At 39.2% G+C, this 72089-nt stretch overlaps 1 protein-coding gene across 1 annotated transcript; it reads right to left on the bottom strand.

Moving 5' to 3' along the window:
* Positions 1-37871: 37871 nt before the first annotated feature.
* ISOC1 (isochorismatase domain containing 1) lies at positions 37872-63188 on the bottom strand. The gene is made up of 5 exons (XM_045565865.1): positions 62814-63188; positions 53319-53438; positions 53012-53215; positions 51335-51451; positions 37872-38989 (listed from the first exon to the last, which is right to left on the bottom strand). Exons 1-5 carry the CDS (start codon positions 63126-63128, stop codon positions 38843-38845), a joined length of 903 nt encoding a protein of 300 aa, XP_045421821.1. The 5' UTR covers positions 63129-63188; the 3' UTR covers positions 37872-38842.
* Between the last annotated feature and the right edge of the window lie 8901 nt (positions 63189-72089).

Here is a 72089-nt window from a genome sequence, read left to right as displayed (position 1 = left end):
CTAAAGATAAATGAATGGAAAAAGATATTTATTGCAAATGGAGAACAAAACTGAGCAGGCGTGGCTATACTTAGATAAACAGACTTTAAATCAACAACAGTAAAAAAAATAGTCATTACATAATGATAAAGTGATCAATTTAACAACAGCATATAACAATCCTAAATATATATGCCCCCAACACCAGAGCTAGAATTCATGAAATGAATATTATTAGATCTAAAGAAAGACACAGACCACAATAATAGTGGGGCACCCCATTTACACCACTAGACAGATCATTGAAACAGAAAATCAACAAAGAAAGAAGAGACTTAAATTGGACTTTTGATCTAATATACCTAACAGATATTTACAGAACAGTCTACCAAATAATCACAAAATACACATTCTTCTCATCAGCATATGGAACATTCTCCAAGATGGACCATATGTTAGCTCACAAAAGAAGTTTCAAATTTTTTAAAAAATAAAAATCTTATTAAGTATTTTTTCAGACCACAATGGAATAAAACTAGAAATCAATATCAAGAGGAACTGTGAAAACTAAACAAATACATGGAAATTAAACAACATACTCCTGAATGATCTTTGGGTCAATAATAAAATTAAAATGGACATTTCAAATTTTTTTGAAATAAGTGAAAATAGAGATGCAACATACCAAAAGCCCTGGGATACAGTAAAAGCAATGCTGAGATGGAAATTTATAGTGTTAAAGGCCTACATGAAAAAATAGAATGATCACAAATTAACCTAATATTGCACCTCAAGGAACTAAAAGAGCAAACCAAATGCAAAACTAGCAAAAGAATTAATGAAGATCAAAAAAGAATGAAATGAAATTGTGACAAAAAATCCAAAAAGCCAATGAAACATAAAAGTTTTTCTTTGAAACAATAAACAAAATTGATAAACCACTATCTAGATTAACTGAGAAAAGGAGAGAAGATCCAAATAAACACAACTGATAGCACAGAAATACAAAAGATCATGCAAAACTACTATAAACAACTCTACATTCACAAGCTAAAACCTAGAGGAACTGGATAAATTCTTAGAAACATACAATCTCCCAAGATTTAACCAAGAACAAACAGATTAGCAACAAGTAGTGTGACTGAATAAATAAAAAGTCTCCCAAAACAACAACAAAAAAGCCCAGGACCGGATGGATTCACAGCTGAAATCTACCAAATCTACAGAGAAGAACTGGTACCAATCCTCTTAAAACTGTTCCAAAAAAATCGAGGTGGGAATCCCCCCTAATTCATTCTACAAAGCTAGTATCATCCTGATACCAAAGCCAGACAATGACAAAATAACAACAGCAATAACAACAACAACAACAAAAAACTACAGACCAATATCCCTGACTAACGTAGATCAAAAATCCCCAACAAAACACTAGCAAACAAAATCCAACAGCACGTTAAAAAGCTAATACACTATGACCAAGTGGGTTTTATTCCAGGGATGCAAGGATAGTTTGATATATGCAAATCAATAAATGCAAGTCATCACATAATCAGAAGTTAAAACAAAAGCCTTATAATCATCTCAGTAGATGCAGAAAAGCATTTGACAAAATTCAGCAAAACTACATGATAAAAATCCTCAACAAACAAGGCAAGAGGAAACACACCTCAAAATAAAAAAAGGCCGTATATGACAAATCCACACCCAGCATCACACTGAATGGGATAAAGCTGAAAGTATTCCTTCTAAGAACTGGAACAAGACAAAGATGCCTATTTCACCACTCCTATTCATTTTAGTACTGGAAGTCCTAGCCAGAGCAAACAGACAAGAGAAAGAAATAAACAGTATGCAAATTAGAAAAGAGGAAGTCAAATTATACTTGTTCATTGATAATATGATCTTATACCTAGAAAACCCGAAAGACTCCTCCAAAAAAATTTAGATTTGATAAATGAATCTGGCAAAGTTAAGATATAAAATCCATGTATAAAAATTGGTAGTATTCCTATACACCAATAATAATCAAGCTGAGAACCAAATCAAGAAGACAGTCCCATTTACAATAGCTACAAATAAAATAACATATTTAGGAATCGATTAACCAAGGAGGTGAAAGATCTCTATAAGGAAAACTACAAAACACTGATGAAAGAAATTATAGATAACACAAATGAATGAAAAAACATCCCGTGCTCATGGATAGGAAGAATCGGTATCATTAAAGTGACCATACTGCCCAAAGCAACCTACAGATTCAATACAATCCCCATCAAAATACCAACATCATTATTCACAAAATTAGAAAAAAATACCTCTAAAATTCATATGGAACAAAAAAAGCCTATATACCCAAAGTAAATCTAAGCAAAAAGAACAAAGCTGGAGACATCACATTCCCTGACATCAAATTATACTTCAAGGCTATAGTAACCAAAACAACATGGTTCTGTTATAAAAATAGAAATAGATACATAGACTGATGGAACAGAATAGCGAACCAAGGAATAAAGCCACATATCTACAGCCAACTGATTTGGACATAGTCAACAACAACATACATTGGGGAAAGGACACCCTTTTCATAAATGGTGCTGGGAAAATTGGATTGCCATGTGCAAAAGAATGAAACTGGACCCCTATTTCTCCTCGTGTACAAAATTCAACTCAAGATGGATTAAAGATTTAAATGTAAGACCTATAAACTATAAAACTATAAAAATACTAGAAGAAAACCTAGGGAAAACTCTTCTGGACATTGGCCTTGAAAAAGAATTCATGACTGACACCTCAAAAACACAAGCAATAAAAACAGACAAATAGGACACAAATAAACTAAAAATGCATCAGTACAGCAAAATTAATAATCAGAGTGAAGAGAAAAGGTACAGAAAGTCTTGCAAACTATGCATCTGACATGGGACTGATATCCAGAATTTGTAAGAAACTCAAACTACTCAACAATGACAAAAAAGTCACCCCATTAGGAAGTGGGTGAAGGACATAAACAAACATTTTTCAAAAGAAGACTAATGGTGAATAAGCATATGAAAATATGCCCATTATTAAGCATCATAGCAATGCAAATAAAAACCAGCATGATACATCATCTTGCACCAATCAGAATGGCTTTTATTAAAAAGTCAGACAATAATAGATTTTGGCAAAGATACAGAGAAAAAGAAATGCTTATACATTCTTTGTGGGAATGTAAATTAGTACAACCTCTATGGAAAACAGTATGGAGATTTCTCAAAGAACTAAAGTAGAACTACCATTCAATCCAGCAATCACACTATTGGGTATACACCCAAAGAAAAAGAAATCACCATATCAAAAAGATACCTGCACCCATATATTTATTGCAGTGCTATTCACAATAGCAAAGATTTGGAATCAACCTAAGTGTCCATCAACAGATGAACGGAAAAAGAAAATGTGGTATATATATATATACACAAAATGGAATACTATTCTGGTATAAACAAAAAATGAAATAATGTCTTTTGCAGCAACATGAATGGAAATAACTGGAGGCCATTATCTCAAATGAAATAACTCAGAAACAAATAGGCAAACACTGCATGTTCTCACTTACAAGTGGGAGGTAAAGAATGTGTACTCGTGGACAGAGTGTGGAATAATAGACATCAGAGATTCAGAAGGGTGGGAGGGCAGGAAGGGAGAGAGAGATGAGAAACTACTTAATGGGTACAATGTACATTATTGGGGTGATATTTATACTAAAAGCCAGACTTCACCACTGTGCAATATGTCCATTTAACAATACTATACTTCTAGCCTTTAAAATTATACAAATAAAGAGAGAGATTGGCAAGGTAATAAATGGAAGTCTCCCAAGAGCTCTCTCCCTCCCCGATTCCCCCTGGGGCATGCCGGAAAGAAGCTGAGCCTGGTGATAGGAGAGCTCCCTACAGATGATGAGGTGGAGATGAAGGAGGGTTGTGAAACCACTCATGGCAGGTTCCAGAAGAAACCTACCACAGCCAAGCAGGAGGGACTGTAGTCCCTGACAGTCTCTTCCAAATCACTGGAATATAACTGTGACAGATTGAAAAGCAAGGTGCCTCACAAACTAAAAAATAAACATAGATTTGACCCAGATGCTGCGGAAGTTTAAAAAATACCCAGCAGATAAAAAGATCCCTTGAGTCACACCTAGGAGGAAGACTTTACAAAGCATACACCATGGCGGGGAAGGTCTTTGTCTGAACAAAACTCCTGTGCATCAACAAACAAGAAATGGGACATGTAAAACCTTTTCAACTAGAAGTTTTAAAACAGCAAATGGAAAGAAAAGAAGAGGAAGAAAAGCAGAATATCAATCTCCATTCCAAACCTCCTGAATTGGAATCAAATCTGAACTGTGACAAGATTCGCAGGTGGTGAGAACGCGCATTAAAGTTTGAGAACCACCGTCAGGATAAAATCCCAACTCCTTGCCCTGGCTCGCAAGCCCCACCGAGCCAGCCCCTAGGACGCGGGTCCCTTCCGTGTAGCGCTCAGATGCTCGTCTGCTCTCCCTGAACACTGCACCCAGCATCGCCGCAACTCCTTCCCTGCTCATCCTACTCATTCTTTTGTTTTTTTTTTAATTTCAGAATATTAACAGGGCGCAGGCTGTGGTGACACAAGCAGACATGGGCGGCCTGGACGGGGGCCCTGGCGTCTCCCGGACAGAGCGCAGGGCAGGGAGCCCGCAGCCGCTCCTCAGTCTTCGCTTAGTCTCTAGTGCAAAGGCTTCCGGTCGACTGAGACGAGTGTTTGAGCGAGGCACTGAATGACACCCTACGCTACTGTAGAATTTCCTCACTACTGTAATTGCATCGTCCAAAAGACTAAGTAGTCTAGACACAGAAACAGTTTTGTTTGTTGTTGCATATACGACACAAAAAATAGCACGTATTAAGGGCACAATATTTATATAATAAGTTTGAGGGGGAAAAAAGACACCTGATCATCTAGATGGTTTTGTTTTTGGTTTTCTGCCAACCTATGCAGAAAAGTAATTTTGTACTTTTCGGCTTCCAGGAAAGCTCGTTTTGGAAGGGCAGGCTGAGTTCAGTAGAAAGATGAATTCAGACAGTTACTTGGGAACAGCTAGGGAAGAAGAGGCAATCCAAAAGGCGGTAACTCAGAAGAAGATAAATCCAAAGCCAGATAAACTTTGCAGCTAGCTGTTAATCCGAAGGGGGCGGTCAATGGGGAAACCACTGAGGAAGTCAGACGGGAGGCTGACAATTTGAAGTAGAACAAGAGATGTGGAAAAATTTACTGAGTCAAACAAAACAGCTTGTACAGGGAAGTCTGCAGCCCTAGGAATCAATGTTTCAAGAAGGAGTAAATAAAGAACATGACTGGAATTATTGTGCTTTTTCACTCTCTTTCAAGGATATTTCTTCTTCCTCCCTCCTTCATTCGTTTTATCTATAAACAATTTTTACTACATAACACAGAAGAGGATTCCACATACCAAGTGATGAGATTTGTATTTGTAAGATGCTGTTATACTCTATATAGCTGCTATGTGGAGAGTGAAATATTGGATTTCTAGAGCAGAGTTTAGGAGGCCAGTCACAGCAAACCAAGCAAGCAACTATAAAAGCCTGCACGGAGACAGTGGCGGTGAAGATGGATAGCATGGAAAACATCTGAGTGATATTAAAGAGGCGGGTTGATGAAATGGATTATAAACTAAAATAACCTCACTGGCGATCTTCTTAAAAATACTTTAATATTTGATTATATCCAACGCATTGCTGAGAAAATTATAAGTAGTTAACCTGAATGTAATTTTATGAATACTAGACGTAAAGAAGGAGTAGAGTTTGAGCTGTATCTCTATTTACCCTAAGATTTAACCAGGAGATTAATTTTTTAAAATTAAATCCCTGGAATTCACCTACTTTTACTATAAATAAGTAGGAATCTAACAAAAAGTCTGATATCTGGGTTCTATTTTATAGGGCAGTTTTCCCATATTTTATTGTTATTATCAAGCCATAGTAAAGTTTTATTCAAGACTCCAATTAGAGCTAAATCTTGAAGAAATTTCAGGGAATTGTAAGTCTCTCATCTATTTCAGAAAAAAAATAATAAATTTCCTAGCCTAATTTCAAAAGCATTCTAGAAATAAAAAGGAGGTTCTTTCAGGGAGAATGAATAAAGTCTCAACAAAGTAAGACATAACCATCCTATATAGGCTCTTATTCCAGTAGGCACCACCAAGGCTTGGTTACCTGAAACTATTAATACCTTTTACCTAAGAGAATAACTTGCAAAGTTTTAGAGTTTACATTATTTTCCTTTACTGTTTTACGTTGCCAGGAAAAAAATATTAAAACATATCTGCACTTACAAGCACAGCCAAAATTACAATTTACTAGCATTAATATTTAAAGAAATAACATTTTAATTTTTAAAAAGTAGTAGTAAAGATATAATGTGCAAATTAACCAAATTCTTTTAAGTTGAATAAATGTAGCTTAAACACACATGTACTCAGGCACACATGCCTCACTGCAGGAGGAATTCTGCTTCCAGGTAAGTCAATGGAGCCAGTATCAGACTAACTTTTCATCTATAAACAATTAAGAAAGTGGAAAAAATATATAAGATAACTGTGTTCAGGCATAAATCTGTTACGCCTGGATGACTGATAATGCTTGGATAACTGGTAGGTCAATACTACAGTCTCCACAGTAAAAGATGCTCATGAGGGAAGCCCTACCATCACACTGATTCTCTGGGGATGGTTTTCCAACTGCAGTGCAATAAACTAGAATCCAAAGTTTGGCCTTTCTGGTTCTCAGCTAAATGCCCAGGGTCTTAGAGAGACAATTCTGCTGCACTGAAGAGGCAAAGATCAGAGTTGAGAGAAGCAGAGGTAGAATATGCAAAACAGAGCCGTCTACACAGGGGTTGTCCTCAAGTTCTTTGTCAAGGACGTACTGTGCACATGCAGAGCAAGACTACAAAAGGCTGACCAGAGAGTGGCTGCACAGGGTTGAAAACGTAACAGATACTAGAGGTCAAGCAGTTCTAGGAACCATGGAGGTCTGGTTCACATAGAAAAACCTTGTTAATAACACCTCCCTAACACCTTGCTAGTACCACGAACATTCAGCTCAGACCCAAATCCAACACTGAGATTAAGGATCAACCCCTACAGTAAGGCCTACTTTCAACCTACCCTAAAACAGATTGAAACCAAGTCCTAAAAGATCAGCAAGGAAGAAATAGTTTGAAGGTTAACTCTACTAGTCAGAGGGACTTGAGAAACACCCTGGGCCTTCCAGAGATTCTCCCCAACAAAGCATAAAAATCCAGCCAATGCAAGCCCAATGTGATCAATTAGTAACTTAATTGCATGCATGCTAAAAGAAAAAAGTCCAGTTTCTATAGTGTTTCAACAACATCCAACACAAGCCCAATGTGATCAATTAGTAACTTAATTACATGCATGTTGAAAGAAAAAAAAACAGTTTCTATGTTTTGACAACATGCAATGCACATAAAAAAATACTAGACATACTTTGAGGAATAAAACTCATCCAAAATGCTTTTTCTATTCTCTCACTCAACAACCACCAACCAACATACAAGACTTCTGTGACCAAATGCATGAGGATTTCTTCCCACATACCAAGCAAGCAATGAATTTTGCAATGGATACCAACTGGGTGTCCTCCAATTCAATTCTGACACTGTCTACCTGCAGATAGCATCAGACCTTAGGGGTTGAAGGTTCAGTCCCACAAGACCACACCCCACTTGAGACTCCAGTCACAAATCTGGGCCTCCAGAACTTCTCCCTGAATGGCTTCAAGTTGAGGTTCCCAGAACCCCCTCTGAAGGGTTAGACTGATTTGCTAGAGTGGCTCACACAACTCAGGGAAACACATTTACCAGTTTATATTGTACAGGATATTACAAAGGACACAGACGAAGCAACACATAGGGTGAGGAATGGGGAGAAGAGTGCGGAGCTTCCATGCCCTCCCTGGCATGCCACACTCCAGGAACCTCCATGTACTCAGCTGTCTGGAGGCTCTCTGAATAAAGCCCTCTGGGCTTTTATGGAAGCCTCATACATAGGCACGATTGATTAAATCATTGGCCATTGGTGATCAACTTAACCTTCATTCCCTCCCCCTTTGCCAGAGGTCAGGAAGTGAGGCTGAAAGTCCCCACCCTCTAATCATGCGTTGGTCTTTCTGGTGACCAGCCCCCATCCTGAAGCTACCTGACAGCTGTCAGCCGTTACTCAATTATTAACATCACTTAGTAGATTCTAAAGATTTTAGGAGTTGAAGGCAAGGAAACAGGGTTGAATACAAATATGTATTTCACAATATAACACATACAAAAACCAAAATATTGGTATACATAATTAAAGAAAAAAGCAGTCAAAAGAAACTAACCCCAAAATGGCTAAGATGATGAATTTAGTAAATATTTAATGCAGGTACTATCAATATATTCAAAGAACTAACAAAAAATATGTTCAAATAACTGAAGGAAAATATGGTCATAATTAATGAACATATAGGAAATGAGCTGAAAAATGAAAATTATAAAAACTAGCTAGGAAAATTTTACTTCTATCCACAGATGATTAAAGGCAACAGTAATTTACCTTCCTCAATAACTAGAAAACTTGAAAATACATGTGAAGCAACTGATTTTAGGCATTATAAAACAGAAAATGACTATTATTCCTTAGAGAAGAGAAACAAAGTAAGCCAGAGCTTACTGCTTGGAGGAATTTCTATGACACATCACAGACAGAGACAACCCTATCAGAGTGTTAGTTTTACTGATTTACAGATATAAAAATGAAGGTCCAGGGAGATAAAAACAGAGTTTGTGGGTTAGAGTAGTGGAAAACAATTCATATGGTCCACACAGGGATAGGGATGTTTATGATGCCACTAACCAGGTTTGAAAGATTTTAATCCAATGTAGAATGGGATAGAGTCCAAATGTAGGTATCAACTTTCGGTGGGGCTTCATTTTTTTGGACCCATGCTAACTAATCTTAAAAACAAGCCTCTATAGTATAAAATTTTTCTGAAACTAACTTCATTCTTAAAAGAAATACAATCAACCCAGCCTTCAACAATATTCAACATACATTCAAAAATAACCAGACAGGCAAAAAAAAAAATGTATTAAGAAAATACAATCTATACCAATTGAAAAATCAGCCCATAGAAACAGACCAAGAAATGCCAAAAGTGTTGGATATAGTAGCAACAATGTAAGAACAGCTATGATAAAGATTATAAATATTCTCAAGATGTAAAGAGAAACATGAAAATAATAAGAACTGGAAGATTTTAAAAAGATTCAAGTTTTTAGAAATGAAAACATACCTAAAATGAAAAATACACCAAGTGGTATTCAGAGCAGATTTGAAAATACTGAAGAAAATATCAGTGAACAAAAGAAATAAAGATATGAAGTAAAACAGTTCTTATCCTCACATGACATGTTTGCTTACTTAGAAGATCCTAATAAACCTGTAAGAAAACTTCTGAAATTAACAAATGAATGTAGCAAGGTTATGACACACAAGATAAATAAATATGTTAAATATTAGCTAAAAAAATTAGAAAATATTTTACATTAAAAATCAAAAACATCATCTAAAACACTAATTAGGAATAAATTTAATGAAAGATGTGTAAAAACTGTACACTGGAGAAATTTCAAAGGATCTCAATGGAGAAATACACAATGCCATTGATAGGAAGATTGACTTTTGTTAAGACATCAATTTTTCCCCAAATTTATCTATAGTTTTAATGCAATCACAAAGAAAATCTCAGAAAATATAGAAACATAGATTAATAGAACAGAATTGATATCTCAGAAATAGGCTCACACATACACATATGCTCAGTTGTTTTCTGACACCAGCATCACAATAATTTCAAAATGAAAAGGATAGTCTTTCAACAAATTGTAGCACAAAAAGGAAAATTCTCATTTAAAAAAAAGAATATCTTCTACCCCATATATCGCTTATAATCCAAAAACTTAATTTGAAATGGATCAGAGACCAAACATAAAAGTTAAAACTATAAAATTTCCAGAATAATATATTGCAGAAAATATTGATGATCAGTGGTAGGCAAAGGTTTCTTAGACAAGAAAAAAATAACCGTAAAATTTTCAAAAGCAAACTTTATCAAGATCAAAACTTTCAGCTCTTAAAAAATCATTATGAAAACCAAGTGAGACTATAAGAAAGACTTTTCAACATATCACTGAAAAAGTATATTTGTATCCAGAATATGTTTTTAAAAAGACAATAACCAAACTAAATAGGTAAATAGGCAGAAGACTAGACTCTCCACTAAAAAGATGAATGTATATGCATATGGAAGATGTTCAACATCACTAGACATCAGGAAAACACAAATTAAAATCAAAATGAGATACCACAAGGAAGTACTAGAAAGGCTAAAATTAATAAGACTGATGACACCAAGTTTCGGAGAGGATGTGGAACAACTGGAAATCTCAAACTTTGCTGTAGGGAGTGTAAAATTATAAAACCACTTTGGAAAATCATTTGGCAGTTTCTTTTAGAATTACATGTACATGTACAATGTAATCCAGAAATTCCACTCCGAGCTACTTACTCAAGAGAAATGAAAACATGACCACATCAAGACTCAGACACAAATGGTCACAGATATTTCATAATATCTCCAAACTGAAAATATAGACATCCGTGAGCAAGTGAGTGGTTAAACAAACTGTGATAAATTTGTACAAAGAAATACTACTCAGTAATTACATGTTAAACTATGATACATGCAACAACATGGACGAATTTTAGAATCACTCAAGGCAAAAGCAGCCAGATACGAAACAGCATATATTTATGATTCCGGTTATATGGCGTTCTAGAATTGAAACATTAGATTAGTGGTCTTGATGATGGAGGCAGGGATAATAGGTAGACTGAAAAAGGGAATGAGGAAACTTTCTAGAGGTGATAGAAACATTCTCTCTTGATTGCAGTGATGATTACATGAGCATATACATTTTTTCAAAACAAACTACACACAATGCAATTACCTCAACAAAGTTTATTTAAAAGGAACGTTTAGTTTTTCCTATTTTCCTGCATGTTTACTGGTGAAAACATGCATAAGTTTGTGATTTGTAATATAATAAATATATATTGGATTACTATCCCTATTGTCTGGCTCAGAGGTTTTAAAATCCTTGTAATTTCCTGAGTGATAGTTCTAGGAGCATCTTTTGCTCTATCTTTGATCCTGGACTCCAGTTCCCAACACAGAGCGTAAATGTTTCTCTGAGTTCTGTGAGCTGCTCCAGGAAATTAATTGAACCCGACAAGCGGGTCCTCCGACGTGCAGCCAAGTTAACAGAGCTTGTGAACAAGCAACTGCTTGTGATTGGCACCTGAAGGAGGAGGCAGTCTTGTGGGACTAAGTCCTTACCCTGTGGGACCTGATGCTATCGCCAGGCAAACAGTGCGAGAATTGAGTCAAATTATAGGACACTCTGTTGATGTCTGCTGGAGAATTTCTTGGTGAGAAAAAAACTCACATGTTTTGGTCACCAGAAGTGTGAGGATGTTGGCGGTTTAAGAGAGGAAAAAGTTTGTTTTTTCCTCACAAAATGGTACAAGCTTCTTGGCCCACCTGGGGAAGCAACCATTTCCAAAGAAGAAAATGGAAAGGATTAGTGAGAAAGAACAGTTATTTTGTTGACTACTCACATATTTCCTTTCCATCTTTAACTTTATTTAGATTTCTTTGATGTAGATCTATGTTCCCTAATAAAGTAATAAAAAATGAAAACAAAAAATGCTTAATAGTACAGGACATGGAAAAAGAAAGAAATACTAGCCATTTGGGTTATACTGCCTGCCATTGATACCCAGTGAGCTGAGCTCACAGTCATAGACCTAATAAGCACTTGGTTTCTATTTAGGTGAACCTTATCTTTTTCATATTGCAGATCATGATTGGAACTGATACTGGAAAATATATTATGACTTATAGCAGCAAGCAGTAGTTTTTTATAAAATGTATTGTTTTTATTTGACCAGAGGGTAATAAATTATAATGTCTCTTTATAAAATATATACATTTTGGAGTTTAATATAGTTGCATTTGACTTTCATTATATTTTACTTCATTTGAAGTAGCTTTTTTCAAAAAAAAGCTAAGTTATATTAAGAATTTTAGATTTAAAATATAAATATTGACTAGAAAGTTTCAGTTTTGTGAATTTTTATATAAATATTAATTTCTCACCATTTCTTCTAAAGCAGTATACATTATAGTTAATAAAATTTCCCCTGATCTTGTCAAATGTAACCAAAGAAGTACATTCTGTATCTTCAAGAGAGACACTCTGGAGGATTTAAAGTATGAAACAAAAAACTTGATTGAGATCAATAAAAATAGCAACTGTTGAGTGAAAAGTGAAGTCTATAAATTTTCAATGCTATGTTGTAAATGAACTTTTCTTAAAATATTAGCATAAAATATACAGAAGCAAAGATTATCTCAAAACGTTGCAGAACATTTGAGTATTTATACTAGAGTGATAAAGAACAAATTTAAATAATTATTTTAATAACTTACATTCTCATAGTGTATTTTAAATATCTAAGAAAATAATCTTAAATAAAAATTATAGCATAGATAAAGATAATGATGCTTTTGATTTAAGGGGAAAGAAATCTCATTATACATATTTATTCATTCAACAAATACTTCTTTGTTGAACACCTACAATGTGTCAATCACTGCCGGACATGCTTGAAATCCATCAGTAAGAAATAGATAAGGATTTCTACCCACATGGATCTTATATTCTACTATGGAGAGAAAAAAGGGAATAATACACATAATACATTAGTAAGCTATATAATATGTTATAAGCTAGTAAGTACCTTTGGGAAAAAAAATTTAAAAGTATAAGAGATCAAGAAGGCCAAGGTTGTGTGTGTGAAATTCTCATACCCTAATAATAAACTATATGTATTTTCTATCACACAAATATTTCAATAAAACATTTTATAGTTCAAATTGTCAAGAATATAATATCCATGGGTATCCTATGGCTCAACATTTATTACAAAATAAACATGCCAATAAATTATCAATTCCTTTGGAATTCTAATGGAATTAAATTCTGTTTAATTCTTCATCCCTTACATACCTTCATACATTACAGAAGATTGCAGCCTTCACCACAACTGTTGGTTAGAGACGGCAAGAGAAATGTGGTATGCGGTACTCTACTTTCCTGAGCCAGAAACGGCTGCTAACAAAGGGGCACCAGTTGAGTCCAAATGCAGGCTTCTCGCAACTTTGGAGAGCCTGCAGCTGGAATTATAATAACACTTTTCTCATTGCTTTCATGGAAATGTGTACTTTTGTAGAGTCATTCATTTGTTTTATTTCTTCTATTAGACTATAAGCAGCTTGAGATCAAAGATTTATTTGGTTATCTCTGTAACCCTTGCAGACAACACAGAAGAATAAAAATGGTTGGCTACATAGCACTGTCTCAAGGAGTCCCCTAACCAAATGTTCCCACAGTCCTTTAAAAAGGCTAACTGATGCTTATCTTCCTCCAGAGGAGGCAAAATGCCAATTTTTTAATTGTAAAAAAAAAATTCTGCATCTTGTCTAGGTATCATAAGACACCAAACAATATACAGTATTTAAATGTTATTTATAAAACTACATAAAGTATTTAAGACTCTCAGCCTAAGAACCTAGTCTGCTTAGGTCATTCTCACACATGTCAATCACCAGTGGTATCCCAAAGATAGTCTCCTCAAGTGTGTTCAGAGCTCTTTCTCATCTTAAAAGGCTTTCACACAAAGATAGACTACAAAAGGAACGTAGATAAATTATTGTGCTGAAACATAAAACTTATCTGAAGACGGATTTAAAGTACAGCTATTAAAAATTAGATTAGACATATTACGACTCTTTGTAAACATATGTCAGGGCCTTGGAATGAGTTGCTTATATCTGTAAAGGCAGGTATTCTCTTGATAAGATGGAACAGGTCTTCCTACATTACCAAGTGTCAGGAGAATGTTTATATCACAGTTCAAAGTTCCTAGCTTTGAAGGGGTAATGAGAAACTATTTAATATATGTTGTGAAGGGAAACATTTTCTTCCTAAAATAATTTGGGAAGGAGACTGATTTTCTATTTTCGTTCTCCTCTTACCAATTTTTGGCCCTAAATTTTCATTGATCAAAGAAGAATTCAAATGGTTTCTGTAAATGTAACCTACTAGGAAAACAAGTGATACTACAAATTAGTTAAACTGAATTTTGGGAGAACCATGGGGAGAGAGGCAGTGTAAGGAGACCATGGTGGTGACCTTTTCGCAGAAATCAGTAACAAGGTTCTACCCATAATGGCCCTTATAAACTCAAAGTGGAGAATAGGAAAAAGACATCTTTGTTGTGAATAACTGGTACAAACATAAAAATACAAAAAACGAACAGGCACATCTTTGGGAGAAGCAACACAAAGAAGAGCCTTCTCAGGATCACTGTCAAAAACAGTATTGTTTAATATTTCAGTATTTTAATATTTCTGGACCTTGAAATATCAAACTGAAGCAAATAAGAAAGACTGATCTAAAGGCGATAGGGACAGGTAGAAACAGTCCAAGTAAGGTCAAGTTAGTGTGTATGGTAATATATTTAGAGGAAAGGGATTTCAACTACGGAACACATGAGCAGTGAAAACCCAGGACAGGTGGCTAACTGCCATTTTCCTAACATCCAGACTCAACACAGGACAGGGTCACAAAACCTAATAAAATGCTAGACATCTCTCAGAAATGGTGCTAGCAAAACAGAGAATATCACCCTATTCTGTTTTTTAAAATATGGTATACATCTTTAGGTTGGAACCTATATGCAACTGTGGCTACTCTGCCAGAGGGAACCATGAAAGGTGCAAGAGGGTGGATTGGAGGTCAACTGGAGAAATGAGGAAGAATAGAAGCAACATTTTTTTGCTATATAAAATCAGATCAAAAATTCAGGACTCTAATGGATTGGGGTATGGGTCCACAGTACAAAATAATCATGAAGCAGATGCATGTGGAAGGAAAAGGGACAAGAACTGCCACTTACAGAATACCTGGTCTGCGCCTTGTACAATGCTTTAAAAAAAGAACTATTCTATAAGTAGTAATAGGCTTACGGAACTTATATTTTTCCCAAGTTAATGTTGAATAAAAACATAAATACAAAAGTTTTAGGTATACATATACATGTTGGCATCCAATATTAAGGGAATCAGTATATTTTGGCTTTCAACTAATTTTCTGAGATGAATAGCAAGGACAATCACCAAGCCCTCCCACAATAATCCTTTGGTGTCTCTGCCAGAGACAGAACCCAGACCAAGATGGAAATGATTCATTTAGTTAATCCAAAATTTGGAAATGCATAAAAGAACATTTAAAGGCTGTACCTCTTTGGTCAATTATCTGCAAAAGTTTAAAAAGTTACAAATAAAAATTGAGATATTTCTGATGTGAATCCTTTATGTCTCCCTTTATATTTCCTGTATGTAAAAATGTGGCAAGGAAAATCTTCCCCTTAGAGTCTCCTTTCCACTATCAAACAAATGATGTAAAAACATGTCCTCCTTGCTTGAGAAAGCCCAGTGTATGCACCCTGCTGTTTCATGGTTATTTAATTAACCAATGATTCATCAAGTTCTCATTTAGTCAATAGAGAATTATAAAAAATAAATCATAATGAAATCAACACTGAGGATAAGTTATAACAAGGGGCAGGATTTAGAAAGTTATATTGCTTTTTTTCTTCCATGCTGGCCCCCACAACTAGCATTCTGGATATTGGTCAGGAATTACTCACCAGTGAGACTGACGAAAGACTTTCAAGATGTGTTGATGGAACATTGGAAGATCCTCAGTTTACCTCTGCCTTCTGGCATTCTTCTTTGTCTGCTCATGGTTTTCATGGCAGAAAAGGTTATTTTAATATCAGAAGACAGTTTTAGAAATGCAAGGGCAGTGAAAATGCATGAAGTCATTCTCAGACTACTCTATGAAGTGGACGACAGTAATAATCTTGACAGTAATAATTTGGTCCTGGCTGAGGACCAAATTTTATGCAACCTCCCCTAAAGTGATGCATCAGATAATTCCAGAGCAAAGTTTAAAACTCAAGAGTTTGGCTCTGCAATTACTACCATTACAAAACACATGTATGTAAGAACATTGGCTACAGATGGATGTAACAGAAAAAGAACTACAGAGGCATGAAGCTAACAAGCTAGCCTGTGATTGGCAGGGGGAAGTTGTGATTTCAAAGCTCCTCAGTGCTAGTTGAAACATGTGCACATATGCTTGCCTCTCCTCCTCCTTCCCTGAAACAATAAAGGAACACAAAAATGAATGAACTCAGAAGAGAACTATAGGTGTGCATGGGGGTATTAGAATCTTTAACAATTTTCTGGAAGTCTGAAAGTACATGGAATTATGTTGATGAAAAAGATGATGAGGGGAGCCTAAATGAAAGTGAAAGCCAAACCCCCCAGTAGGAGCCTAAGATGGCCTAAGGTCCATAGTACGAAGGCATAGACCTGAGAGTGGCCCTGGAGGCCATGTTCAGGTCTCAACAATGTGGCTCTCTCAAAATATGGGGGCTCACATTTTCAAAATTAGCAGGAGAATCTCCCTCTAGTTTTATATGTATGACACAGTGACAGAAGTGACTATCCTGTCTTATTCACAAGTCCAGTCCACATTGAAGATGATGGGATTATATGCGGTATATATACATACTAGGGGATGAGAAACTTGGGGGATATCTTAGAATTCTGTCTATCACACTATTTAAGAATGACTATGGGCAAGAGTGGAGCAAGATGGTCAAATAGGACGCTCCGGCAATCATCCCCTGGAGGAATACCAAATTGGACAAATATCCACACAAGAAAGCACCTTCATAAGAACCAAAAATCAAATGAGCCATCACAGTACCTGATTTTAACATTGTATCAAGAAAACAGGCACCGAAGAAGGTAGAACAGTCTTGCATTTTGATTGACACCCCTCCCCCATCCCTCAGCAGTCTGCACCAACAACATCGGGTGGAGACAGTCTGTATGATTGAAGAGGGAAAGCTAATATCTGTGATGAACATAGATGAAAAATTCTCAACAAAAATACTAACAAACTGAATTCAACAACACATTAAAAAGATCATTCATCATGATCAAGGGGGATTCATCTCAGGGATGCAAGCATGGTTCAACATATTCAAAATCAATGTGATACATCATATCAACAGAAGAAAGGACAAAAACCATATGGTATTTTAAATGATGATAAAAAAGTACTGGATAAAATTCAACACCCCTTCATGATAAAAACTCTCAACAAATTATGTATAGAAGAAACATACCTCAACATTAAAAAAGCCATATAGGTCAGACCCACAGCTAGCATCATACTGAATGGAGACAAACTGGAAGCCTTTTCTCTAAGATCTGGAAGAAGAAAAGGAAGCCTGCCTTAACCACTGTTATTCAATATAGTACTGGAAGTCCTAGCTAGAGCAATTAAACAAGAGGAAGAAATAAAGGGCATCCAAATTGGAAAGAAAGAAGTGAAATTATCCTTGTTTGTAGATGATACCATCTTATGTTTAGAGAAACTTAAAGACTCACCTACTATAACTGATAAACAAATTCAGTAAAGTTGCAGGATACAAAATCAACATACAAATATCAGTAGCATTTCTATATCCCAATGGCAAACAATCTGACAAAGAAACCAAGGAAGTAATCCCATTTACAATAGCTACATATGAAATATGTAAGAATAAATTTAACCAACAATGTAAAAGATGTCTATAATGAAAACTACAAGTCAAAGAGGTAAGAAATTGAAGAGGACACCAAAAAATAGAAAGATAGGCAATGTTCATGCATTAGAAGAATCAATATTGTTAAAATGTCTTTAATACCCAGTGCAATCTACAGATTCATTGGCAATCTCCATCAAAATACCAATGTCATTTTTCACATAAATAGAACAATAACCCTAAAATTATATGAAACCACAAAAGACCCAGGATAGCCAAAGCTATACTAAGCAAAAAGAACAAAATTGGAGAAATCATATTAGCAAATTTCAAATTACACTACAAAGCTGTAGTAACCAAAACAGCATAGTACTGGCATAAAAATGGACACATATGGATCAGAATATAGATCCCAAAAATAAATCCACACATCTATAGTGAACTCATTTTCAATAATGCTGCCAAGAACCTGCATCGAGGAAAAGACAGTCTTTTCAACAAATGACACTGGGAAAACTGGATATCCACATCCAGAAGAATGAAACTAGACCCTTACCTTTCAAATTCAAATCTAAATGGATTAAAACTTAAATTTAACCTTGAAACTATGAAACTACTAAGAGAAAACACTGAGGAAACATTTGAGGATGTTGGTCTAGGCAATAATTTCTTGAGTAATACCTCAAAATTACAGGCAACCAAACTAGACAAATGGGATCACATCAAGCTAAAGAGCTTCTATGCAGCAAAGGAAACAATCAACAAAGTGAAGAGAAAATCCACAGCATGGTAGAAAATATTTGCAAGCCACTCATCTGACAAAGGATTAATAACTAGAATATATAAGGAGCTCAAACAACTCAATAGGAAAAATAAATCAATCCAATTTTTATAAACAGCAAAAATCTGAATAGACATTTCTCAAAAGAAGACATACAAATGGGGCTAACAGTTATATGAAAAAAATGTTCAACATCATTAGTCAGAGAAATGCAAATCAAGACTACAAGATACCATCTCACCCCAGTTAAAATGGCTTTTATCCAAAAGACAGGCAATAATGAATGCTGGTAAGCATTTGGAGAAAGGGGAACCTTCATATAATGTTGATGGGAATGTAGTACAACCACTATGGAGAACAGTATAGAGGTTCCTCAAATAACTAACCATATGGCCCAGAAATCCCACCGCTAGGTATGTATTCAAAAGAAAAGAAATCAGTATATCGAAAGTTATTTACACTCACATATTTATTGCAGCACTACTCACAATAGCCAAGATTTGTAATCAATCTAACTGTCCCTCAATGGATGAATTGATAAAGAAAATGTGGTACATATACACAATGAAATATTATTCAGTTATAAAAAGAATGAAATCCTGTCATTCATGACAACATGGATGGAACTGGAGAACATTACATTAAGTGAAATAAGCCAAACACAGAAGGACAAATTTCATGTATTTGCACTCAGATGCGGGAGCTGAAAATTACAACAATTGATCTCATGGCAATAAAGAGTAGAATTATGGTTACCAGAGGCTGGATAGCAGTGAGGGGGCAATAAAGTGGTGATGGTTGATGGGTGAAAAAAATTTAGTAGGTAATTAGAATGAACAATATTTGATAGCACAACAGAGTCAACATTCAGTTATGGTCTAATTTAAAATAACTAAAATAGCAGAATTGGGCTGTTCCTAACACAAAGAAGTGATAAATGCTTGAAGTGATGGATACTCTAATTACCCTCATTTGATTATTACACATTGTATGGCTGAAGGAAACGTCACATGTATGCTATAAATATATGCAAGTGTTATGTATTCATAATGATTAAATATAAAAAAAAATTTTAAATTTAAAAGTGACTATTGGGCAGACTCAGTGACTTTCTTCCAAAGAAAAGAGTATGGAAAGGGGAAAAGTAGTTCCTTTACAACAGAGAACCCCGGCAAACACTGCCTTAACCAAGTGATAAGGCTCTGTATCACCAAGGGCGTCCTACGGATATCATGCAATCCCTGAGAGGATGTGAAGGACATTCCATCTCTGTCAAAGTCTTCCCCAAATCTCATAATGCCAGCATAACCATGAGATTATACTTGAGACATTCTTCAAAATACCTAGTACTGAAAACCATTAAGGTCATTGAAAACAAGGAAAGACAGAAACTGTCATAGACCCCAGAGGAGAATAAGAAAATATAGTGACTACAGGAATTGTAGTATCCTGAGTTGAAACCTGGAAGAGAACAGAAAACAGACACAGCAGAAAAATGGGTGAAATACAAATAAAGTCTAGAGTTTAGTTAACTAAAATGTGCCAATGTTGGGTTTTTAGTTTTGACAAAAGTCGATGTTAACATAACATGTTAATAATAGAGAATACTGTACTATCTTTGCAGTGTTTCCATAAATCTAAAATATTCTAAAGTAAAAGAGGTTATTTAAAAATTGTTGTTAGAGGCAATATAAATGAAGAACAAGGAGAGGTAGAGAGTTACTCGTAATTATTAAACATATCTAGAACAGTAGAGAGGCAAGAAAAACTGCATAAAGCTCACAAAGCAAAAAGACATAAAAGAATAGTATGTTAATTTGCAAACATAATCAATAAAAGAGATAATTTAACCATAATTTTTTGAGGAAGATGAAGAGAGACAAGCTGGGGCACAGGGTAAGCGCATATAACAAGATGTCAGTAGTTACTTTAAAGTTTTTTTTACATAGAGAAATAATTTAGAGAAGTGAACTACCAGAAGTAAAAACAGAAACTATTCAAAGTGAGTGGTTCTTCTTACAGGTTACTTTGGAGATCTGTCTGGTAGTCCCTCCTAGAGCTCTATATAGGTACGACCTACACTCTTGCTTATACATCTGAAAGAAATGTGTGCCTATGTTCAAAAAGACATCTATAAAATTATTCATAGCAGCATCATTCACCACAGCCCAAAGCTGAAACCACCATAAAAATGTCTATGAATAGGAGAGTGGATAAAACATTTCACCAAGCTCCAACGCAGGCAGAAGTAATCTACGGTATGACAGGTCAAAACAGGATTTGCCTCTGAGTGGAGACTGAACAGGGAAAGAACACAAGGCGGGGGGCTCCTGAGAAACTGGTCACAGTGCATTTCGTGAGATGTTGTCCAAATTTGGTCACTGTATAAATTCACTGAGATGTTCAAGTACAATCTGTGTACTTTTCTGGACATATGTTCTAATAAAAAGAGTTTGGGTTTTTTTTTTAAGAGGCTGGCATTTAGGAATGAAGATGGGAAGGAATGGGGCAGGCATGCTGTTGCTTTTTATTATAGACATGTTATGCTATTTCATTTTTAAAACACATACATGTATTCATTTGAATCTTAAACTGAAACCAGAAATTATCTGGCAGCACAACATATTGTGCCTGCCAAATAGTCGGCACTCAATAAATCTATATGGAATGAATGAGTGAATGCAGGAATAAGCAGCAATCTCAGTTGCTAGAGAACCTGCAAATAAAGACCTGTGAGAAGAATATGAAAAGTTTTCAACAGGCTAAAAAATTATATGTACATATAAATTAACTTGGGAAATAAACACTCATGTATTTGACTTAAAGACCTGAGGGGAATCTTAGACACGGCATTAAAGCATAAGCTTAACAGAATGAATAAGTCTGATGTACCCTGATTTAATGGATCAAATAGGCTTAAACCTTATGTGACATTTTGGGTTTAAAAATTCCTACAATTTATATATTTTCAAACATTGGAGAAAGTTATCAAGGATAACTCCTTTCCAGGGATCTTTAAAAGAATAGAAATAAGTGGTCTAAAATTGGCTCTACTTCCTTGGGTAAGTAGACCATAGACAATGCATTCTGTATTTGTGTAAGCCTGTTAAAATTTCTACCATTTGGTTTTAAAAATCCAGAAAAGTATTTTGCAGGCATTTTGCTAAATTTTCCCTAAAAGACCACGTAACACTTGCTGTTCCTAAAGCTGACTTTGTTAGCCATCTAGACTGAAGATTCTGTCTTTATTTCCCAGGTTTCTATCAGAGCACACCTCGTTCTAACAACTGTAAATGACATTCACATCCCGGTTGATTGTACATTTATGATCTTTGGCAGAATACAGCTTGGGACATCCTATGCATGTCCCATGTGAAAGTCTTCCAGACATTCGTGCAGTCTGATTATCTTATTGATGAGGAGTTTATTTTAGAAACATGGAGTCCCAGAAAGGGAGCCAAGGAACCAGGGTTGGCACTGGCTTGGCACCCGCGTGTAAAAGCTTGGACAAGGCACTTTAGTTCCCTAAGGTTTTCTTTCGCCAGCAGTAAAATGAAAGCATCGACTTAATATGCTTCCTTTCTTAAATTCCATGGAATATGTTTTCATCATGAGTGGTGAAACATGATCTTATTTGGATACATGTGTCTAGGTATCATAATTAGCATAAATGCTGCTACTCATGTAAAACAAGTTCTCAAGCACTGTTATGAAAGAATTTTTGTTCTATCTCATAGTGGCTGGGAGTCTTCATATTTTGGAAGGGAATGTGCAATGACTTTCTCCCTTCAAGTTATCTGGCTACTTCTGGACTTTTTCCCCTGTAAACCCTGTGGTCTCACAGTATATCTTTTGGAAGAAAAGAAAAATATATTCCCTGAAGCTGAGAATTAGTCTTACTTTGAAAATTGACTATCAACCTTGGCCTATATTTTGGAAACTTTCTTTCCTTTTCATTCTTTCAAGCAATTTACTTTAAGTTTTAAAATCCATGTCAACTGATCAGCATTTTGTTCGCAAAAAGACACTGATGGTTTACAAGATTATACTCACAAGTTTTAAAATGTCAGATTTTAAAATTCCTGAATGGTAAAGCCTATTAATTTTAACTACTAGGAATATGAATATATATAATTGCTTTTATCTATTTTTTTGTTCAGTTGATTGATTATAATTAAATAACTCTTTCCAAGTTTCAGAACCAGATGAAACTTCATCTTATTTTCCAAAAGATTAAAAGGGAAATGTCTAGTGCATTTTCTGTTGCCGTAACAGAATATTTAAGGCTGGGTAATTTATGAAGAAAAGATGTATATTTTGCTCATGATTCTGGTGGCTACAAAGGCCAAGGTTGTGGTTCTGGCTCTGCTGGGCTTCTGTAGACAGCCAGGTGCTGTGTCAAGACAGAGGAGAAGCAGAAAGGCAAGCAGGTGTGTGCAAAGAGGGACTAAACACAGGAGGAGTCTCATTTTATATGAACCCACTCTTGCATGAACTAATCAATTCTGCAAGAGCGAGAACTTTCTCCCACCAGACAGCACCAATCCATTCCTGAGGGGACACCTCCATGACCCAAACACCTTCCACTAAGCCCCACCTCCCACAACAGCTCCACAGGCAATTAAACTTCAACATGAGTTCTGGTAAGGACGAACTGCATCCAAACCATTTCCAGGAAATCTAGGCATTTTCAAATATGGCAAACTTAACAATAGCTCAGGCTACAGACCTGGAAGCATTGCTCATTCAACAAGAGGTTATATTACTATAAAGAGCAAAGAGGAAAGTGCTTCCATTCTTACAAAGCATAGATCCTTGAATGAGTCACTTAACTTCCTCAGTTTTCACATTTTTCAAATGAGATTATTATTAATAAATTCCATCCACACAGAAAGTATTAGAATTGTGTTTCACATTATAGAAATACAAGGACTATAGTGAAAGCATACAATTAAGAGCTGTGGTGAGGATTGATGGCAAAGTTTTGCTCCGAATTACTTATCACAAGTTATGTGACCATTCTGGGCCTCAGATTCCTTACCTATAAAAGATGGGGATATATTAGACAATGTGATTTCTCTATCAACTATAAAATTTTATGATTGAATAATTGCAAGCTGGGCAAATTTATGATTTGAAAAATGTATAAATCTGGGTGAAATGATATCCTGGTCCCACATAATCCATCAAGAACAAGATTTAATCCAGTGTACTTTCCACTTAGCCATCTTAGACAACTTGTAGATACCTAACACTTCCTAAATCAATCAACAAATGCCTGTTGAGGACTTGCTACATGACAGGCAATAGGTTAAGCTTAGAATTAAAAACATTGATATTTAAAATTTATTAAAAGTAGCTTATCTCTTCCATGGCTCTCATTGCTACAAACTTTCAAAATAACACAAAAGTAAACTACTTGAGGAAAAAAAATCACAAGGTATATTTAAGTGTACCAATATTGACTTTACAAACCAAATCTCTTGTGTTTATTAGCTACTGCAGTTGTTTTCTTGAATGTTACCATACAACACAATTCTTACACATTTAAATAGTCCTTGCAAAAATGATTACTTGAAAGTAATCTCCAAGTTTTAGAGCAATTTATAGGAAATATGCGAATACATGCACATATTATCTATTCTTATAAATTCATATTCATGTGCTTAATTTTATGAAATTGTGTAGGGAAAATAAAAGCAACATATTTAGAGACAGACTTCCATGTCTGTCTATGATTAGGATGGCTTTTTTATGACTTCCATATTATCAAAATATTAAGGAATATTAAAGATCAGGGCTGATTTCACAGGGAAAATGGGCTCAAGGAGCTTGATTTCAAAGGAAACTCCTTAGCCCCCAATAAACAGTTTCTAAACTCTTGCTAATATCTGACATTCCTTCTGAACAGAACAAAACTTTCCATCCACAAAACATAAAACTCCCAGGAAGAAGCAAAGCATATAATTTTATTTGTAATTTGCTGGTAGCCGCTAAGAAAGACAGTTTTGAGAGCAGATAGCAAGCAGAAAGAGCTCCCCTGGGCCCCAGTGCCAAAGGGAGGTAGAGAGGGAAACTTTCTCAGAGCAGAATCAGGAAGCAGAAGCCAGAATAAAATATTGCATGATGTTATCCAAGGTTAGGTCATGAACACGCTTGAAATATCACCATTGAAGTAGATATAAGATTTACTTTAAACTGGCATCTCGTGATCCACAGGAGTATTTATAAATCTACTTAGGAGTCCCTAAACTCTGAGAATTTTTAATTTCCATGCTTTCATTTTGATGCTGAATGCAAGGAAAATTTGTTTTGTGAATCCAAAAGTCAAAAATTGTCTTTTGCAGTGATACTTCCAATTGGAAGACATGTTCAGAGAATAAAGTATTGGGTTCCTCAGATTATTAATAGCATTTGTCAAACACGAGCGTTTGGGAAGATTTTTTTCCCCTTCAGCATAGATTGCTTAAGTTTGAGAAACAAAGAATAAATAGGAAGGCCCTGAAAGAAAACAACTGCTAGAGGTGACCTAGTCATTTCCATTCAGTCTGAATCCATCAAACTCAGAAAAGGAGAGCCCAGAAGGGTTTCTAAAGCTCCCCAAGTGGACTTTCAAAACATGCTCAGCATGTAATTGTGCGCAGGACTTAGGGACTCACTGCAGAAAGGTGACATGTGTCTGAAAGCAAGGCTAAAGGGAACCGGTTCTTTAGAGATTAGTTTGGAAACAATAATTTAATATCCTCAGGCTTACTGGGATATATCCATTAAGACCCAAAGGTGCTTATTCTGTGTATTCAGTGTTTTCCGACGTGTCTACTGCCATCAGAATCCCTTGAGACAGCTTTAAAAGTGCAGGGCTTGCCCCAGCCCAAGAGAAAATCTGCTTTGTAAACTAAAGCTCCCAGGTGATTCTGAAGCACACAAGAGATTAAGAACTTCCATTCAGTCCTAACAGGTACTTACGTAATGACACATCATCTACCCCTAAAAAAAAACAAAACAAACAAACAAAAAAAACCCACAAAACATTTCTTTCTCCCTACTACTCCTACTTTCAGCAGTAGCGTATATTGAAAATGGCAAAAAGGTCAGGTAAAACTCAGGATTTTTTTTATGCTCCAAGTGCATCAGTGATGAGGGAAATGTCTTCAGGACCTTTTCACATGTTTTCTCATTCCCAAAATGCTTCACTGTCAAAAGAAACCTGAAAAAGTGGTTTCTTATTTTCAGAAAATCTAATATTTGCTGGACAAGATGATGGTGGTAAACAGAAAAATAAACAGTCATATTTTTGTATATAGGTAGAGCACTTGTGGCCCAATTCAATATATAAAATGTCAAAACACTTAAGAATCACAGAAGAGAATGATACAGTAAAAATATTTCAGCCTGGCATAGATATTTAGACAGAACAAATGTTTATCTTTTTACTAGAATTAAATAATCTGAATTTCTGATAATGTGAGAAAATATATTCACTGGATAAATTTGGAAAATACTGAAAAGCATATGTAATAAAATAGAAAACACTCAGTTTTAGCCCCAACTAGAATGTAAGCTCTACAAGGCTGGGACCATGGCCCGAGGCATTGCTGTATCCACAGTACTTTGATTCGTGCCTGGCACCTAGTCGGCCCATTCAATAAATATGTGTAATATGACTGAAAAGTCAATGATAATATTGACAGTTCAACAAATTTCCTTTCAAGCATTTATATTCAACCACCTCTCTTCCTCAAACAGTAAACATCCATTTATATAAATATTCCTTAATGTTTCATTCCTTAAAGGAAATTTTTATACTAGAATTTAAAGAACATGGGAGCTTTCTTTTTTTTTAATTTACCATCTGCCTTTGAAAAGCCTGTACCAATTTATAGGTCACAATATTGTTTCAGATTGTCTTTTTGTTTGCTTTTGCAAGCATTGCGAACTGTCATAGTTTTCTATTTTTATTTACATTTTTGATTAATACTTTGAGCACTATTTTGACTCTATAGTTATTTGTATTCTTTTTATTTATTTATTTATTTATTATTTTGAGACAGAGTCTCGCTCTGTCGCCATGGGTAGAGTGCAGTGGCATCATTGTAGCTCACTGCAACCTCAGACTCCAGGGCTCAAGTGACTCTCCTGCCTCAGCCCTCCAAGGAGCTGAGACTACAGGCATGTACTAGGATACATGGCTAATTTTTCTATTTTTAGTAGAGACGGGGTCTCGCTCTTGCTCAGGCTGGTCTTGAACTGCTGAACTCAAGCGATCCTCCCACCTCAGCCTTCCATAGTGCTAGGATTATAGGCAGGAGCCACTGTGCCCGGCCTGTATTCTTTTTTTTTGGTAAATATCTGGTAATTTCCTATTTATCATATTTCTAATGTGGGAAAAACTGCCGGGTTTTTTTTTGTTTGTTTTTCTTTTCTATTTCACAATATTACAGGGTACAAACATTTTGGTTACATGATTTGGTTTTGTGCTGTTTAAGTTATACCTGTGCCCATCACCAAGATATTGTGCATTGTACCCATTAGGTGTGAATTTACCCAACCCCTCCTCACCCCTCCCACCTGTTTGGTTTCCGTTGAGTTTTACTACTCAACTAATTGGATCAATTAGTTCCAATTTAATAGTATTTGTGGTATTTGTTTTTCTATTTTTGTGATACTTCACTTAAAAGAATGATCTCCAGTTCCATTCAGGTTGTTACAAAAGGAATTAGTTCACCTTTTTTTATTAGTGAGTAGTACTCCATATATATACCACATTTTATTAATCCACTCATGCATTGATGGGCACTTGGGCTGATTCCATATCTTTTCAATTGTGAACTACGCTGCAATAACCATTCAAGTGCACATCTCTTTTTGATAAAATGATTTTTCCCCTGTTGGGTAAATACGCAATAGTGGGATTGCTAGATCAAATGGTGGGTCTAATTAAAACTTAATTGGTAACAAGTGTTTACATAAAGAGAATATTTTTTAATGAAATGTTACAGAATTTTTCCCAGTTGATGTCTGCCTTTTAATACTGCCAGTTATTGTCCAATATAAGATTTTAAGTATTAATATTTCATGGCCACATTTCTTTGTATTTTCTTATGTGATTTTTTTCACCTCTAAGTTTACCTATCTACACATTATGTAAGGGAGAGCATTAGCTTAAATTAGAGCTTACTTTGGTGAAGATATCTTTATTTTGGGCAAGGTGATATGACTTACAATGTTAAATAAGTTATGAATGAAGTTTTGCTATAACTTTAAAATTATGAGAAATTTGTCATTAAATATAATGATGATCTAGTGGGTTAACACATTTGATGAAAGAAGTGAGTTATAAGCATGAACATTTTGAATTTTTTAGTGTAGCCCTTAAATATCTAATATTTCATTATGATTCTTACATAAGATTGAATTAAATATGCTTAGAAAATAATCATTCATTTTCTACTCTTGGTGGTCATCTTTCCAAATCTGCCTTGTTGATTGATATTCTCAATCTCTTACTTCTGTTCTCTGTCACCTCTCATTGTGAATGACCTTTAAATTTAAGCCCAGTTGACTGTCAACTAAATTCAGAATGTAGCACCCTTGGGATGATATAAACACTATATTTAGAGGCTATAGTTACAAGCTTGTATTTCTCTGAACTTAACAGCTCACCCTGTCTGTCCTCATTTTAGAATTGACAGTAAAATCAGCTATCATGAGAATTCAGTTGAATCTGGTTATATTTTTATGGGAAAAAGGAAGCAGCTCCTTCTTACTTTTAGATAACCTAGAAGGCAGGTCCAATTCAGGATAGTGACAAAAGGATAATCCCTTCAACAGATGGTACTGGGAAAACTGGATACCCACATGTGAAAGAATAAAATTAGACCCTTATCTCACCCTTATCTCACAAAAATCAACTCAAAATAGATTAGAGATATAAACATGAAACCTGAAACTGTAAAACTACTAGAAGAAAATATAGGAGAAAATCTCCATGATATTGCTCTGGGCAATGATTTTCTGGATTTGACCCCAAAATAAAAGCAGCAAAAGCCAAAACAGACAAATGGGATTGCATCAAACTCAAAAGCTACTGCACAGCAAAGGAAACAGAGTAAAAAGACAATCTATAGAACAGGAGAATCTTTATAAACCATACATCATATAGAGGCCAATATCCAAAATATATAAGGAACTCAAGCAACCCAATAACAACCCAATTAAAAAATGGGCAAAGGACCCAAATAGGTCTTCTCAAAAGAAGACATACAAATGACCAACAGATATGAGTAAATGCTCTATATTATTAATCAGGGAAATGCAAATTAAAGCCACAATGAGATATCACCTCATACTTGTTTAAATGGCTTTTATCAAAAAGAAAAGAGAAATCAAGGGTTGATGAGGATGTGGGCAAAAGGGAACCCTTACATTATTGGTTAGAATGTAAATTAGTACAGCCATTATGGAAAATAGTATGGAGGTTCCACAAAAAAATTAAAAATACAACTATCATATAATTCAGCAAATCCACTACTGGGTATATATTTAAAGGAAATAAAATCAGTATGTCAAAGAGATATGTGTACTCCCATGATCATTTCAACATTATTCACAATAGCCAACATAAGAAATCAATGCCTAGACAAAGAATTTATGACTAAGACCCCAGTGGCAATCATAGTAACAACAAAAATAAATAGATGGTACTTGATTAAATTAAGAAGCTTCTGGGCCGGGCGCGGTGGCTCACGCCTGTAATCCTAGCACTCTGGGAGGCTGAGGTGGGTGGATCGCTCGAGGTCAGGAGTTCGAGACCAGCCTGAGCAAGAGCGAGACCCAGTCTCTACTAAAAAAAGAAAGAAATTATCTGGCCAACTAACAATATATATAGAAAAAATTAGCCGGGCATGGTGGCTCATGCCTGTAGGCCCAGCTACTCGGGAGGCTGAGGCAGAAGGATCCCCTGAGCCCAGGAGTTTGAGGTTGCTGTGAGCTAGGCTGATGCCACAGCACTGACTCTAGCCCAGGCAACAGAGCGAGACTCTGTCTCAAACAAACAAACAAACAAAAAGCTTATGCACAGCTACAGAAATAATCAACAGAGCCAATAGACAACCTACAGAATGAGAGAAAATATTTGCAAGCTATACATCCAATAAAGGGTTATTATCCAAAATCTACAAAGAACTCAAGCAAGTCAGCAAGAAAAAAACAATCCTATTAAAAATTGGGGAAAAACATGAATAGAAGTTTTTCTAAAGAAGATAGACAAATGGCCAACATCCATATGAAAACAATGGTCAATATCACTTATTATCAGGGAAATGCAAATTAAAACTACAATGAGCTATCACCTTACCCCTATTAGAATGGTTTTTATTAAAAAGTCCAAAAACAATAGATCTTCATCGTGGATGCAGAGAGAAAGGAACACTTATACGCTGTTGGTGGGACTGCAAATTAGTACAATCCCCATGGAAAACAATATGGAGATTTCTCAAAGAAATAAAAGTAGACCTACGATTTGATTCAGCAATCACACTACTGGGTATTTTCCCAAGAGAAAAGGAGTCATTTTATCAAAAAGACACCTGCACTCTAATGTTTACTGTAACGCAATTCATAATTTTACGGATGTGGAATCAACCCAAGTGCCCATTGATTCATAAGTGGGTTAACAAAACGTGTTATGTATATATACCATGGAGTACGGCTCAGCCATAAAAAAAGATGGAATTAATGCCTTTTGCAGCAATTTGGAAGGAATTGAAGACCATTGTCCCAAGTGAAATATCTCAAGAATGTACAAATACCACATGCACTAATATTAATAAAGTGGAACTAACCGATGGGCACACATGTGCACAGAAGGCAGTAAAATCATTGGAAATCAAGCAGAGGGGAGGGGGAGGAGGGGAGGGGACAAAACTTACTTAACGGGTACAATGAACACTGTTTGGGTGATGGGCACACTTATAGCCATAACTCAAACATTACAAAATGCTCCATGTTACAAAAGCATTTATACCCCCTTAATATTCTGTAATTTTTCAAAAAACATAAAAAAATCAACATACAGAAATCAGTAGCATTTCTATATGCCAACAGTGAATGATCAAAATAACCAAGAAATTAATCCCATTTATAATAGCTACAAATAAAATACCTAGGAATAAACCAGGTACAAATAAGTCCTTATTTTTCTATCTCGGTTCAGCTTTTCTGTAGTTGAGGCTTCAGTCCCCGACGCAGAGCAGGCCCCGAGGCCGCGGGGACGCCTGTCCCCGGCCTGTGCCCGCCCGGCCGCGTCTGCCCTCGCGTCTCGTCTCTGGAGGAAACCGGCGGAGACCACTTCTAAGTCTGCATTTGCTGGAAAAGTCTTAGATTTCTAATTAAGCATTCACAATCTCTCAATATATTTCACCTTCTAAAGCTTATTGTGAAAACAAAAGATATACGCCCTTGCACAAACAGTAAGAGAACCAGCGGGAAAATTCCTAAGAATCTGCTATTAAAACAGAGTGCAAATCCACTGTTGGAAATACCGCAGTGAGAGGAGATCCAGGATGCTACTTTCTTACAAATGGTTTCTAGGTCATGGGATCCATTTTTATAAAATGAGAGGTAAGGAATCAGCAGAGTGCAGGCTCCACAGAGCGGAGGCTTCATTTTTCTGCGCACGAAGACTCCGGTGGAAGATAAACGACCAGACAAACGCTGCGCCGCTGCACGAGCGGGCGGAGCGCCCCGCTCAGCCCCGGCTGGGACCCCCGGGCTGCCCCCTCCCCCCTAGGCTGGAACCCCCCCACCGGGGCTGGGACCTCCCCCCCACGGGCTGGGACCCCCCGGGCTGGGACCCTCCGGGCTGCTTCCCCTCCCCCCCCTGCGGGCTGGGACCCCCCGGGCTTCTTCCCCTCCCTCCCCGCGGGCCCCCCCCCACGGGCTGGGACACCCCCCCCCACGGGCTGCCCCCCACGGGCTGGGACACCCCCCCCCCACGGGCTGCCCCCCACGGGCTGGGACACCCCCCCCACGGGCTGCCCCCCACGGGCTGGGACCCCGGGCCTCCGCTTGCGCAGTAGACACGGTCTCCCCGGGCAGCCGGGGCACTGCCGCCGGTCGCCTCGCCTGAACAAGCTTTGTCTGTTTATTTCAAAGCACCGTGGGGGCTTTTCATTTTTACTTCTGCCATGACCAAAAAAAAAAAAAAAGGAACCCAGTGTAGCAATGACACAGCTAAACAAGCCTGGTAAACAGGAGTAGGTGGCATGACTCGTTGGCTGCCGAAGCAGCTCATCATGAATCTCAAGGTGCAGATGATTACGGGCTCACCCACATGACTTAGCTTTCCAGCACACTCCACAAAACGGAAAAAGTTGAGTTTTTTGTTGTCTAGGGGGAAAAAAACCACCTTAGTTTTCATGATGATTGGGATCATTGGCTTATTAAGGATGTAGTACTTCTGGTTCTTAATCGTAAGCCATGCCATCTTCACAGGGAAAGGTAGTTATTTTTTTCTTACAATTGAAAGGCGTGCAACAGTAACAAAACAAATGGCTATAATATGAGTTGAAGTTGGAGAAAGGAGAGCCAAGGTCCAATGAACCAAAAACAAACAAAAAGAAGTAAAGTGAAAAGGCTCTGAACTTAAAAAGCCCTAATCCATCTGGGGAGAATTTGTCATCTGGCATTCCCTAATTATGCCTGGTACCTCATCTTTGCACTGACCACTCTTGGGTGGCATTTGTTTTGTCGCTCTCACTAGACTGAGTTCCTTCAGAAACAGTAGTCCTTTCTTGACAGTCCCCAGCAGAGGGGCTTTCACGTATGTTGGTAATAAAGCACTACTGAAAGAATAAACAAATGAAACCACATAGACATGCCAGTGACTCTTGGTAGCCAAGGTTGTTTGCATTGTATTTCTCATGTGCTAAAAATTCTTCAACATCTATGCTGTCATAGTGACACAGCAACTTGTGTCGTTAAATGTTAATATAAATTAATCCCTGTACACCTGGAATTATATCTTTCCACATTCCAGTTAGCCAAAATACAGTTTGTGTAGAACCCAAATTTTAACAATCAATAATAGTTACAGGCCTGTTGATTTTTCTAGAACTACATTTTGCAATTTGGTTTGGATTGAAATCATTTAACACTTTCCCTTTCCAAACATCTTTCGTTTATATCTTTATTAGGTCTTTCAAAAGTAGACATTTTCAAAAGGTAAAGAGGACATGCTGAATCTATTTTGAGAAGTGTCCAGCCACCAAGCTGATCTAAACGTAGTGATAAAGAAAACCCCCATCTATTACTTAGCACAGCAGCCACCTGAGACCCCCACCCCTCACGGAAGACCCACATTAACATATTACTAACCTAACACCTGGCACACTAACATACCACTAACCTGACACATTAACATATCACTAACCTAACATCTAGCACATCAGCATAACACTAAACCTATTACCTGGTGTGGACACTAACCTAACCTATTACCTGGCTGGCATTGGTCACCTGAGACCCCTCCCCTTGGATCACCCCAATTTAATAAAAATGGGAAAAATGGGTAGACGGGCTCAGAATTTGGTGGCAAGTCCCCCCTCTGAGCCCGCTGGCGAATAAACCTTGATTCTCCAACTCTCCGTGTGCCGCTGGATTTGTCTTCGGGACCACCCGCGGTAACACTTACTGTAACAGTACTATTTAGCAAATATACATTTTCACAGAAATTATTCCAATATCAAAAAATGTATAAAATGTGCATACATTTGTTCATAAAAAAGAAATAATCTCAAATTATGCAGCCAATCTAAACTATCTCTAAGCTAGTCTAGACATTCCAAAAAGATAATTTTTAAAACGCTCACAACACTTGTCCACTCAGTGGCTTTTGTTATGGTTATCAAAAAAAAAATGAGGTGACATTTCTCAGTCATGCATTTACAGTTGTGTTTGCATTGGCTAAAATATAGTTCTCTTAAAATTATAAAGGTATCCTTCATTGAACAATTGAAAAAATAACTCATTTTCTAAGAGTTCATTATACATGAGGGCAATCAGCCGTATTGTGGTTATTTTGCTTGGTTTACGTGAAAATTCTCCGCACCCCAATTTTTAGCCCTAGGCAAGCTGCAAGTCTTAAGATTTTCAGAGAGTATGACAGTATCTTTAGATGAAAAGGTGGATATTTTTTGTCATTTCATCCAACTCCACTTACTGAACCAGAGAGTGAGATAGCTCAGAAAGGCCTGTTAAAGGCTGCTAGAGAGAGAACAAAAACCAGAGTGCTGCCGCAGAGGCTGCCCTTCCCTCGGCAGTACATCTACCCGCTGGGAGATAGTTGTCTTTGGAATCCTGGTCTTGCTGGGTGTGCCAAAACTTCAACATCCTGGACACTCTTTTACCCAGGACTTTTCTGTTTCTGTTGTTATGTGGCTGGTAACCTTGAAGGGTGAAGTACATGCTCCTTTTGGACAAAGAGCAGGCATGCTTACTGCTTGCTACAAAAGCTCAGTGTAAACTCGCTGCCCGCGTGGCATCCATCTGGTCCACGCTGCCCCACCCCCATGGGACTTGGGAGGGGAACCAGTGCAAATGCACTGACGCTAATGCTGCCTGCAGTGCCCTGAGCAATAAAGTCCTCTTTCTGACGCAGGAATCTCATGTTTATGCCAACATCCACGAAACAGTAATGGGGTAAGTTATTAATTTGTAATAATAGTAAAATCAATCCCAGGTCTCATACTGGCAGATTTTAGCTTGAAAATTCATGTTTAGTATTATCATAGTAATTGATTCAATTATAATTACTCAGAACACATCAGATTGGTCAATATGAAAAGAAAATGAAGGCTACAGTATATGTTCCTATTACACTGAATTTTAATAAATTTTATGCTCATTTTGGTCATAATCATTTGTTACTGAATTTATATTTTACTGAACTTAAATCTAATATATTCAGATACTAAGAAGAGTTAAAGATTTTTAGCTTTGATAAGCAGTTATTTCTTAAGTAAAAATATGCAAAAAGTTGTAATTTGTCAGTGAGTATTCACCACAGATAAAAATCAGCTATTTATTTTTGAAAGGTTTGAATACCTAAGTTGGGTGAGTTGACAAAAAAGTTTCTGACTGAGAAAATCACATTTTTGAATGGCAATCTAAAGCAATCTGATGAGGGTTCAAAGGAAAGATAGCTGGCATTCAGAGTCACTTGTAGGTTTCTCAATGAGCTCAGAATTATTGGATATAAAATGTAAGTATTGGAAAAGAATTAAATTATATTTACAGCATATTTGAAATTATAGAGAGTTGTCTACATACATCAAGAAAAAACTTGGGAATAAAGAGCTCCCAATCTGCCCCCCTTGCTTCCTTCATCATCATCATGTCACGAGTGGTGTCTGGCGCACAAGATGGCAAGGAGCAGTGTAGTACAACTGTTACAGGCACAGGGGCCAAATCCCAGGTTAAAAACCGAGTTAAAATTTCAGCCTCTCCACTTCCAACCAGGTGGACAACCTTGGGCAACTTACTTCTTCATTTTGTTCATCATGGAATTAGGATTATTGAGTTAATAAAGGACTTAGGTATCTGACACATAATAAATATCTAGTGAAAAACTCCTGGTATGATTGGTACTCAAACGTTAACACTTTTTTCAGCTTAAAAATTTGAAGCATAGAATTTAGAACTGCAATGAAGCTTAGACTTGATGAGCCTAATCTCTTTATCTTGTAGATAAGAAATTTGCCCCAAGTGTCAGGGCTATTAAGAATGAACAGATCTGCCATTTTCAATGCCTTAAGTCATGCAGTGCGTCGCATACCACCAGCTTTCTCTTGCATGAAAAGGGAAGTCCCCAATTTTTCTTGGCTTTTCTGCCAACTCCCTTCATCAACCCCAGTCTTTTCTCAGTTTAAAAAGGTATATGTATGTATGCATGTACATGCGGTTATGTAATGACATTTTACTCAATGAGCCACATAAAACTGTTGTCCAGTAAGATTATAATGGAGCTCCCCTATACAGGTGTGCCATGTTTTATCCTTTACACCATACTTTTACTGCGGCTTTTTCACGTTTACACCTGTTTAGATCCACATCCTTACCTTTGTGTTACTACTTCCAACAGCATTCAGCACAGTAACATGCTGTACAGGAATAAATTGCTGAGTCCAATACTGACATCATAGGACACAGGTTATTTGTCTTGTGACTTCTCCGAATGGACAAATTACTTACTGGTATTCAAAAAATACAATCAAAGAGATGCTAAAATTTGGATAGTGATTAACAATTTATACTTGTGTTCTTCATATGTTTCATGTATTATTTTTAGCGTCATAATTTCTTGGAAAAATACCCACATTTCTAACATTTTAATTTATAAAGTGTGCCACATTTTTAGTTGGGGCTGCCAAACAGGCTATTTTAAAAGCACAATGTTCATTTTCCAGAAGTCCAATTCAAAGCTGCATGTATTCAATATACATTAACAATGAGTACTTGTGTATAACTATAGGTTCTGAGACACATCACCTCTCATTTCTTGCATTTACTGTCTAAAGTGGGAGGAATGATTTAACAAGGAAGCAGCTGCAAGAACAATGAACAAATCTGAAGTCAAGTGACATTTAGAGTTGAGCAGTCAAATGTATTGTGCAACTAACAATTACGTCAAGAAATGAAGCTTCTGATATGAGAGGTGTGTTCTATGCTATTTTTTGCAATGAAAGATACAAAAAGCTAACCTTAAAATGAAAAAATGCTATATTATTAACACAATGGACCCCAGGACATACATTTTTCTCTTTCTTTTTTTTTTTTCTGTCGTCTGGGCTAGAGTGCCGTGGCATCAGCCTAGCTCACAGCAGCCTCAAACTCCTGGACTCCAGTGACCCTCCTGCCTCAGCCTCCCGAGTAGCTGAGACTACAGGCATGCACCACTATGCCTGGCTAAAGGACATACATTTTTCCTCCCTGCCCAACTTTTCTGGAAAAAAAATTAGGAGCTAGTTGGAGTGGGGAATCTGTGGCCTCAAGAAAACATGTGGCCCTCTAAATCCCCAAGTGAGCTCCTTGACCAAATCCAAACTTCACAGAACAAATCCCTTTATTAAAAGATTTGTTCCATAAAATTTGGATTCCATTAAAAGGCCACACTCAAGGATCCAGAAGGCCACATGTGGCCCCAAGGCCGTAGGTTCCCCACCCCTGCAAGTTGCTTGTTTCCTTCCTCCTTTTCTACATTTTTAGAGAATGACTAAAAAAACATCAAAATAACAATGTTATTATATTCAGGAGTCAATCTGTTTGGCTTTTCTTCTTTGATTCCCTAAGTAACAGGGTAGATGGACTTACAATAATTGCATATGCTTGGCTATCGGGGAACTAAGAATGTATGGATTTATTTAATAAATCTGACTGGCACAAAAACCTAATAACACTAGGGAAAAATATAATTCAATGTATTGCTGGTGAAGAGTCCGAAATACCATCTTTCTATTCCTAGATATAAGTCATTTGGCACAAGAAGTCGTTCCTTTCCTCCTTCCTTACTCAAAAAACAAATTGGGTACTTTTTTATTTGTGAAATAAAATATATAAGCCAAGAAGCAAGTAAGCTGTAAGAAGCTACTTGAATATTCACATTCACTCAATATTTGAGTGCAACCTTTGTGATAAATGCAAGCTCTAGGAGCTGAGGACATAGATAAAGCAGTGAACATAACATACAAAAGTCCTCACCCACATAAAACTTACTTGGAAAAAAGAAACTTTTAAAAATAAAATATATAATATGTTAAGTATTGCCAAATGGTATGGAAAAAATAAAAAAAAAGAAGGGGATATGGATTACATACATAGTGGTGGGAAAGAGGACTGTAATTTTAAATAGGTTAGTCTGGAAAGGTCTCACTGAAATGGTACCAGAGTAAAAACATGAAGGCTGTGAGCACGTGGATACCTGCCCCCACCTGCAAAGGATTTTCCTTCATTGAAAATTCCCATGGGTTGAAAGATTATAAATGTCAGCATTTATTACCTTTAAAGAAATATTAGAATCCCTGGAATAATAGAGCCATATGGCAAGAAACAAAATAATTTCATTCACAGAATACATTTTCTTTAATTACTTTAATATAAAAGACAGCAATGTTCCACATTTCACATAATATTAAAAAAAGTTGTAAAACCTTCTAATAAGTTTTTAATGAAAATAAATTTATTGAAGGGTAACAATGACCACAAAATCAAAACTACCAAATCATTACTGATGCCTTCTGCATTAACAATATTTGGAGGATAAGTGGAGAAAATATGAAACAGAATATGGACATTTTAAAACTACATTTTACCTAGCCTTTATCTTTTTACTAAATCTTGTGCATATTAGAAGATACATTCCAGATGGTTGTAAAGATATTCTGCTAAAGTTATACTTCGAAGATGCTAAAACAGCCATCCACTAATTGTATGACATTGCAAATCCTTCCATCTGTCTACAGAAATAAAATAAGCAATGACCCAATCAATGAGTCTTTCTAGGTAAAAGATTCAACTATAAGAGAGAACATTAACAGAGAATTAGTGATGGCGACCAGAGTATCAGTATGATCAAGAAAGATGTAAAATTATTCAACATAATTTGGCATGGTTAGATCAGTGCAACTCAGTAAGTCAACAGCTGGGTACATGATCCAGAGCCCTGTTTTTAAATTCACACGGAACAATCCTATTTCAATCAACCTGTAAAGTAAAAGCACTAAATCCACATTAACATTATAACATACATCTTACAATAATACAAAGGCCAAACCATTATTGGTACTTTTTTTTTTAAAGTGCACAATTTAAGAAAACTTCACAAGAGTGTGCACTTTTGAAAGTTATGATTGGTGTATACAGTATAGACAAAACAGGCACCTTCATTGTAATTTTTGTTCAATAAATAAAAGCACATTAACAAACAAAGAAGGTAAGCAGCACCTGAAGCTTTTGACATCTGAACTAAATGCTGGTACCCAAATGGTCTAGCCAGTTAAGTTTCACTAAGAGGAGCAAAGAAGGAGCCGTTTTTGACTTAACATTTTAATTCTAGTAGAGATAAGAGCTTGTGTAGGCTTACAGTCCTGTCACGTGATGGTGAGTAGCATACCAGCCCTTCAGATGTCCTATACTTTGGAAAGCAGACCTGACTCTGGAGCACTCGCCTTAATTAGATTCTGAATTTCCTTGAATTTTGGATGGTCTTTATCAGCCACCAGCTGCAGCAGAACAGCCTCACTCGTGGTCACTATGATCCCAGTTCGAGCAAGACGCTTTAAAAAAAAGGACAAGGACACATCAAGAAGTGAGCGTGGGCGTGAACACTATTTTGAAACAGCAACAGTGCGTTGGGACACAGTAATTAGTGTCGTCTCCCGAAACCACAGTCGCCCGGCCATACCGCCAAACTCAGGGATGCGGATGGATTTCAAAACTAGCCATACCACAAGAGTAATATGATTATTCTCAATACTACTAAAATAGATTAGAAACAAGTAAAAGGAAACAGGTAGCCAATGTTTGACCTTTATGTGCCAGGAACAGGAGAATTATCAAGGCTGATAACTGTAAACGTGAGAGAACAGAAAGAGAAAATCACTGAATGTTTAGATAATGTTACTTGCTATTTCCTGAACACCACTGCAGATCTGCGCTTCCTCTCTCACCCATTCATTCACTCAGAGGAGGGCTGCTATTGACTTACTCCTAAATTTATTAAACTATTTTATTTCTATTTCTACTATTGAGATTTAAAATTAAAAAAAAAGGTGTCTCTGATCACATTTCCGCTCTGTAGCTTAACTGAGACACGAGATCATGATGTATGTTAATATTGACGCCTGGCATTCCTGGCGTTTAGCAGCTGTTTACCTAAGAATGGCGGTGGAGAGTAACACTTCTAAAGCTCCATCACGCTGTGCTATGAATATAATTGTAGCTGTCTACAATGTTTCCTTAGTAATTTATTATCCAATTTTATATAACTAAAGTTTTTAATTGCAATAAATTATAAGAATTAAAACGATTCTTAATTTCTCCTTTCTGCCCCCAAACATCCGACCTACAGCACGTGAGTTCTTCCTATAAGAATCCCCCTGTCGAGAAATGACGGGTGGCAGAAGAGCCTCGTGTGAAGTTTAACAACGTGCCGCCAGATGATAATGGAGCCACCACTGCTGCCACCATAAACTCTTTAGAATCACTAAACAAGAGTATATGATTTTTGTTTTTTTATTTTTTGAGATCCTCCAGTGTTCCATGCTCCAGCTGGCCTGTGAACTGCCTTCTCTGCAGGATTGCTACATCATCTCTTTCTCTGCAGAATTGCTAAATCCTCTCTTTAGCCAAGAGGTTCTCCAGGGTGGTGGGGGGCAGCGCGTGGGACAGGGGAGGGCCTTGTTGGAGGAGAAAGAAGAGCAAAGGGCAGGGGGACAGCTGAGGCAGGAACAGAAGTAGCTGGCAGCAGCAGGTGTCTGGAGGCCCTGGCTGGCCATCCCTCTTCCATTATTCCTGAAGCAGTGAGTCCCACGTTGGGATTACAGGTAGAGCCAGTTTTAATTTTGTTAAACTATTTTCAAGTTTATTTAGACTACTGAGGTCTCTGGTCATTAGGTACTAAGTCTCAGCAAAGATCTTTGGGTGATTTCCTGACAGGTCCAAGAATGTCCTTGCCACACTGCTCCAGTGGAACTACAGTCACTGAAGAGAGAAATCGCAAGCAGGGCAGAGGGAGAGAAAGGCAAGGGGAAGGAAGGGAGGGAGGAGGGGAGGGAAGGGAGGAAGGAGGGAGAAGAGAATTCTACAGCAGAGATTAATACTCTGGAGGTATTTGTTATCAGAAACCCTGAGGGGAAAAAACGGACAAACTGTTATCACAAAGAGCATCCACTGCAACCTTGGTCCCCAACCCCCGGTGCCCAGCTCCTGGCTGGAGGCCCGTGGGGGACCCGGCCTCGAGCTCCAGCCCTGCCCCTGTGGCAACACTGTCTCGGGGGCCTCGCGGGGATGGGCAGGCGGGCCTCTCGGCTCCCGCGCCCACATCGCCTCCCCGCCCCAGCCTTGCCCCTGGAAAACCTGTGCTCTATGAAACCTGTTCCTGGTGCCAAAAGGCTAGGGACCACTGCGCTACAAGAACCATGAGAGAAGAAGTGGTTAGAAACCGTTCCTAGGCAAGTCGGAGGGAAAAAGCCCAGGAGGCACTTGCACAGCCAGGACGTCCGCGCAAGGGGGAAGCAAACCCTCCCTCGGGAGCCTGTGCACCCGCAGGCCCACCCGCCCCCGGCCGCCGCCTCCTTTCCATGGCTGAGCACAGAGCAGGGCTGTCGGCTTACCCTGCTCATCAGAAAGGAAACTTGCACCTCACCTCAACAACCCGTACAGAAAAGCGTGCAGAACAGCTAGCCAGAACTCTCTGGAAATGGGAAAACGACACGGAGCTATGTAGGAAGGGAGAGGGCAAGGATATTAGTTTAGAAAATTACACAGCTGCATTATCCCTGCGTTTTTTTTTAAGACTTGTGGAAATTCTAATTTCCTCCTCCTTGCTTTTTAGTCAACTATCATACAAAACCCTTCAAAAACGTCAAAAGGTCATGCGCTCACTTCACACCAGAAGGCAGAGAGCAAATGTAGCATCAGGCGCAGCGCAGACGCACGAGAACGGCTCTGAATGCCCCGCCCATCCGGCCCCGCCTCCCGCTGCCCCGGCCCCGCCTCCTGCCCGTCGGGCCCCACCTCCCGCTGCCCCGGCCCCGCCTCCCGCCTGTCGGGCCCCGCCTCCCGCTGCCCCGGCCCCGCCTCCCGCCCGTCGGGCCCCGCCGCCCACTGCCGACTCCGCGGACCGTCCGTGGCTCAGCGTGGGTCTGCATCACAGACGGTCAGCATCTGCGAGCAGGCTCTGCGCCGTCCACTCCAACCTGCCAGCAAAGGTCAGCTCTCACTAATCTGCCTCTAGGTCCTCGGTGAGGCAGGACGGAAAGCAGTCTGTTCCGAGATCCGAGGAAGAAATGTGGCGAGGCTGGAAGAGGCCGGTCCACCACGTCCAGCCCTCCCTAGTGCTCTGCTGAGCCAAGCCCGGTCCACTCTACCCCAGCAAGCCTCAGGGATGCCGAGAGTCGGGTCACCACGGCAGGGACAGGGTAGGATGTGTGTGACACAGAAATACATTTTAGTAAAGTGACACCTACACAGTATTACTTAGAGTCGAGATTCAGATGTAGCCAGTACTGATCGGGTTTTAAACTAATCTAGCCAGGAACCTGTATTAGGGGAAGGCACGGCTTAGCAATATGGGAAAGTTTTAGATCCGGCTCGGACCCTCCCCCAGGGCCGGCCCTTGCCCCAACCAGAAAGGCGGCTGGGCAGAGAACGCACAGCAGCAGCTTTCCAGAGATACCCGGCAGGTTCCTGCCACCACCCTGGCAATACCTGTCACAAGTCCACTGTCTCTCCTGGCTAAAAAAGGGGCAATGAAAACTCCAGCTGTTTAGTGCACACAGGTGCATGTACATTAGGTTTTTGAAGTTCTTCCCCTACACTTGCAAAAACAGTCCAACTAGGCCAAAGGAAAGGTTGCTCTGACCCACAAACCTGAAAATGCAAGTGCACAAAGTCATGAAAGCTTCAGAGAGGGGGGAAAAAGGCTAAACCCATTAAATTTCCAAGCAACACTAAAACTCCCCAGAAGCACAAGGACATCAAATTCAAGAGAGTGTTTGATTCTATATTATTCTGCATTTACTGTACAATGGTTAGTTGAAAGAAATAATGCCTTTCAGGCCGGGCGCGGTGGCTCATGCCTGTAATCCTAGCACTCTGGGAGGCCGAGGCGGGTGGATCACTCGAGGTCAGGAGTTCGAGACCAGCCTGAGCAAGAGCGAGACCCCGTCTCTACTAAAAATAGAAAGAAATTATCTGGCCAACTAAAATATATATAGAAAAAATTAGCCGGGCATGGTGGCTCATGCCTGTAGTCCCAGCTATTCGGGAGGCTGAGGCAGGAGGATCGCTTAAGCCCAGGAGTTTGAGGTTGCTGTGAGCTAGGCTGACGCCATGGCACTCACTCTAGCCAGGGCAACAAAGCGACACTCTGTCTCAAAAAAAACAAAACAAAAAAAAAACAAAACACAATGCCTTTCAGAGGACACGTGCTCAGAAAACATTTACTTAATAAAGCCCACGCCTCAGATCCTGGCACAGTGAGGCTTCAGTAATGCTGACAATAAATCTTACTAGTGTGATGATCTTAATAGGCCATATGGGCAGACTTGGGAATTAAACAGTTATGTTCTAAAGGTATAGAGCAGAAGGGGGGCTGACCACAATGCTATTTTAACTTACATAGTTATAGAAAAAAAAGAAAACTTAACATTTTTCCCCCAAATTTAGGGGCAAACTATATCACCTTCATATCAAATTATTTAATAAGACTAGGAGGAAAAGTCCGTAATCTGGCAGGTCCTCCGGCATCACCCCCTGATCTGACCCGTGATGGTTACTCCTCTCACCCGCACTCTCGAGCCAGAGAGAACACGACTGCTCCGGGCCCTTCTGGTCCGCCTCAGGTGACAGGTCCTTCCCTTCCTTTCTCGGAACTCAGGACTAGTCTCTTCTGAGGCTTGGAAGTTATATTCTTATACATTTCTGGTAAGGCTAACCTCACGAAGACGACAGACCCTAACAATTAGAAAAAAACAAGCAGCAGCTGGCACGTCAGTACTTACCGTGTCAGCACTGCACTAACTGCCATCGGTGCCTTATCTCGCTTCCTTCTCACAAAAATCCTGTGATGCAACTGCTTTCACCACTTCCACTTCACTAATGAGAAATCGGAGGCACAGGGGTGACATAACACGCTCAAGGACACAATTTCACAAAACACCAGACCCTGCATTCAAACCCCCATTATTCAAGCCCCCACCCCCTGACTATTCGGACTCCTAATCCTTAAGATTACAGGCTGCCTGTCAAAGGATGTCTCATGGTAATTAGCTAAGGATGTTTCCAAGTCCTGCGGGACGACAGAATTGCCAACAATCAAAATTCTCTGGGATAAATGCCATAATAAAGACATGTCAGGGGGCGCTGAAAGATGGCAGAGTGGTGGTGACCTGGATTCGTGCTCCCGGAGAGGAAGGCACGGATCTCAGTCTGCCACAACGCTAGAGGATCGCTCCCCCACAAGGACAGCGGTGTGAATCCACGGAGACTCAGCGGGACACAGAGAGCAAGAAAAGACTGAGGTGAACAGGAAACCAGATCATGACAATCTGGAAAGTGCAGGAGGGACAATAGAGAGGGGAGCGTGGGATGGCTGTACCCGCGTCACCAGCAAGTTGAGGGGGTTCAGCCCCACAGGAAAGCGGCCTGTGTCCCCACTGACCCCCACTCCCACTCAGTCAGGGATCTGCCTGAAGCCGGTGCGGAATCACCGCGGGAGACGCGGGGCTCTGTGGAGAGGAGACAATAGCGGGGGGGGGGGGGCGCATTTCAGACCCTGACACCTGGGGGAGGCCGAACTGTCTCCTTTACGCGGGCAGCTGGGCTCCCGCAATGCCAGCTCCTCCGGCCCCTGCCGGACCCTGAACATTCGCCCCCAGCGCCAGCGACCAGTGCGCAGGCAGCCGCCATTGTCGGGGTCCCCAGCCCAGCTGCTGCGGAGCAACTGGGAACCGGGCGGCTCCATCCCCTAGTCCGTGGTACCCCACTAGGAGCTCCGCCTCTGCGTGAACACTGAGCGCTTCCCTGGTCGCGAGGGAGTGGAGCGGGGACCTTGCGGACACTGGGGCGGGGGGACCGTCGCCCCCGGGAGCCGCAGCAGCCGGGGCGCTGGGCGAATGCAGGCACCCCCCTCCCCCCAGCCGCTGTCTTTCGCGCAGAGAGAAGCAGAAACCACCTCGGGAGAGGAAGAGGAAAGGAAAAAGTCGCTTTCTGTCTGCAATTAAATCAGCCCAGGGACGGGACTCTCAAACCGGTTTCGAGCCAAATTAATTCTCTGGGGCTGGACCCAACAGTGGCAGCCCCCAGCTGAGGCAGCAAAATCCTGAACAGCAGCGAAGGGCTCCCCCTAGTGACAGAGGAGGCAGCTCACCTGGGCTGCTGCACAGCCCAAGGTCCGCGCCCACGGAGAGCCTCTGTCCAGCCTAAAGCTGAAAGAAGGGACATAAGGATTGATCCAGATGGGAAGTCCTCAGCGAAAGAACTCTGGGAGTTCAAAGAATCAAGCTGAAACCTCGCCTTCGAAGAGGATTACTAATTCTCCACCAATTGTCACAAATCAAATGTGAAATAGCAATATGTCACAGGAAGAATTCCAATCATGGATCATAAATAAGTTGAATATTATGCAAGAAAAATGGATAACCAACACAAAGATACCACAAAAAAGATCCAAGACTTGGAAGAAAAATTCACTAAAGAAATCGAAATATTGAAGAAAAATCAAACTGAACTCCTGGAAATGAAGAATTTATTCAGGTAGCTACAAAACACAGTGGAAAGTCTCGAGAGCAGGGTAGATCAAACAGAAGAAAGGATCTCAGAAATCGAAGATAACACTTTCTAATTAAATAAGTCAGTCACAGAGATGGGGCAAAGAAATAAGAGTAAAGACCAGAGTCTACAAGAAATATGGGATTATGTGAAGAAGCCTAACGTGAGAGTTATCGGCATTCCTGAGGGTGAAAAAGACAATAAGCAAGGGTTGGATAAGCTATTTGAAGACATAATTGAGGAAAATTTCCGAGGCCTTGCCAACACTCTAGATATACAGGTTCAAGAAGCTCAAAGAACCCTTGCGAGATTCATACCAAATAGGAAGACACCACATCATGCAGTTATCAGACTGACCAAAATTTCCACTAAAGAAGCCATTCTACGAACTGTTAGGAGAAAGAAGCAAGTTACATACATAGGAAAATCCATCCGAATTACGCCAGATTTCTCAACTGAAACCTTACAAGCAAGAAGAGACTGGGGCCCCATTCTTACTCTTCTGAAACAGAATAATGTCCAACCTAGAATCTTATACCCAGCTAAGCTCAGCTTTATATATGAAGATGAAATTAAGACATTCTCAGATAAACAAAAACTCAGAGAATTCACCAAGACCAGCTCTCCAAGAAGTACTCAAAACAGAGTTACACACGGACCAGCACAAGAAAGACCCACGAATATAAAACTACCCAAGAGATAAAGATAAAAACTCAGTTATCACAATGGTTGAAGAGAGAAAAAAGAACAATGAAATTCAACCCAACATGAGGAACAGAAATCAGTCTCACTTATCAATTCTCTCATTAAATGTGAATGGATTGAATTCCCCACTCAAGAGACATAGACTGACACAATAGTTAAAAAAATACAAGCCAAGTATCTGCTGTCTTCAGGAAACTCATCTAACCTTCAAGGATGCATTTAGACTGAAAACAAAAGGGTGGAAATCGATATTTCAAGCAAATGGAAGCCAAAAGAAAGCTGGCCTGGCAGTTTTAATCTCCGATAACTTAGTTTTTAAATCAATAAAAGTAATGAAAGACAAACATGATTACTATATACTGGTGAAGGGTAAAATTCAAGAAGAAGACATAACTATACTTAATATATATGTACCCAACTTGGGTGCACCCAGATTCATAAAGCAAACCCTACTTGATTTGAGCAAAATGACAGATAATAGCATGTTCATAGTCAGAGACTTTAACACGCCACTGACAGTACAGGACAGATCCTCCAAACAACAAACAAACAGAAATAATGGACTTAAATAGAATGCTAGAACAAATGGGCCTAACTGACATCTACAGGTCATTCTACCCAAAATCCACTGAATATACTTTCTTCTTATCAGCCCATGGGACATTCTTCAAGATTGACCATATCCTAGGACATAAAGCATGTCTTAAAAAATTTAAAAACATAGAAATTATACCATGCATCTTCTCAGATCACAGCAGAATAAAAGTAATAATGAACCCTAACAGAAATTGTCATTCCTACTCAAAGTCATGGAAGCTAAACAACTTTCTCCTGAACGATTATTTTATACATGAAGAAATCAAGACAGAAATCAAAAGATTCTTTGAATTAAACAACAATGGAGACACAACTTTTCAAAATCTGTGGGACACAGCTAAAGCAGTCCTGAGAGAAAAATTTATTTCCATAAATGCCTATATCAAAAAGACAGAAAACTTACAAATAGACAATCTAATGAATAGACTCAAAGAGCTGGAGAAGGAAGAACAGACTGACCCCAAACCCAGCAGAAGGAGAGAAATTATTAAGATCAAATCAGAACTGAATGAAAAGGACAACAAACAAACCATAAGGGAGATTAATAAAACAAAAAGTTGGTTCTTTGAAAACATAAACAAGATTCACACACCTCTGGCTAGGCTAACCAAGAACAGAAAAGAAAAAAGTCTAATAACCTCCATCAGGAACATGAAAGGAGAAATCACGACCGATGCCACAGAGATACATGACATCATCTATCAATTTTACAAAAATCTTTATGCACACAAATTGGAAAATGAGGAGGAAATGGACAAATTTTTAGAAACACACAGCCTTCCCAGGCTCAGCCAGGAAGAAATAGAATTCCTCAATAGACCAATATCTAGATCTGAAATCGAAACAGCAATAAAAAACCTTCCCAAAAAGAAAAGCCCTGGACCAGATGGGTTCACACCTGAATTTTACCACACCTACAAAGGAGAACTGGTGCCCATCCTACATAAACTATTCTCCAATATCAAGAAGGATGGCATTCTCCGCAAAACTTTTTACCAAGCCAACATAATTTTAATACCAAAACCAGGAAAGGATGCAACAAAAAAAGAAAACTACAGACCAATATCCCTTATGAATATCGATGCAAAAATTCTCAATAAAATCCTAGCAAATCGAATCCAAGTGCTTATCAAAAAAATAATCCATCATGACCAAGTGGGCTTCATCCCAGGGATGCAGGGATGGTTTAACATACGCAAATCTATAAATGTAATTCACCACATAAATAGAAGCAAAAATAAAGATCATATGATCCTCTCAATAGATGCAGAAAAAGCATCTGACAAAATTCAACACCCTTTTATGATAAGAACACTTAACAAAATAGGCATAGATGGGGCCTTTCTAAAAATGATACAAACCATATATGACAAACCCACAGCCAGTATCATACTGAATGGGGAAAAATTGAAAGCATTCCCACTTAGAACTGGAACCAGAAAAGGCTGCCCACTGTCCCCATTACTTGTCAACATAGTATTGGAAGTCCTTGCGAGAGCTATCAGGCAAGAAAGCAGAATCAAGGGAGTCCAAATAGGGAAAGAAGAGATCAAACTCTCACTCTTTGCTGATGATATGATGTTATATCTAGAAAACCCCAAGGATTCAACCAAGAGACTCCTGGAATTGATCAATTAATTCAGTAAAGTCATCTAATCTTTGACAAAGCAGACAAAAACATACTCTGGGGAAAAGATTCCTTATTTAATAAATGTTGCTGGGAAAACTGGATAGCCACATGTAGAAGACTAAAACAGGACCCACAGGTTTCACCTCTCACAGAAATCAAATCACAGTGGATAACAGACTTAAATCTTAGGTGGGAAACTATTAGAATTCTAGAAGAAAATGTAGGAAAGACTCTTACAGACATTGGTGTAGGCAAACAATTTATGAAGAAAACCCCTAAGGCAATCACAGCAACAACAAAAAATAAACGAATGGGACCTGATTAAATTAAAAAGCTTCTGCACAGCCAAAGAAACAGTCACGAAAATAAACAGACAACCTACAGAATGGGAAAAAATTTTCACATACTACACATCAGATAAAGGACTGATAACAAGAATCTATTTAGAACTCAGGAAAATCAGCAAGAAAAAATCAAACAACCCTATCAAAAAGTGGGCAAACGACATGAATAGAAATTTTTCAAAAGAAGATATAAGAATGGCTAACAAACATATGAAATAATGCTCAACATCCCTAATCATCAGGGAAATGTAAATCAAAACCACAATGAGGTATCACTTAACTCCAGTGAGAATGGCCTTCATCAAAAAGTCCCAAAACAACACATGTTGGCATGGATGCAGAGAGACAGGAACACTCATACACTGCTGGTGGGACTGCAAACTAGGGCAACCCCTGTGGAAAGCATTATGGAGATACCTTAAACAGATTCAAGTAGACCTACCATTCAATCCAGCAATCCCATTATTGGGCATCTACCCAGAAGAACAAAAGTCACTCTATAACAAAGACACCTGTACCCAAATGTTTATAGCAGCACAATTCACAATTGCAAAGATGTGGAAACAACCCAAATGCCCATCAATCCACGAATGGATTAGTAAACTGTGGTATATGTATACCATGGAGTACTACTCAGCTATAAGAAATAACAGTGATACAACATCTCTTTGGTTCTCCTGGAGAGAACTGGAACCCACTATATTAAGTGATGTATCCAAAGAATGGAAAAACAAGCATCACATGTACTCACCAGAAAATTGGTTTCCCTGATCATCACCTAAATGCACATTTGGGAATGATACCAATTGGATATCAGACTGAGGCGGGGGGTGGGGGGAGGGGATGGGTGTATGCCTACATGATGAGTGCGTTGCGCACCCTCTGGGGAATGGTCATGCTTGAAGGTGCTGACTCGGGGAGGTGGGGGGTTGGGGGAGGGGATGGAGGTATGAGTACATGGTGAGTGCCAGGCACACTGTCTGGAGAATGGACATGCTTGAGGCTCTGACTCAGGGGGGTGGGGGGGACATGGACAATGTATATAACCTGAACTTATGTACCCCCATGATGAGCTGAAATAAAAAAAAAAAAGACATGTCTAAGAAACTTACATGAATGTAGGGAGAAAAGCCCTTAAAATGTCTCTACAAGCAAGACAGGTTTTGTTTTGTCGGTATGATTTTAGTTTTTTACTTCCAAAGTTCTGGACCTCAGCATTATAATAAAGGTCCACCCACCGATGAAAAGAGCTGCTTGTGAGGTGGTGAGTGCCTGACGGTGCAACTGTTTAAATTTGGGTTACTAAGGAAACTTTAAAAGTGGAAGTTGATTAATTCATGACTGTAAGCATGGCTTAAAGATCTTTGCTGAGACTTAGGAATGACCGGAACCCAATAGTCTAAATAAACTTGAAAATAGTTTAACAAAATTAAAACTGGCTCTACCTGTAATCCCAACGTGGGACTCACTGCTTCAGGAATAATGGAAGAGGGATGGCCAGCCAGGGCCTCCAGACACCTGCTGCTGCCAGCTACTTCTGTTCCTGCCTCAGCTGTCCCCCTGCCCTTTGCTCTTCTTTCTCCTCCCACAAGGCCCTCCCCTGTCCCACGCGCTGCCCCCCACCACCCTGGAGAACCTCTTGGCTAAAGAGACGATTTAGCAATCCTGCAGAGAAAGAGATGATGTAGCAATCCTGCAGAGAAGGCAGTTCACAGGCCAGCTGGAGCATGGAACACTGGAGGATCTCAAAAAATAAAAAAACAAAACCCTACATTTCCCATTCTCAATAAAAAATAAACAGTTAAAGAACCTTGCAATTAAATCCACATGTACATTATTACTCTAAAATCATTACAGAATTAGAATTAAGTATGAAAGGAGAGAGAGAGGGAGAGATCCAACATGGAGTGAATGTTTCCCAAGATTATGTGGTAGTCTGTATTTTAACAGTCTTGGAATAGAAAATGTTAAGACAGACTACTGTTAGGCAATAGTGACAGAGAAACATTGACTCCCTGACCTCCCTGACTCTATGGGACATTGTGACACTCTAGGGTCAGAGAGCTATGAAATACTGTATGTGAATGGTGTCCACAGTCAGTAACATACTCCCTAGTCTCAAAAATTCAAATCTGAGGGAACCTAATATAGTTGTCCTCCAGTATCCAAGAAGAACTGGTTCTAGGAACCCCCACCCCCACCCTACTGCCAGGATCCCAAAATCTGCTCAAGTGCCTGGTATAAAATGGCATAATGTGTGCCTATAAGCTAGGCACATCCTTCTGTATACTTTAAATCACCGCTAGATTACTTATACCTAATACAATGTAAATGCTATGTAAATATTTGATATCTTTTTTATATTATTTTTTATTATTGTAATGTTATTTTTATTAATGTTTTTTCCCCTGAATATTTTTGATCCACTGTTGTTTAAATCCATGGATGTGGAACCCATGGATACCAGGCTTAGGCCCACTCTGCCCAGGTTTTTGGCTAGATCTTGGCTGAGTTAAACCCAGGTGAGCTGTTTTCAATTTGCAAACTTCTAAACAGCTCAGGTTAGACTTCTTGGAATCTCTCTTAGTCTATGTATAAAACTAGAGCAAAGTCAGGACAAAAGATGTAAAGGAGCTTTTGGCAACACTGGAAGTCCAGATCTCGGGAGGAGACAGTATATAAAATAGGATATGGCAGGGGAGACCCCAAAGGTGGTCAGTATAAAATCAGTGAGTCTGGTATCGCCAGACCAAACTCAAATTTAGGAGGTAAACCTTTCATTACAAATCCAGTACTCTTCTAATTTATTTGGAAAGCTTGACAAATGACCTATTTTCAAGCAGGACAATTACCTCCAGAGCAAACATCCTGTCCATCATGCTTCTGGAGGATGTGGCGTCAGCAACAATATGGACCTCGACTCCTCGGCCAACCAGCTCCAGGGCAGTTTGTTGGATGCACACATGAGTCTAGCAGGAAAGTAAAAACGCACATGTAATGACACAGTAAACTAGAAGTGTTTTTACAAAGGTGCGACACCACCATAAAGCAGAAAGAGCACCGCAAATACAAGAACCTTGCTCTACATCAAGCTTTGCCCCTGCTTAGCTGGGTAATCCTGACCATAAAACAGCATCTCTGGCTTTGGATTACTCCTTTGTAAAATCAAGCATTGAGTGACACCACGGTCTGAAACTAGGGACCTTAAACATATTCTTGGAGCTCTGTGAGAATTTCTTAAACATTCTTCTCCATGTCACCTGGATGACCTTCCCAGAGCTGACTAGTACCACTCAATTCCGGAGCCACTGCATTTGGATTCACTTCTGCCTTCACACCAAGTGCGCAACATGCACAACGAGCCTACAGTACTGCAGACAGAGAGTGGCGGGAAACTGAGTCATTACAAGGCTCCTGGTGGTGAAGGGAGGCCAAGTTAAAGACAACTTATGACACAAGCAAAAAATACCCAGTTCACATCACCGGCAAATGTTTATACACATCCCATCTTTGTGGGTATTAAGTTGTAACAATTAATTAACAAAGAATGTAAGTAAAAACATGTTCCAACAATAACTGAGTTATACATACAACCAATGAAAGCACATTTCAATAATGCCACGTCAACCTTATCTTCACAAGACTAGAGCATTCTGGAGACTTACCAGCGGACACCACATTAAAATTAGCATTGGAGGAGTGCCCAAAGATAATTTTGATTAAGCATAAGGGCTAATTATGATGAGCAAGCAAAACAAGTGGCAAAGCCAGCAACAGCATTTGCTTTCACATATTTATACGAATAGGCTTCCTCTATACTGTCATTGCTGAACTCAGAACACAGAAATATTTAATGTACATCTAAATCTGAGCCAGTATTGTTCTATTAGTAAAACCTACCACTATAAAACCTACTTTTAAAATATCATAACTATATTAAATTATTTTTATTTGTTTTTATAATTTTGTTCATAATTTTTAAAATTTTAGTTTCATAGTTGTTTAAAAACTAGGAATAAATCAGTTGAAATCAGCATTAGGAAATCCACGAGTGTTTTTTTTCTTGTAAAAGGGTATGTATATGATTCAAATTTGAAGGACAATGAACTGCATGACCTCTAAGGTTTTACTAGCACAAAAATATGACCTAAGTCAAATGCTATAATACAGAAATAAAAATAATGCCTTGATAAAAATATGTTCCAAAGGTAGTGGTTAGAAGTATAAGCCCAAGAATCAGGCAGCCTAGATTCAAATCCAGCTCTATCCCTTACTTGCTGTCTGACCCTAGGCAAATTATATGACATCTCTGTTTTTTAGTTTCCTCATTTGTAATGGGAAGGGGCTTAATGAATTAACACCTATAAAGTACATAGGTCAGTGCCATGAAATACTGAACATTTAATACATGGTGGCTGTTTTTCATCATTATCATCACCTACATGGCAGTCTACACCCAAATTGCATTCTGTAAATATCCAGTTTTCTATAAATGATATTGTGCTCAAAACATAATACCAGGTACTTACTTCTACTCCAAATAATACAACACTCCTGACTCCAGGAATTTCTGCCAATGCTGCTTCTACTTCTGGTAACACCATTGAAAACTTGGTCTTTGGCAGTACCAGTTTTACACCTGTTAAATCAATTTCTTGAACAGTGCTTCCCAGACCTTTAGGGTACTGTTCTGTTACAATAACTGGAATTCCTAATATCCGGGCCCCTTGCAACTGAAAAAATAACCAAACACAAAAATAATTAGTAACGTACATATGTGTGTATACATGAATGTATATTATGCTAGAGCAAACTGGAAAAAATAAAGAAGCATACCAATCTTTGTCCAACACTAATAATATCCCCAAAATACTTGATGGCTGGTCTGAACCTTTCCTGCATATCACAGCAGAAAAACACAGTGCTTGAAGGTGTAAGATTTCCCAGAGTAGTGAGCTGAAGAAAAAAGAAAAAAGAATGATTTAGCACTTGTTATACAATGACATTTATTTTCAGTGGAGGTCACTAAAGAAGACAAATGTTCCTATTGTTTGACCCAGTAAGTCAATTTCTACAACTATTACCCCAAACAAAGTATCTGAATTGCAGGAAAAAAATTACCCCAAAAGATGATCTCTAAATTGCTTTCAATAATGAGGATCAGAAATAAACCAAGGGCCAAAAACACAGAAATGGTTTAATAAATTTTAACATATTCACACGATGAAACATTTTTTTAGCCAGTTAAAAAACATGTACATATATATGTTCTCAAAGAATTTGTAACATCTAAGGAAAAAAGGTTTAGAATATAATGCAAATACAGTATTTGAAAATATTAACAGTGGTTACATAATTAGGAGTTTGGGGATTTTTTTCTTTATACCTTTCTTATATTTTCCAAATGTTATTTAAACACATTTCCTGAATGTTATTTAAAAATGTTTCCTTTATAACCATAAAAAATGTCACAATACTAAAAAACTTAAATTTGATGATGGCACTGCTTATGAGTACTAAAAGTAAAATTTAAAATAATCCATGGCAGAGACTAGGGAACATAAAAACTAAACAATAACAACATCAAAAAAAAAAAAGACAGAAACAAATCCAGAATTATTGCTAACATCAAGACAGAAATATTAAGATGCTATTCTCAAGAATAACTTTTAGAGTTCAAAAAAATGCAATGAAATAACATGCATGCACTTCACCACTGTTAAATGAACTGCATCTCCCCTGTAATTATCCTAGTTTGCTCCCCTTAAATCCACCCGCTGATAGCAATTATTAATAATAGTCCAGAGGAGTCTGTGTCCCAATGACAAGGTGGGGACTTCCCCACCTGCACAGCCGGACACCCTGCCTTAGCATCTCTGCACGGGGCAGACTCCCAGGAAACAGTGACTACACAAAAAACGAATCAGCTCATACTTTATTTGATCTATGTCCTGGTCTGAGAGACTCTTGCACTTTAATCTACCTCTGGTACTGACTCTATAGACGTGTATTGACAAACCAACATAGCGTAACACCAAATTCACGTTAGAATGTGAGAGCCACCTCTAATTCTAATGCTATGTATAGGGTTTTCTTACATTTCCAATAAAGTATGATTCAAATAAATATTCAAGCATTACATATTCTAGCTTTGGTCATTTCCTTACTTAATTTTTTAATGCAAGTATTATGCCTCCATTTTGGTCATTTTCAAAATTGGTAACTATGATATGTTTATATAAGGAAGGCCAATTTTGTGAATTTAGGATGCTAGTTTAAAAACCAGTCACTATTTATTTCTGACTACGTATTTTAAATTCTCAGTAAACATGAAATGGCTCAAAAGGCTCAAATCTACATACTTTCTTTTTTATAAACATGAATCATGGGTTGGTAGTCATTCACAATGTGTTTCGGGCACACTGTATACAGCAGTGTGTCTACAGCTGGCCTAGCTGAAATAGCAGTAACACAACTCAGCCGATCTCATGATTCTACAACAGGTGGGAAGCAGCCAGTATGCAAAATAGAACTCCGACAGTTACATGAGCGTGGTGGTGGCCACTAACTAGCATGTTTCGGGCTTACACTTGCTTAGAACTCCAGCTCTCTGATCCTATCTCAGACTACATTGACTAACTTTGTATACATTCCTAAAACGTTTGGTTGTCTGGATTCTAAATTCACAAAAGGTTATAAACAGCAAATCAGAAAAGCAATTGCTGGGGGCAGGCAAATTGACAGCAGCAAGAAATAGAGAAAAGATTCAAACTACAGTAAAAACAGATCAAAAACTCAAATAGTTCTACAGGCTACACCTCTGGTGAAGAAAGAACAAGCTGTTATAAGTTAGGAAAACATCATTCTGGCACATTAATTTTAAAAGTGTTATACAGAATTTCAAAAGGACTACAATATACACTGGTCAAAATATTTTAAATAGGGCTATTTAAAGGAGTAAAGCCTTACCTACCCAGAAATCCTAAACAAACAGACTTGTGGTCTCTGGAAGTTCTCATTACCTGGTGCTTCCCTGCACCTCATTTTAGCTGTGAGGTCTGCTGTTCTGAACAAGAGACCACATCAGACGTATGTCATGTTAGACCCAAGCCGAGGAGGTCACAAAATGCAGCCCTGAAATCCTCACCACCATGCAAAACCTTTCTAGTATAGGAATTCATCAACTATAGACTTTCAGTAAACAAAGAAACCATAGAGACTAAAGAGGCAAGGCACGTTTACATGCAAAGACTGGTTATAACTTGGTGAATCAAAAATGCTCTACCTTTTATACTCTCCACACCCCCTGTTGTGACGTGGGAAGTATCTATGTGGGTTTTACTCTCCATATTCCTTTGAATGGGGCTGCACTTAGTAGTTTGCTTCCTAAGAGTGTTGCAGTGGGGAGACCTGGCAGACATGTCTCAGGTGATCAAGATTAATATAATTACCAATGTCATGCTGATAATACACACCCTTGATATGATGTGATGAGGATGACCTTCAGGATCTTCCTCTCAAAATCCTACAACCCCAGTCTAACCATGAGAAATACATCAGACAAACCAAAATTGAGGGACATTCTACCAAAATATCTGACATATACCTCAAAACTGTCAAGGTCACTAAAAACAATTAAAGTCTCAGAAACTGTCACAGCCCACAGGAGCCAAAGGAGACATGACAACTAACTGTAATTGGTATCCTGGGCTGGTTCTTGGAATAGAAAAAGGACATTAGGGAAAAGCTAGTGAAATCTGAATAAAGTGTGAAGTTTAGTTAACAGTAAGGTACCAATGTTGGTTCCCTGGTTGTGATAAATGTACCACAATAATTTAAGATGTTAATAACATGGGAATCTGGGTACAGGAATATATGAATTCTCTATACTACCTTTGCAATTTTGTTGTAAATCTAAAACTAGTCTAAAATAAAAAGGTTAATTAAAAAAAATGGTCTCCCTATGCTATGGTAGTTGGCGAAAAGACGCTACTTTAGAAATAAGCTTCATACCTTACAAGCCAGAAAGGAGGTTTTGAGGCTACCAAAAAACAAACTGAAAAATGCTAACCATGTCTGACCAATCTACCCAATCCCCTACCCCAAACCCACATGAATTCCAGCAGGCTGTTAAAATAATATAGCTCTCTATAATTCAGGAATTTCTTACTTTGACTCATTAATTTCTATTAAACCAAAATCTTTTAGACAACTAAAAATATGGCCCGTAGCCAAATATTTGTATGTCACAACTGCAAGACAGCCAATCCTGCCACAGCCAATTAAAAATGGACATGACCAAATTTCACCAGGAGTATTAATAAAAGTATAGCAGTTGCAGATCACTGCATATTCAAGAAGCATGAAGAAATCACATATAAATATATGGATCTACACACTTTCATATATCTAAACACCTACATATATTCCTATACATACACATGCTAAATATACAAATATATATACTTAAATATAAAAAGTTGGTCACAGCCAATGACTTCCTCAAACAAGAGTTCAAGAGATTAGATTCAAGTATAAATGTTTTGTATACTCTCTTAAGAATTGTCACAGCTGGGATTTGACCTTTGATTTTGTCTTCAAAACACTTTTCATCACCCAGCCTCATTATTACCGTTACCATGCCAGTACCCACCCTTCCTCACCACCACATGTGCTCTGACCATTTCCCAGCAATGATGGCTACATTTGCACAGGGCTCTGTCTGCCCCCTGGTTACCCAGGACAGGCACACACAGGGTAGCTGGCCCGATTAGTGAGAAACTGTACACCAGTTCTATTCTCTCCACAAAAGTAAAACGCATGCGGGGTGATGTGTTGAATTGTGTCCTCCTAAAATCATATAATGAAGTCCTATCCCCTAGTACCTCAGAAAGTGACCGCATTTGGACACAGGGTCAGTGCAGATATAATTAGTTGAGATAAGGCCATACTGAAGTAGGGTGGGTACCCAATCCAATGTGACTGGTGTCCTTATAAAAAGGGGACGTACAGAGACAAACGTGCACGCAGGGGAATGCCTTGTGAACACCAAAGTGGAGACTGGGGTGACCAAAGATTGCCAGGCAACCACCAGGAGCTAGAGCGAGGCAGGGAATGGATTCTCCTTGCTGACACCTTGATCTTGGACTTCTGGCCTTCAGAGCTGTGAGAAAGATTCCTGTAGGTTTGCAGCACTTTGTCACAGCAGCCCCTAGCAACCTACCACAGTGAGTCATCTGTACGGACATCTTCAGGAATGATCATCACAGTGCGGAACTGTAGAGATGATGTTTTAAAAAGTTTGGTAGTGCGTGACAGTCACAAAATAGCAGTGATCTGCTTGGGAGGGAGTTCAAAAGGGGGTGCGGGGTATCATTATTTCACTCCGCTGTGTTCCCAAGGAAATCAGATTACCACAGCTGGAGTGAGGACTTGCTCTAACGTCAACTCACTTAGAACAGTCTGTGATTGGCCTTCCCCAGGTTACAAGGATTCCCTCAACAGCACAAGCTGGCAGGCATTAGAATCTGAGTCCAAATCTCAATTTCACTAATTTCAATTAGGGGAACTAGGGTAAATCATTAACATTTCCAAACTTTTTCTTATTTGTAACATAGCAAGAAAAATAGTATCTACCTCATAGGGTTATCTCAAGGATTAAATGGGCTTCATGTAAACAATCAATAAATGTATTAGGCTACTGTGACATCCCTAATCTATGAAACACTACACTCTAAAACTCAGCATATGTTAAAAAAAAAAAAAACCTAACTCTAATGAGGTTAGATATTCACTATTATGATCCCTGTAGAAACCTATAAATATATAGAGAGAAATATTGCATAACTTGTTATGATAACTTAGTCTGCAGAATTAGGAAAGTAATTCATAAAGTGGATTTCCAGATGTCACCAGACTTACCACGTTACCAAGACAAAATTTTTTCCTGGAGAAACACATTTGGAGCTTTTTAATTTAAGCTGCAAGAAGATATTTATTTTGCTTTTATTTTTACAATATATTCACCTATTGCAAACATTGATGTCACTGGCATAAGGTGACAACTCTGGCTTATCAATTAAAATCTGAGCTTTCTCACTCCTGAAGGGAGGCCAGCTGTCCCCACCCACCCCAAGACTGAGGATGGAAGGATTTCTGAGACTGTGGCTCCGACTGGGGTGAGGGTGAAGCTGGGCAGAGCCCACGAACACAGTGACATCTGAACCTACCTTAGGATTGGCTAAATAAAGGAAAGGAAAAAAAATTCAAATGCAGATCATGGCTCCTACTCTGAAACACAGTTTATTTATAGGTATCCTCTAATGTATTCACAAGCAGCAAAAGGTACACAATGCTTTGGGTATTATTCCAGAACACTATATTTTAAGTGACACCCTCCTTCTCCCTTCTCCCATCAAACCAGTGGGGTGGAGACAATACTACAACCTCAGGATCCAGCAGTCCTTTCTCAGTGCCCCTGACAGCACACCCACCCCCAAGACGTACCACGCCTGTTTCTCAGACCTCTCAGCGTTAGCCGGCCTACCTGCTCTTCTGCCCACACTCCCTGGCAAACATCCTGAAATCAGAGACCACCACCTTCAAAGGAGCGAGACAAAGGCGGACCAGATTCCTTTCCCCCTGCCTTCCCTCCTTTCCCACCATGAGCTCTTCAGCTTCTTCTAGCTATAAAATTCCCATGCCCCTGTTTAAAATATTAATAATAGTAATAAAGTTCCAAGAAAATGAAAGCTGCAGCAGACTCCCCTCCCAACTAACCATCTCAGGAAAAGGTGGAAGCCCTTATCCTGTGGCCACACAAAGCTGCCAGGGCCTTTCCCCCTGGGACAGAGGAAATCCCTCGCTGGCACCCCTCTCGCACGCCCGTCTCCTGCTCTCGGCTGCCTGCTCCTGCCTTCCCGGGTCACAGGCTGGAAAATGCTCTGGCAGTGGTATGACATCAAATTTACATGAGTTTCCACAGTTAAATGTTTCCATTAATTCAAACTTACAAAATACCTTCTGAAAAATTAAAACTTGTAAGTCATGAAAATGACCTAAATTCCCACTATATGATCCTCTCATTTACATTATTTCCCGTGTCTCAAAATTCATCAGACTTCAAGCATTTGACAAAGTTGCTGACACATAAACCATGCGAAACATGAGCTCTGCCTTCAGCTACCTGAGCTGTCGGCAGACATCCAGACGCTCTGACAGAATATTTAAGAAAAGAAGACACTAGAAAGTTACCATAGCCTAGCACTGGCAACGGGGTCTTAAAGATCAGCTCCCTCGGAACCGCTCACCAACCACAGATGCAGCGTGGCATTAAGCGGCCACTGCATTTTACACGAATGAGCATGAAGGCAAACTCAGACCCCTGTGCAAATTAAGAGTACTTTCCAGAATAACAGTGTGTGAGCCTGGAGCACCTCGGCTCCGGAGCCAAAGTCTGAAGAAATAATAACGCACTCTATTTAAGCAACAGACTGTATGTGGCCAAACTCGTGCTCCCTGACCCTGCCTCAGCGGAGGGGCTACCGTTTCCCACAGCAGCACCAGCAGATGGGCCATCATGTCTTCCTACCAAAGAACAATGAGTAGCATCAAGACCAATGAACAAATAAAAGCTCAAGTTTGCGGCTTGTTTTCCAGACTGCTCAATATTCTCATTAAGCATGAAAACAGGAATTCTCTAGTTGGCTGTGAGGATCTACACATGCTTTGTCATGTAACCTGGGGCAAATTCCTAACCTCTCTACCTCTGTATGTTCTGCTCTTCCCAGCAGTGAAAGAGTTGGCTTACAACGTAAGGAACAAGAATGGACTCCAAGTTTGCGTTCACTGTGCTGGGCACTTAACAGCGGCCACTCACCCATCCGTGGAGTAAACTCTGTGGTCTCTTCTAACCAAAACACGTTCATGTCTCTAGGATTACACAGTTGGGTTCCAAATAATATAGTATAGTAGCCATGAAAAGAAATATATTTCCTTTCTCTTCTTAGAGAACATACACGCGTGTGTATGTGTGTACGTAACTCCTTATATAGCTATAAACAGGTATCAGAAAGTGTATAGTATCTACATACCCCTTTACATTATCTACTTCTAAGCTAGGAGAGGCATCTGGCTGAAGAAGTCAAAGTATTATAATTAGTAAAATGAGATAATATAAAAGAAAAATATTTTTAATTATTTAAAAATATGAAGCATATAAAGAGTAAAAATATATAACCGATTCTCAAGAATTCTTGTACTATTTGGTGAACAAATAACATTTTTTAAAAGATGGAACAAAGTAATGCTATTATAATTAGTACTTTAAACATCACCACTAAAAATTAACTACATATAATCTCGTATACCAAGCAAAATACCTCAAAATCCACAAGTGACCAGGATTATATAATACCTTTTGAGAATGTACAAGACATTTCAGGCATATACATTTATATTAATTTCTAGAATGTTTAATTAAAAAGAGTTGTCAGATCAAGGTCTTGAAATTTTTTAAATATAAGTATCCCACCTTGGTGGGGGAGGAACTTTCAGAGGAGGGGGAGGCCCTAGTTTAGCATATTTTCGCCTTAAGTAAGAGCCCTCCCACCCTGCCAGCCATAACAGGAAATGCTTCACAAAGAAGTCTCTATCCTCAGTATAGCTCCAGACCTTTTCAGTTAATATTTGGATTCTTGCCTTTATAAATGTATTTATCAAAGGTGTATCCAACATCTTAGGCATTTTGGCAGCAGTAATCTAAACAGACCGACAAGGAGGGCTGCACAGAGGTGTCAGATGTGAAAGCACCAGAAGGCACAAAAGTGGGGGGATCTTAAGGACCTAAGAACCACAATTCTCCATTTGGGCAGCAGGTCAAATCCTGGGGTATCAGTAACTGCCTGCTTGCTGGCCCTCCATGGGAGGATAGTGGAATCTCACAGACTGTCCTCTGCACACAGGAACTTTATCCAGGTTAAAGTACCTGCTTTGGATGCTTCTGCCATAAGTGAAAATTCACCAATTTATCTGTCAACTACAGCTGAAAAAAAATTTGGGAATAATCCTCAGAAAATGACACTGTTAATGGGTACAAAAATACAGTTAGAACGTAGGAATAAGATTTAGTGTACACAACAGGTCAATTTACTTCACAATAATTTATTGTATATTTCAAAATAACTAAAGGGGTGGATGTGGAATGTTCCCAAGGAAATGATAAACGTTTGAGGTGATAGATATCCCAATTAACCTGATTTGGTCATTACATATTGTATGCTTGCATCAAAATATCATATGTACCCCATAAATATGAACAACTATGTACCCATAAATTTTCTTTTAAAAAAAGAAAGAAAATAACACTTGAGTATTGAATCCCCTTTAATCCCAAATCCCACATCTCAGTTTGGTCTCCAAAAAAAAAAATGGCTCATCAGCTTCTCAGCTAAAGAAACAATACTGGCATTGTATTACCCAAATCATACCTTATGTTCTTTCCTTTCAAAAATGCAAATTCTCCAGCGAATCCTCTGATCGTCAAGAGGAGAGAAGATCGTTCTGTCTACTATTAGAGCACAGCTTTTAAAAAGCAAATAAATAAATAAAATGCTATTCAGTAATCCTCGGGTTTAACTTTCAGCCAGCAGGACCAGGAACTGAGATCGAGCTCAAGTTGGGTACTTAAGAGGCTACTGCAATCCTGGAGGCAAATGTGTTTTTCGGTGCAGGTGATACAAATGTAATCAACAGAACCAGCCGACACTGGATCGGGAGGAGGCTAAGCAAATGGTTACTCCACTTGAGGTTTGGGCCGCTTAAAGCCCAAGGACCCGAGAGCCTGCGAAGAGGAGGGGAGAGGGTTTGGCTCCTACAAGTTTGCGTCCGCAAGTGGTTAGCACAACTCCAGGAAACAAACCCTCAGACCAATACCCCCCGCGATCTTTTTCCCGTGCTGCTTCGCCCATAACCCGAAACAAAAGCCCAGCGCCCACAGCACAGCTCTCCGGCTGCGCGGGAGGCCGGGACCTGCTCCGGCACGCAACGCGGACGCCCAAGGCTGAGGGCCACACGCGTGGGGGCGTTCGCGGGCGCCGAGGCCAGCCCGGAGGCCCCCGCCCCCGCCGGGCACAGCCGGTGACCGTCACCTTTGGACTGGCACGTTCCCCGAGGCTGGGGACGGCGGGGCGGCCCTTCCGACTCAGCCAGGCGCGCAGGGCCCAGCGCCCGGGCGGCTCCGGGCACCTGAGGAGCGCAGCGGGGACGGGGTGGGCACCGGACCGCTCGGGGACAGGGCGCAGCGGCGGGGCGCGCCGCCTCCGCAGGACCCACCTGGATCTGCAGCGGCACGAGGCGCACCTTGCAGCGCTCGCTCACCGCGAAGCCCTTGGGCAAGTCCACGTACTGGCCCCACTCCTCCGCGAAGAGCTGCACCACGAACTTGCGGTGCATGTCGATCTGGTCGCCGTACAGGCCGAGGAACTTCTGGATGAGCAGCTCGTAGCCCGCGCCGTGCGGCACCGACGAGGGCCGCGCGAAGACGGAGAAGCAGAAGAGCACCGGCACCGCCCCAGACGGCGCCCCCGCGCCCACGCCGCCGCCGCCGCCGCCGGGGAGCGCCAGCACCGCTGGCCCCGCCGCCGCCATGTTCCCGGCGTCCGCGAGCCCCGGCGCCAGGCGCAGGCACAGCCGCCGCGGCCCCGCCCCGCGCGCCGCCCGCCGCCCGCCGCCCGCCGCGGGGCGCGAAGGGGCGGGTCCCGGCGGCCGCGGCCGCGCGCTCTGCTCCCCGCCCAGGCGCAGCGCGACCCCGCGGAGGGCTGGGCTGTGGGCCGGGCCGCGGACCGAGGGGGCGCCTGTGCCCGCCGCCCGGGGACGCCCTGCCCGCCTCCCGGCAGCCTCGCGGGAGCTGCCGGCCCGCGGCCGCTTCCCGCCACCACCCGGACGTCCCGGACGGCTCCTCGTTGTCCCGCAGACCTGTGACCTGCCCGCGCTGTCCGGTTGTTCTTGCCTCGGTGCTCCGGCTCACCCAGGGCTTGTGACACCCCTCCCCGCGCCGCCCGCTTTCCGACGAGCCGCGCCCGAGCAGTTCGGCGTGCGGCTGCGGAGAGGAGTGTGTTGGGACGAGCTACCTGTTGGGTTGTGCAGAGCCGCGCCGTCCTCCTGGAGATGGCAGCGGCATCCTAACCCGATAGGACATGGCAGGTACCCCGTGACGAGCAGAATTTAACGCTTCCTTAGAGAGCAGCCAAGGCTCAAATTTCGTCATTTTTCAGCCCCATGGAACACAGTTATCTCTAGTAATGAAATTGACATCTTGACCTCCCTTTATCACAACCTAATTTTCCGGAGAACTTGGATTGGGAATGCAAAAATATAAAGAAGCTTAAGAGCTAAAATCTGAACTTCATATTCAAACTGAGGATTTCTGTTTTAGAGCAAAAGGGATCACCTTTGAATAAAAATGCTCTGCCTTACGTACACGGTGAGACACTCATGGACTGGATTTAGGAAAGCATACGCTACAAACAAAATGTCCTTACCCCCGGGTCCTGGGAGGATAGGCCATGGGTCTAAACAGAAAATTGGATTTTAGGTATTAGTAATAACCTTTAAGGCAGGGTTTCTTAACTGGCACTGTTGACATTTGGAACGAAAATTTCTTTTTTTGTGTGGGGGTGCGCGGAGTGGGTCTTGTGCATTTGTAGGCTGTTCACTAGCGTCCCCAGCCTCTGCCTCGACTAGACGCCTAATAACTGCTCCTCCCCCAGTCATGACGATCATGTGTCCAGATGTTGCCAAATATCCCCCAGGGGACAAGTTTTATCCCAGTTGAGAACCACACTGCTTTGATGAAATCTAAGACCAGCTATTGGCCTTTCTTGCTTACTTGTACTCAAGCTCCTAGAAATAGTCTGTTTTGGGGATTCTATCAAACTTAAAGAAATTCCATTTCAAACTGTTGTCTGAACTCATCAGACTCAAAATGATACTTTTGCAGACATAACTCCATTGCAAGGTCTTCCATATGCACAAGTGCTAATTTGTGCTAATAAGTGAAATGTACCTCCTGTATGCTGACTGATTACAAAAAGGTACCTATTCTGTATGGACTAATAAAAGTGTTCCTTCCACCCTGATAAGACTTTCTGGGACAGAGCAGGTTGGACATTAGAGATTGGCCTGGACTTCAGACACCCTCAACAAGTATCTTTGCATCTACACAATCTTCTGTGATGTCTGTGAGTCAACATATATCATTTTGCTCTCAGATTTTTTTAATTGGGTTTCTGACTTTCAGTAAGGAAAACAATTTCCATATTCACTGTACTACCTAAGATTGGCCTTTGGCAACCTAACTTAACAGTGCAGTCTCTGTGGTAATACCACATCGAATAGCATTAACAAAATAGATACTTGATGGGCACATTCACAGAGTGCCAGCTATGTGTCAGGCACGGTAGCACTCTGCTAGAAAAGCGATGTGACTGTACCTTTCACTGGTAAATTACTCTTCTGAGAAATCTAATTATTAGAGAAATAAATCTTATAAATGTTATTAGAAAGGGTCAGTGAATAAGAACTCATAAATGGATATTCCTATGATAAGTAGAAAATAACTATCTTAATTGACAAAATCATTATTATGGATTAAAATGCCCCAAATTATTAATATCTCATATAGGATTCTCAGTAGCATGACTGTTAAAGTTAAGCTGTTCCAGAATTTGAATTCCAAGGAATTCATAAGTTATACAGTATTGACTAATACATTAATATACCAAAGAAACAAACCTCCAAATCTCTGTGACATGCTCTAAAATTATGTTTTTAAAGTGCCACTCCAATTGCTATGTGGTAAATGGGGTACAAAAGTTAATGTAACTGGAGTAAATAGTGGTACAAAAGTCAAATAACAGACACTATTTACATTATCGTTAGGGATGATGGTGTATTTTTCACTTTTCCCAGTTAACAGCAACATTTGACAAGCTGATCACTCTCTTTATTTCGAGCCATATTCACTTCATCTTTTGGATACCACTCTCCTTATTTCTCCTTGTACCTCATTTCAAGCTTTATATTCCCTTCATTCCTCAAACCTCTATGCATTTGAGCACACCAGGGCTCAGTCCTCACAACTACTAACTTAAAGCCCTGTGGCTTTGAGTATCACCCATGTACCTTTGACTCCCAAGTTTATAACATCTAGGACCTGGCCCCTGAACTCCAAGACTCAAGTGCTTGTTTGGTATCTCCACTTGACTATCTCATAGACATCTCTTATTTGACCTGCTGAAACAGAACTCTGGCTCATGCCCCCTTCCCAAACATTTTCCTCCCTTGTTAACATGTAAGTAAGTGGCAACCCCATTTTTATCACTGAGTACACTAACCATGGGTTTATCCTTTAATTTACTCCCCCTTTTCTCATTGTCCAATCTATCAGCAAGACCTGATTGGTCAGAACCCAACCCTCTCATTCACATCAGTGCTACCACCCAAAAGCAAACCACCATCATCCCTCATCTAAGTATAATGCATCATAAGTAGTGCCCATTATTTGACTTTTGTACCCCTATTTACTCCAGTTACATTTACATTGACTTTTGGACCCCATTTACCACACGGAACATGTCACTGCTCTTTTCAAAATCCTTCAGTATATAGAAATGGACCTCAAGAAAATACAGATGATGGAATTAAGAGAAAAGAACTTTAAAGAAGTTATTATAAGTATATTCAAGGTCTAAAAGGAAAGGATAGTTATAAGAATGAGCAGATGGGGAGTATCAACAGAGAAATGGAAATGACAAAAAAAGTAGCCAAATGTAACTTTTAAAACTGAAAGTACAATGTCTGGAATGAAAAGCTCACTGGATAGTCTAAACACTGGATTATAAATTGTAGAGTAAATAAGTAGTGATATTGTAAACAGATAAATAGAAATTATCCAATGTGAAGAACAAAATGAAATTGAAAAAAGTATGAGGACAGTTTTAGTATTATAAGACCATATTAAGTGAAATGACATATGTGTAATTGGAGTCCAAAAAGGAGAGATGAGACAAGAGTGGGACAGGAAGAATATTGGAAGAAATTAATGGCCAAATATAGCACTTCCTATTAAGTCTTCAGCATGCTAATTTTAGTCTCAGAATCTGCTTTTCAGGAAAACAAATTTGTGACAATTTGTGCCAGGAAGGACCTAAGAAAGCCATCGAGGTTGGAGTTTTGGAGCTGGATCCCCATTCTGAGGCTGGTAATGAGCACAGACAGCCCCTAACAACTGTTAAGGCTTTCCCCAGAGGTGAACTGGGGTTAGAATGCATTAGCTGCATTCTAGGGAACTAGGGAAAGAATGCATTAGCTGTATCAAGCATTTGAAAAATGTGAGGAAAATGCTAGTTAGGAATTGGGTGGTAATAGCAAAGCTTGATTGATGCTTCAGATAAAGGTAATGAAAAGATAATTGGCAACTAAAAGCTGAGTGTGAAACTCAGAATACCTTTTTGGCAGCATCAAAAGCCTCTCTCAATTTCTACAGTGGGAAGACAGAGAAAGCTGAAGACCAAGGCCAGGACATAATAATAAGAGTAGCAGAGCTCTAAAGAAGGTGAACACTTTTTAAAAATGTATACTTGTTATGCCAAAGTCAGGGCTCTGGTTGGGAAATGAAACCATGCACATGGGATGGAATTGATGACACTGCAAATTATGAGTCCTTAGATTCCTCTAATTGATCTGGTTTGTAAACATAACCTACTCTTTTCTTAATGGCTAGCGTTCTCTCATTTCTCGAAGGCAGTGCAGAGGCTTTTCCCCAGCAAGAGATGAGCATTCCCAGGATCTTCCCTCACCTTCCTTCCTGGTATGTAGATCCATTAAGTAGGCTTAATTAATGGCAAAATCTGGCCACAGATAGGCTTGGCCTGATAAGGAAGGAAAGGGACTGTATCCTGAGGAAATGAAAGAATCTAGCCAGCACTCACCAGCAGGAGCTGAGAGATTATGCACAGCACTGGATTCTGAGGGTGCACAATCAAGGATGTGGAACATGTGTTTGTCAGCTAGGAAACACTCTACCAGAATACAGAATGTAACACCCTGGCAAGGCCCTGGGAGATGGTATCAATACAGTGCTTCTAGGGCTGCTCCTAAATGGGCCATAAATTTACATTTTCACCCTAAAACTATGTTCACTATCCTGCCTTCTGCCATAATATAGTCTGAAGAGACAAACTAGCTGTGCATCCTGAAGAATATCACATTCATTCACTGTATCAGTAACATCATGTGAATTGGAGAAGATGAACAAAAAGTGACTATTTGTGGGAGGCCTTGGCAGGACACAGGTGTTCCAGAGGGGCGAGAGAACCTCTAAGAAGTTTTAAGGGACAGCCACATTAGTAAAAATTTTAGGGCCAAGTATCCTGGGGCATTCTAAGACATCCCCTCTAAAGTACAGGACAAACTGTTGCTTCTTGCACTTCCCATCATGAGTAAGGAAGCACATGTTTAGGAGACCTTTGGATCACAGAGGCAGCATATACCACAGCTGAGAATACTGCTGTGGCTCATTCTGTGTGACGTGAAATGCTGCCAGCTTTCAGTGGGGCCTGGAGTAATAGAAAGGATTTTGCAGATCAGGTAGCAGTGCAAGTAGCCCTGCCTCTTGGGCCACATAACCTGACACATCCTATAGTATTGGAAATATCAGTGATACAAAAAATGCCATTAGATTTATGGCAAGCCCTACTGCAGGAATCACAACGCAGACACCATCAGTTTTGGAACAAGGCCATACTGTCTTCAGCAGAAATTTATATTGTTCTGACAGTGACCATGCAGATGGCACCACCTATCCTGAGCTGATTTCTGTCACAGCCACCAAGACATAAGGTTGAGAAGGCCCAGCAGAAATTCACATGAAGATAATAGACGAATGATCTATTATCACTAGTTGATGGGGCAGAATAAGTTTGAGCTTGGTTCACAAATGGATTGGCTCAATATGTTGGTGCAAGTCTTGAAAGACAGGGATGAGGGGCAACCCTCCCAGGGAGCAAAGCTTTGAGCAGTGACCTGGTCATTTACTCTGTGTAGAAAGAGAAGTTTCCTGAGCTGAGCTTAGAAAATACACAAATTCATGAGCAATGACAAATGGGTTGGATTTGTCTTTCTTCCAGTTACTTGGAAGAAGCTTGGAAGATCAGGAACAAGGAGGTCTGGGATAGAGACATATAAATGTACATATGGGAATAAATACCAGTGTGACAATCTTTGTAATGCATGGTAATGTTCACCAAAGAGGAACCACCATTTCACCAGGTAGATAACCAAAATATACAAAGGACCCCTACTAATCAATAATAAAAAAAAACAACTCAATTAAAATGGAAGAAAAGACTCCAACAGACACTTTACAAAAGAAGATAAATATTGTGCCACAAGCACATGAGAAAGTGTTTAACATCGCTAGCTTTCAGGACAATGCAAGTTAAATCTACAAAAAAACTACTACTTCACACTCACCTAAGACAGTTAAAATTAAAAGACAATGACAACAATTGGAAATAGAACTTTTGTACATTTCAGTGGGTGAGTGAAATGGAGCGTCATTTTGGAAAAATTTACGTGGCAGCTTTTTACGTAGTTAAACATGCATCTGTCCCTTAACCATGAATTCTGAACCCTAAGTATTTATGCAAGAGAAACTAAAACATATGTCTACAAAAAGACATATACCCAAAATGTTCATGGCAACTCTCCATTCACAATATCCCCAAACTGGAGATAACCCAATTATCCATGAGATTCAATAAATAAATTATGATATATCCACACAATGGAATAATATGCAGAAGTAAAAAGAATGATTATCCAATATATATAACAACATGGATAAATCTGGACAAAAAGCATTATGAAGCTAGTCACAAAAGAGTGCATATTGTATAATTCCATTCATATAAACTTCAAAACAGACAAAATGAATCTCTGGTGATAAAAATCAGAACAATGGTTACTTGTGATGCTATTGGAATTATTGGAAGGGGTTATATAAGAATTTTCTAGGGTGATGGAAATATGCTATGTTTTATTTGTGTACTTATGATCTGTACATTTTACTGTGTATAAATTTTTACGTTAAAAAGTACAATCCAATGTCTTCTCTCTCTCATCCTAACTTCTGCTACTATTCATTCTACTCCAGCCACACTGACCCCTCCTTGTTCCTCATCCCTTATACTTGCCATTCTTTCTGCTGAAAACACTCTTCTCCCAGATAGCCACACAGTTTTTGCTCCCTCATTTATTATAATTTAGGTCTGTACTCAAATATGTACCTTAAATCAAAGTGTTCTACCTTACTGACTTACATAAAATATCACTAACTATAATCTCAGTCTATGCCTATTTCCTGCTTCATTTTTCTTCTCCTTCTTAATACTTATCACCATTTGTATACATTATAGAGCAAAGACTTGTTTACTTTGTTCACTCTGTATCACAACCTCTAGAACACTGCCTCAGGCTATAAATATTTGTTGAAGAGTTGTTACACTGAATATATCTTCCAGCTAACTCTATTGAAAAATCAAAGGTATATTCAGTCAAAGGTGATATTATTAGGTGAATTCTTTGTCCACATTGTAAGTTAATACTGGGATAGTTATTATTAGAGGATTACTGGATTTACCCATCAGGCTCCAAACAAGATTATCTGACTCCATTTGTATTTTATACAACTTTGTAATAAGGCAGGCAAAGAAAATCAAGTATCCAAACAGCTTTTACACTCTTCTCTATGTGGAATTTTGACAATACTCTACAAAGTAAAAGAAGAGTGTCCTAATGGAATTTTATACAGAGAATGTGGTGCCATCAGTGATGTGAAGAGCTACTGACACGTTTTAGAACCAGAAAGACCTTATATATCATCTAGTAGATATCATCTAGCAGAATATTATTGCCAGGAATTTTTCATTATTATGTCATTATAAGTTTATCAAAGATCTTACAGTCGATTTCTGGCACATCCAGCTGTGACTATCACTCATCATGTTATTAAAACTTCCATTAATATAAAAGTTAATTTCTTGAATTTTTCATCTATTCATTCAATAAATAAATATGTACACTAAGGATTCTGTGGTGAACAAGAAAGATAACGTCTTTGCTCTTATGGGGTTTACAGTCTACTGGGGGTCAGTAGACAATAAACATGTAAACAGATAAATGAGATCTCCCTCGTTAGTGATAAGGCTAAGAAGAAAATGTCATAGAGCACAGCTGGGAGTGATATAGTACGCATGATGTTTTAAATAAGTTGTCTGTGATCTGCTTTCTTCGGAGGGAACATTTAAACTGAGATCTGAGTGGTAAGAAAGAACATTCCAGACATAAGGAAGAACAAGTGCAGAGACTCTTAGTAGCAAGCCCGGTATATTTGAGCAATGGTGTGGCTGGAATATGATGAACTGTATGAGCTGAGATCAGAGATGTGCGCAATGGCTGTCATGCAGGGCTTTGATGGCTACATGAAGAATTTGGTTTATTCTGAGTGAAGTGACATAAATTGATTTATAATTTTAAACAGACTTATCTTATTGCTCTTTGGAAACTGCATGTAGGGGGTCAAAAGTAGAATAAGGGAGACCTGCATAGTTAGCTATGACAGTAATCCAGGCAAGAGGTACTAGGTAGCAGATTGCTGTAGGGCAGTGATTCTCAGCCAGGGACAATGTTTCCTCGGAGACAGTTGGCATTGTTTGGAGATATTTTTGATTGTCACATTTTGGAACAAGAGTGCTACTGCCTTCTAATAGGTAGAGGCACCAGAAGTAGATGGTGAGTAGGTAGTTGCAATATGAATCTGGATCTCATAGGAGAGGAGGCTCAAGATATGGATATAAGAGACATCAGCACTAAGTAGATGTCTAAATCACAAGAACAGGTGAGATCAACTGGAGGAAAATGCTGGCTAGAGGACAAAATGATAGAGAGTTAAGATTGAATAAAGGAGGTGAAGGTAGGAATAAGATTGCTAAGGAATCGATATTGAGGAGGAAAGAACCTAGGTACTGAAGTCATGGAATTTAAGAAAAAAATTACTATTAGATTGAGCCAAATAAAATTGCCAAATCTAGACCTACAAAACCATAAATTTTATATCTTTCAAATTAACAGAAAGGAAGAAAGAATGGCCCACTACATTTGATGCTGTGAGAGATCAAGTGTGACAAGAATGAGCATAATAAAGACTGTGGGGACATAAAGGCTGCGGGCAACTCTGACAAGACCAGCCCTAGCGGATTAAGGGGATGAGAGCCTGGTTTCACTGAGTTCAAAGAGAAAGTTGCTAGGGAGAAATGAGGCAATTATTAAGATTAAGAGGGACATGGGTTTAGAAGAGTTTCTTTAAAGACAGAAAATGCTAGAAACGTTAGATTACCCTTCTGTGCTGGTGAGAATTAACCAGAAGAACAGGGAAAGATTTTTGTGCATTAGAAGCAAGGATAACTGAAAGAGTACAGTCTTTGAATAACAAAAGGGGTTGAACCCAGAGCACAGAAGAGGTCTTGGGCTTCTTGTGGGATCAGGAAC

Source organism: Lemur catta, chromosome 12, assembly GCF_020740605.2.
Source record: "Lemur catta isolate mLemCat1 chromosome 12, mLemCat1.pri, whole genome shotgun sequence".
Lineage (NCBI taxonomy): Eukaryota > Metazoa > Chordata > Mammalia > Primates > Lemuridae > Lemur > Lemur catta.
Note: the sequence above shows the minus strand (reverse complement) of the source record. Positions and strands in the feature narration are given on the sequence as shown.

Excerpts from the sequence above, each read along its gene's own strand:
- ISOC1 (XM_045565865.1), bottom strand. The coding sequence starts at position 63,128 with ATGGCGGCGGCGGGGCCAGCGGTGCTGGCGCTCCCCGGCGGCGGCGGC. Across the intron at positions 53,439-62,813 it reads TCGTGCCGCTGCAGATCCAG|CTCACTACTCTGGGAAATCT; the intron begins GTGGGTCCTGCG and ends TTTTTTCTTCAG. Across the intron at positions 51,452-53,011 it reads TTGTATTATTTGGAGTAGAA|ACTCATGTGTGCATCCAACA; the intron begins GTAAGTACCTGG and ends CTTTCCTGCTAG.